At 39.7% G+C, this 62,073-nt stretch overlaps 1 protein-coding gene across 2 annotated transcripts; it reads left to right on the forward strand.

Annotated features, from left to right (window-relative positions):
- Positions 1-6,774: 6,774 nt before the first annotated feature.
- Positions 6,775-25,242, forward strand: GDAP1 (ganglioside induced differentiation associated protein 1). 2 transcript variants are annotated; one of them, XM_006767337.2, is made up of 6 exons: positions 6,775-6,960; positions 8,240-8,432; positions 18,409-18,582; positions 19,832-19,926; positions 21,044-21,158; positions 22,155-25,242. In XM_006767337.2, exons 1-6 carry the CDS (start codon positions 6,844-6,846, stop codon positions 22,535-22,537), a joined length of 1,077 nt encoding a protein of 358 aa, XP_006767400.1. In that variant the 5' UTR covers positions 6,775-6,843; the 3' UTR covers positions 22,538-25,242. The 2 variants fall into 2 exon arrangements, with proteins under 2 accessions (XP_006767400.1, XP_015421759.1); XM_015566273.1 differs by having other exon boundaries at positions 22,158-25,242.
- The last annotated feature ends 36,831 nt before the right edge of the window (positions 25,243-62,073 follow it).

A 62,073-nucleotide genomic window follows, 5' to 3' on the forward strand; every position in this document is an offset into this window, starting at 1 on the left:
GGGATGTCTGATTGCCATCTTAGGCCCAATCCCCCAGGGAGCGGGCCTAAGCCAGCAGGTGGTCATCCCCTGAGGGGTCCGAGACTGCGAGAGGGCATAGACCGGGTTGAGGGACCCCCCTCCTCCCCCAAGTGCACAAATTTTTGTGCACCGGGCCTCTAGTCTTTTATAATTGTTATATATACCTTGTGTTAAACATTGTGTAAGATGCTTATCATTTAAAAAATCATGATTAATCCGCAATACGGTTGGCCCTTGAGCAACACAGGTTTGAACTGTGTGCATCTACTTATATTTGGATTTTTTTTTTCTTTCCAATACAGTTGGCCTTCTGCATCCACAGGTTTCACAACCATGGATTCAACCAATGGAGCATGGAAACTAATATTTTTGGTCTGTGGTTAAAAATCTCCAGATGTGCAGAGCAGACTATATGCATTAGTTAATTTTTGGGGGGAGTCAAAAGTTATACGTGGATTTTTTTGTTAATCCTCACCTGGGGATATTTTTTTCCATTGAGTTTTAGAGAGAGTGGAAGGGAAGAAGGAGGGGAGGAGAGAGAGAGAGAGAAAGAGAGAGAGAGGGAGAGAGAGAGAGAGAGAGAGAGAGAGACATAAATGTGAGAGAGACACATTGATTGGTTGCCTTCCCACATGCCCTGACCAGGGCCGGGGATCAAACCTGCAATCCAGGTACATGCCCTTGACTGGAAATCAAACCTGTGACCCTTCAGTGCAAAAGGCCAGCTCTCCAACCATTGAGCAACACCGGCCAGGGCTTACATGGATTTTTAACTGTCCTTAGCTTCCACGTTGTTCAAGTATATATCCCAACGAAGGGGGTATGATTATTCTACCTGGTTTATAGGTAAGCAAGCTGTGCCCATGATAACATAGCTGGCAATCAGTGGAGCCAGTGATTGAATGCAGTTCTGACTTTTTTTTCTTTGAATACTTAATAGACGTTTTTAAGAGCAGTTTTGGGTCCACAGCATAATTTATGGATGGTACAGAGAGTTCCCATACCCCCTACCCCCACACTCATGGCCTCCTCTACTATCATCATCCCACACAAAGTGGTACATTTGCTTCAACTGATGAACCTACAGCACACATCAGAATCACCCAAAGTCCATAGTTTAAAATAGGGTTCACTCTGGTACACTTATGTGTTTTGACAAATGTATAATTCCATGTATCTACCATTGTAGTATCACATACAGTAGTTTAACTGCCCCCAAAATCTTCTGTGCTTGCCCAGCCGGTGTGGCACAGTGGTTGAGTGTGGACCTATGAACCAGGAGGTCACAGTTCGATTCCCCATTCAGGGTACATGTCCAGGTTGCAGGCTCGATCCCCAGAAGGGGGCATGCAGGAGGCAGCCGATCAATGATTCTCTCTCATCATTGATGCTTCTATCTCTCTCGTCCTCTCCCTTTGTCTCTGAAATCAATAAAATTATATTTTAAGAAAATCTCCTGTGCTCTGTTCATCACTCCCGCCCCACAATCCTTGGCAACTGCTGATCTTTTTATTGTCCTCAGTTCTGTCTTCTCCAGAATATCACATAGTTGGAATCATTCACCATGTAGCCTATTCAGATGGACTTCTTTCACCGAGTAACATGAATGCAGTTGACTTTGGAGCCTGAGCCATGTCTGGAGTGAAGGGTAATGCTGTTAACGTGGAGAAATTGACCAGGGAAGTATCAGTGCCAGGCACTGCTCTCATACAGTGACGTGACCCACAGGACTGCATCATTGTGTCCAAACCTGACACTGTAAAGTCAATAAACTGAACAGAAGTCAGATTGTGATGTAATACACAAATAGTAGAAGGCTCTAGAGTTGGCCTAGATCTGTGCTCAGGTGAGTGGCGGGCCACGCGGAAGCTGTGGGATGCAGTGGATGCATAGAATTTGGAGCTAGAAGCCTGGTGATTTGGTTCCCCATCTACCAATACTTGGGATGCAAGAAAGACCAGAGGAAACATTTTAGAGTGTCAGGAGCAAGTCTGGGCTATTCTCAGGGCATGGAGGCTTTCTCTTAGAAGCCCACAGCGGGTAATCTACAGTTTTTGAGGGAAAAGTGGAGGGGTCTTGGCATCTCGAGTCCATATACTGGTGGCTTGGCACCATGTCTTTTTTTTTTTTTTAACCAGGTTTTTTTATGAAAATGGTTCCAGATTATTTAACCTTTTTTTCCAGCTACCATAAGTCAGCCTTTGAGTTTCATACACCATTCTGCTCCTGAGGTTTCATAGATGGGGCAAACTAGCAACTGAGAATTGGGGTGATTCATCAATTCTACACTAAATTTACAATTCTCCAGCTTAATACGCATCAGAAAAACTGATGGTTTTTTTTCTCATCAGTTTAAAAAACTGGAGAGCCTTTTAAAACGCCAGTTGCTAGGCCCTGCCTCCAAATTTTCTGATTCACTAAAATGTAACAAGTTCCTGGTTGCTGTCATTTGTTCAGGGGCCACACTTTGAAAACCACTGCTGATAAATCAGACATAGGAGTCAAGTTGATTAGGGCTCCGGTCAACCAGCTAGAATCATCACAACTCTTTCACCAAATTAATGTATGCAGGTGAGCTATGATTAGATAATACTTTGAGTTTTGTAGATGCTCGAGAGTATCAGATAGTAAGAATTCTTCATATGTGAGATAAAAATTCTAAAAAATAACTTCTAAATATCCCCTTTATTTTTTTCTTATGCATACGTATACCAGTTACAGAGCATTTGCGATTCTTTGTAGGCATGGGTCAGGATGGAACAGGCTAAGTCTGGGTGCTTGGTTAGTATTAATGTTGCCACTCTCGGGAGAAAGTGGAAATTCTATTTTTTTTAAAAAAAAACATATATATAAAATATTTTTTCCAATTTTGAAAATTTTGATTTTGAACTAGATAGCTTAATTAGTTAAATATATTCTTTAGAGACTAGAGATGTTTCTGTATTCTAATTGTCAAGAAAGAAAATTATCAGGGGATTGATTTTTCTTTAAAAAATAGAGACCTCTTGTGGTCATTCATAAAAGTACTTTATAAAACAGAAACTTAGAGTATTCCAATTTGTCAAAAGGTTTCAAGATCTCTGACTTTGTTGAAATACATTACAAAATTATATCTATCCCATAATACCTATCAAAATATATAAGAAGATCAGTAATAGGACTTTAGGACTTTACATAACAGTAACTTTTGTAAATATATACATCAGTTAGCCATAAAAGTTCTAGATTGTAATTTAAAATCTGATTGAAGCATAAGACATAAAGAAAAGTGAACCAATCCTAATTGTCTAACTCAAAGAAATTTCCTGAACTGGATCTCTCTGTGCAGCCAGTATGTCTGATAGATTTTCTATTGTAATTTTATAGGTAAGGTGACTCAGGTTCAGAGAGGTTATGTGATCTGCTATTTCATAATATCAATCAAATCCACTTTACCCTCATGTATATAGGGACATATAAATGAATAAATAATTTCAATAAATGTTAATATAAAAAGACAGTCAGTTTACAGAGGCGTAGTCCTCAGCCCAGATTTGTAAATACCAAATTCTGTCAAATGAAAATACCTGTTCACATAGAATTTTGAGAGCAGTAGACTAAACAGGCTATGATTTATTATTGTTGTTGTTAGTTGTTGGTTGTCATTGTTTGCTGTGGCTGTTGTTGCTGGTGATCTACTCTTGCTCCATTAATAAATAAGCAGTTTAGAGCACCTTTCATGTACCAGGCACTAATTTGGATTCCTGGGGGTAACACAGTGAATATTGGGCCTTGACCTTATTAAGCTCTGAAGCTAATGCACAAGAAAGACATATGAACAGTTGTTTCTGATACTGTAGTTTGTGCTGTCACAGAAGTATATATACACCTATGTGGAGTTATTTTCAAGAAGGTGGCTATATTTTCCCCAAGGTCTACCCCACACCATGCAAAGCTTGAAAGTCCACAAATTTCTCTTTGGTTTTAGAGCTAGCATAGTGTAGTAGAAAATATACCTGACTAGCAGTCAGAAAAGTTGTGTTTGAGGTACAGCTTTTCCACTTATCAAGATTTTGGACCAGTCTTTTAGTCATGAAACCTTATTTTCTTCAATTATAAATTAGGGATGGTAGCTACCTCAGACTATCAGAGATCATATGAGATTGTAAGAAATTGGTCTGTGGTCTTTAGATGAAGTTCTACATTATGCTTTGTCTATAGGGCATTATAAATATGAAACACCAATGCAATAATCAATTCATTCAGTTTTCCAGGGTTTATGGTTTGTTTGTTTTTGGTCTTTTTTGGTATTTTTTTTCCTGCTGGGAAGATGTGCTAGAGAAAGTACAGTGAAGAGAATGAAAATGTTGTAAGAGTAGTGGGTATCTGAGTCATGGAGGAGGAAGCAGAACTAAGCTTATCAGGACAGGAAAAGGTACCAAAAGCAGATAATATACAAACTCATTCATTCTCAGATTTACCCAAAGTTCTCCTGATCATCATCATCATCATCATTATCATCATCATCATCATTATCAAAATAATTTACTAAACATTAAATAAAATTCATACACTCCATGGTGTGCAGGTAAATGTTTAACATCCAATTCTCTGGAGAAAACCAAACATATGATAGATAGTACTAGCCAATTGCTATGGTGTAAATACGCCTATGATGGCCAATTTCAGGCTACTAAGATGACATCACTGAACAGGGAGATAGGAAGAGATACATAGCCACATACCCTTATATATAACATACATAATTTCAAGAGTGTAGACAATAATAAACATAGCAAAATGATTAGGAAGTAACGAGTTTTGAGTATTTGCTAGCTCTATTTAAAAAATTATTTAAGTGTAATTCAATTTTTACCTCATTTTTAATATTGGCTATGTTGAATACCCAGCTTTCAAAATTCCTTAAGATGTAGCAATCAGCTCTCATCCGCCTGTATGAGCCAGTGGTAGCCCAACACTAGATATGCTGGTAATTGCACCAGTATGGTTCTAGTTATGGTAGAAGTCATCACCTCTTCTGGGAAGACTCTGTGTTAGGAAGCTTTGTCTGTACTCCTATCTCAACATCCTAGACACCCAGCAATGGCCACGCTGTGTTGTAATCTCATCTCTCTCCCTCCACACTTGACTTCCTGAAGCCAGTTCCTGAGACTTTTACCTCCATCTCTTCTGCATCCAGCACTGTTCCTGAAAGAGGGAAAGCTCAACAAGTGCACATTGACCAGGAGCTGGCTCCTGTTCTCCAGGAGCCCACAATCTAACTTAACGTACAAAGACACACGGCAATAGAATGCACGCACGATTTAGCAGAAGCTCTGAATAAACGTGTGAATGGATGGTAAGGTTTTTCTATTACGTACAAGTGGATTTTAGTGGGAAGTTTTGGAAAGGGGAGAGGGACATTATGAGATTTGTCTCTTCGAAGCCCCCCCCCCCCACTTTTTAAGCTTGAGTTGAATACCTGCCTTTGTTTTCTCATAGTACCTTATGTTTATTCTAAGGCATATAGGTCTTATCTCTGTTATGGTTGTCTATTTATTTTGTTGTTTCTGCCACCAACCTTATATCTTGGGTGCCAGGTATCAGATCTTATATATATTTGCATTCCCAGTGCTCAGTATAATGCTTGGAATATAGTGGATACTCAGTAAATATTTGCTGAATGCATTATACAAGCAAGCATCCACAGTAATATTAGTACGTTAATTTACTAGTGATACCACATTTTAAGAGGTGTACAATAATAACTAGACTGGTACAAATTATGATTCATGCCTATAAAGAGAATGTTTATAAGTCAACTGAACCTGTGAATAACATCGAGTACCTACAACACGCCAGGCTGTTTTAAGTTTTTAACATTGTATTTAGTTACTTAATTGTCATAAAAACCTTATTAGAGGTAGTAAATTATCTCCACTACAAAAATGGGAAGTAATGGAAATCCAGGACATGAATTCAGGTAGATCTGTTCTAAAAATTTCTGTATTTAATAACTAAGTTATTTTTCCTCACCATTGTGTATTAGTTGTTGTTGTTGTTGATGATGATGATGATGATAATAATAATAATAAATTAGTTTGGCCTAGCTGGCATGGCTCAGTGGTTGAGCGTGGACTTGTGAACCAGGAGGTCATGGTTCAATTCCCAGTCAGGACACATACCCAGGTTTCAGGCTCCATCCCCGGTGTGTGTATGTGTGTGTGTGTGTGTGTGTTGGGGCGGGGGGGTGCAGGAGGCAGCCAATCAATGGTTCTGTTTCATCACTGATATTTCTCTCTTTCTCCCATCCTTTCCTCTCTGAAATAAAGAAAAAAATATTTTTTTAAAAATGATAAATTAGTTTGCATGACTCCACTTCTAATGACAACACCTAGATCCTTATCCTGTTGCTTTGTCTGGCACCTGGAACTTCCCCTTCGCCAAAGGCAGGGCTTTCCCAGAGGAACTCTAAATATCCTGGAAAAATGCTGTTTTTATATCTGAGCAACCTCTATTCCACCTCCAAAACCAACGAGTAATTTCCTATCAACATTATTCATTACCCACTTTAATGACCAGGGATGCACTTTAGGTTGTTTCCTCTAAAAAAACCTCCTACTTGCGCCTCCCGGTGACTCCGGTGGCCCAGAGGCTTTCTGCCTCACATGCACCCCAGTTTTGCAGACGCTGCCCCACAGTTTTCTGGCTGCAGAAACTACACTTCCCAGCGGCCCGTTCGTCCTCACGAGCTAGCTTTCCAGGCTCCGAGAGGCATCGCGGGAAAACTGCCCAAGCTTTGCAGGGCAGTGCGGGTGGGAGACGTACAGAGCGCACCTCGAAATGGCTCAGATGCAGGATGAGCAGGGAGGGGGCGCGCCCTTGATGGCGGAAGGCAGGTCGGAGGCGGAGGTTAAGCTCATTCTGTACCACTGGACACACTCCTTCAGCTCCCAAAAGGTAAAGGCCTCGGGCCGGCGGAGGGCGGAGCGGATCGGGTTTCAGCACCAGGACAGCTCCCTGGGGGCCGGGCCCGCGCTGGCCCACCGGGAAACAGGCCGCCAGGCCCCCAACCCCACCAAAGCTCCCTCCAGGGCAGGGGTGCGCCTTCGTGGGGGGCAGGGAGCATCAGCCTGGGATGGAAAGCCTATGCCCGAGGCGCTGCCACTCATGAAATAAGACCAAAAGCATCACTTTCGGTAAATGGGCTACAGGCCTTGTCCCCCGGACCCCGCGGAGTGAGGCAGAGGGAAGCGCTTTCAAACAGCCCCAAACACCGATCTTACTCCATTTTGTTCCCATCCATTCTCTTTCACAACGTCTAGCATATTTGTATTTCAGTTTCTTCGTTGGGGAGGATATAATTAGGCTTAGGGCACAAAGAAAGTATTGGTGATGGGGAGGGTGACTGAATTATTGTAGCCAGAGTCATTGTCATTACCGACCTTTTCTAATTCATAGGAACAAGACGCTAGATTATATCTTATTAATTCTAGAACAGGAATACAGTGACATGGGGCTTAAACAGGGACATGTTCTGACAAATGCATTGTCAGGCGATTTTGTTGCTCTGAGAACATCACAGAGTGCACATCCACAAACCTAGGTGGTACAGCCTGCTGCCTACCTAGACAATATGGTACAGTTTATGGCTTCTAGGCTACAAGCCTGTACAGCATATTAATGTACAAAACTACACGAGATTAAATTTACACACAAGAGAAAATGATGCAATCAAGAGACATGTAAAAACAAAATATATGAGGCTGCTGCTGGTGTAACATGACATATTGTTTTACAAGTAAACTCTAAATACCGGGACAAAGTACAGTATAGTACATACATAAACCAGTAACACCGTCATATATTGTCATTATCAGGTATTATGTAGTGTACATAATAGTACGCATGCACATAATTTTATATGACTGGCGGTGCAGTATGTTTGTTTACACCAGCGTCACCACAAACATGTGAGTAATGTGTTGTGTTAGGGTGGCTATGACAGCACTAAGGGATGGGGATTTTTTTAGCTTTATTATAATCTTATGGGACCACTATCATATACGCAGCCTGTCGTTGACCCAACGGTAGTTATGCTGCACAGGACTGTAGTTAAAAAGGATGTTGAAAACACTCATAACTCAGGGAAGCACAGAAAAGCTGCCTAGTGGTATCCAGGGATGCCATTTAATTGAAAGCCCCCATGCTCTGTGATAACCGGTGTGACCTCTTCCAGGTGCGCTTGGTAATTGCTGAAAAGGCACTGAAGTGCGAGGAACATGACGTAAGTCTGCCCCTGAGTGAGCACAATGAGCCTTGGTTTATGCGTTTGAACTCAACTGGAGAAGTGCCCGTCCTTATCCACGGGGAAAGCATTATTTGTGAGGCCACTCAGATCATTGATTATCTTGAACAGACTTTCCTGGATGGTAATGTTAAGGCTATTTGTGATTTCTTGGATTTACTTTTAACACAAGTCTATGTGTTCCCTCCATCCGTTCTTCCCTCCCTTCCTCCCTCCCTCCTTCCCTTTCTTCCCTTTTTTTTTTTTAATTCCTTTTTGGTTTCATGATGGTGGTTTAGTGATAAAAACTTTTCCATTTCCATAAGCACACAAAAATAAATTAGGCCAATAACATAAATTTTGTATAAACCAGTACAACTCCATTTAAATTTCATGTAAACTACAAATTCTAATGTTTTAAATTTACATGAAAAAAAACCCCTGCCGGTGTGTGGCTTGTGGTGGTTAACTTAGTTGCCTTAAGGTCAAATTCATAATATTGATTCTAAATGTACACTATGAAAATCAGTCTCATCTGTTCTACCAAATGGTTCCACCTTAAAAACACTAAGAGGGGAGCAGAGGGGTAAATTATAGGCAAGGGGGAATAGAATGTTGGTATACTTTTGAGTTCTTGTCCCCTGTAACTCCTGTATAGTTTGAATTTCATCTCTTGTAAGGAATTATAGTGCCTTTAAGTAACAATCACTTACTGATAGCCTGTTTTATAGCAGGCATTTTGTAATTTCTGTTCTATTTAGTCTTCAAAGAACCCATCTGAGACGGGTGCGGTAGACTAGTTATTCCCATTTTGTACATGAGGGATTGCCTAAGGTAATATAGCTTTTTCAGGGCAGGGCTGGACTGCAAGCCCTTGAAATCCATATCTTCATATTGTACCAACTGTCTTCCATAGTCATTGCCACTTACACATGTGTCACTTGTTCCTCATGACAATCCTCTGAGGAGACTGTGGCTTCACTGATTTGCCCAAAATTCCATAGCTGACCAGGACTGGCAGGGCCCAGAACAAAACACAGGGCTCCCAGCTCTCAGTAGAGTACCCTTCTGCAAAAGGAGCTGCGTGAGATCCAGTGACTCTCCATCTCCCATCAGTTGTGTTGATGTTAACGGGGCAAATGAAAACCAGAATATAACGTCAAATCACTGGAAACTGAGTAAGGAAATTGGCCAAGAAAAATGTCTGAGGAGGTGCTACTTTGAAGGAAAACAGATATGGACCTGAATGGGGCAGGGACCCCAGGGAATTCGATGAGCAATGGGCTGCTTCTGCTCTTAATCCAACTATTCAGTTCTCTAGGATTCTGACAGGAGTTGTTATTTAGAGGTGGCCATTGATCTAAATGAAAGAATCAAATGAATGGCTTTTTCCTTCATCATTACCGGCCATCCCGCTGAGTCTATATGCTGGGGATTGTATTGAAAATGATGGCTAATTGGTTTAATACCATTTTTCTCAACGTTGAGCTTTTTGGAAATGGACAAGCCTATTAAGTAATAATTTGTATTTACTGGGAAAAGTGATTATAATAATGTGAATAAAACAAAAATAATTGTACAAGAATTCTGTTTTAAATAATCACAAGTTTTAAAATGATATAGTAAATGGGAAATCATATTTAAATCTTTTGTTAGTATCTCTTAAATTACTACTACTACCATTCTCCTCCTCCTCCGCCTTCTCCTTATCTCTTCCTCCTTACATTGTTTCTCCTCTGAGATATTGAGTAATATGAAATATGTTACTTAATAACATAGTAATGTTAATGATTATTAGGCTTTCTTAACATGTTCCTTAGGCTTTTTCTTTTCCTTTGACTGTATAACAACAAAACTGAAACACATTCTGAGTCCTGCTCTAACAAGGGAAATACTAGGCTCTTATTATAATTTATTGAATCAGAGAAGGAGGCATTGTGGGCTAAGTGTTAAGATAAAAACATGGAAACTAAGGACTTTAATTCTGATGTACCAACAGAATAAGAAATCAAGAATCCTAGCTTGTAGCCTGAAGCTGACCCTAACGTATTCCAGGTCCTTGGTGACTTGACTTCTGTTCATCCCCTCGGATTAGGTGACATAGTTTTATCAATTGCAGACATAAAGCAAGTCCAACTGGTTCCTATCTTACTCATTCCTCTTTCCTAGGAGAGTAGTCTTAGGGTTGTAAAAGATTAATATGAAAGGACCTAAACCCATATCAAACCAGCACAAGAACAATTAGTTACATAAATGAAGACTAGTCTAATATACAGATGAAGTTTATCCCAAAGTATTAAATAAAAAACAAACAATGTAAGTGTTATCACAATTATCATTAAGATACTTTATATTTACCATTAGGAATTCAGGGTGATTAGGAAAGGAGCCAGACAAGAGATAGGCAAATGTTATCCCAATTGTCAAGGAGGCTGAGTGGGGGATTCTACCAATTCTTGCTACTTAAAGTGTCTTCCATTGACCAGTGGCACTGGTATCACTGGGAGCTTGTTAGAAATGTCATTAACTAACACTTCAAAAAAAGAGTCTATTATGTGCCAGGCATGATTCTAGATATTGTGTATCTTGATTTAAGCAAATCATTTACAATTGCTTTATATGATACCCCTGTGGAATGAAGGAGCAACTATGGCTTGATGAAATGCACCTTTTCAGTTGAATAAACCACTGTATTGAAGAATATTCATTTTAGATTTCTTATACTAGGTTGCTTCTTTAGCCATAGACTGTCATGTTACTTATCCTATAATAATTTTTATTTCACTTTATTTTAATTATTTCAATTGCTTGTGGACCACTCTAAATATCATAAGATCAGAGACAGTGTCTGTCTCATTAATGACAGTATTCCCAATGCCTCATATGGTGAATATTTTTTAATAGGAACTTAATAAATACATTTGAATTATTAAAATAAGTGAATTATTGAAAATAAATCTCAACCTGGGCAGGGACCCCTACTGTTGTTCGTATAGGCTTCTATTCCCTGAGGAGCCTAACGATTCCATAAATGACTTGAATAAAGACATAGCAGAAACATTATTAGATTTGTAAATGACAGGAAAGCTAGGATGGTTAATATGATGACTAGCTTATGAAACGTTTCTAATGGAACGATAAAATGGAAACATAACTGAGATAAAGTTTAACAAGGTTAGATGTAGTGTGTGAATCTTGTTTGTAAAAGTCACCTCCAGTAGTGAGGGAGGGGAGGCCTGGCTGGCTAACGAGTTCCCAGTAAAAGCCAGTAATAAACAAAAGGCTCGTGTGATCTGAAATTGTTTCAGAAGTATAGGCTCTGTCTAGAATATGGGGAATTGTAACCTGCTGCATTTTTAACTGGTTGCAATATGTAGCATTTTGTCCAGTTATGGATGGAACTGTGAAGGAGTCGGCAAATTAGAATGATAAGTGAATGGATTTCATGAGGTGTATAGTTGCCCAGGGTTATAATAGCGAGACTTCAATTAAGTGTATCCATTCTAAATAATAGAGTGTAGTGAACTGGTATCTCCTTCACTGTTACTATTGCTATCCCGTGTTAGTCTATCAGTTGGGGATTATACTAAAAATGACCTTTCTCAATACTATTGCTATCCCGTGTTAGCCTATCAGTTGGGGATTATACTAAAAATGACCTTTCTCTGTAATCAGTATTACCATGGTTACATCCTTATGAGATAAGTCCATTAAATAACTGCTAGTTTTTTTTTGGGGGAAAATTTGATCACCAAGACAGTCTTTCCAAGTTTTAGCTAAAGAAAGTGAATATTACATTGAATGATGGCTATACTCGATTTTTTTTTTTTAAAGCAGTTACATGGAAGACTGGTGTAGACATCAGCCCGATTCATGAATCACTTAAGAAAGCCAAGTAGATCTTCAAATGTACTCCATTGAATTTTGTACTTTAACAGTGGTATGTTCCTGCGGTCAGAGGTTGGGTCAAAGGAAGAATTTAGAACTACTCTGCTGCTCAGCCAAAGGCTGGCCAAGAGCAATCTCTTGATTCATTCTTTCAGTAGACATTTATTGGGTATTAATTGGTACAAGGTCCCAATATAAAGGCCCCAAATCACTAACAACTTATCTTCAAAGATAATTTCATTCTATAAAGTTGGCCGGGTGCCAAACCTGCTTGCAAGACATGCATGTATTATCACTATTACCCAGTTTTCATATATGTGACAACTTTTCCTACCTGGGCATGTGATGAAGAGTAGTTACAGTAAAGCAAGCAATTTATATGATAGTAAGCAAACTAGGAGAACTCAGGAGAAATGGATGTGACAAGTGAATATACACACTAATAATAGGAATTTAAAATCCAGATATTTCTTATACTATTCATAATCTCTTTGGGTGATCTTTAATTTGGCCACTAGATAATAAAAAAAAATGTGGGCATAAAATTACTGCAAAATACTAGAACATATGCTATTTTTTTTTTTACTGCCAGTGGTAACCTGGAAACAAGGATGTATTATGGTGAATATTGAATTTTGGTAATTTAATATATAACAGAAAATCCTGGGTGCATAATTTGACACCATGTAATTTTTCTTTTCTCTATTTAGCTTTGATCTTGCTAGCACCAAAGTTAAAATAACCTTGAATTATAGTTAGTTTTTAACCACACCTTTTGCTTCAGGTCATAACTTAATTGTTTACTATTAGTATATTTTCTAATGGTCAGGTGTATGACTTGTTGAAGGGTACAATCTTATTCAGCTAGTTGATGCATATTATCTTATATACTAATGTCATCACTAAGTGATCTAAGTAGAATTTTTTAAAAAATCAACAAAAGGACCAAGTTAGAAATGAAATCTACTCTGTTTTCATTGAGCTAGTAAAGAAGACCTGAAGGTTCTTCAAATAGACCTGGGGGAGTCTTTCTTGAAAACAGGCATAAAGTGCCTCTTATCTGCCATCACTGGGGAATGCAGGCAATCAGAGTAGTGAATTTAGTAAAATAATGGAAGGTTATGCCTTTAAGTCCTTTGACCCTTTCTATTTCTTGCTCTTGGAGCTGAATGGAATTTTTTAAATGGCTCAAGGCCATTGTTATTATCACCAGCAATATAGAGACTTGAGAATTAAAGGGCTGCAGAATGCTTTTATTGTTTCTTTCTGATTAAAAAAACACAAAACTAATTTTGTTTTCTCTCCTTGTTGTTTATCACGTCATTCTGCCTTTTTAAAATGTCCATCTGCCTTTTCCTAAATTGTTGCCTAAATTTAGGTCCAGTACAAGACCTGTCTTGTCCCTACTCAGTCTTCTAGGAAATCAGATCTTGTCAAGTTATTTATTTATTCTTTTTAAAAAATTGATTTCAGAGAGGAAAGGAGAGGGAGAGGGAGATGGACAATGTTGAGAGAGAATCATTGGTTGGCTGCCTCCTGCATGCCCTCTATTGGGGATGGAGCCTGCAATCTGGGCATGTGCTCTGACCAGAATCGAACCCATGACCTCCTGGTTCATAGGTCCATGCTCAACCACTAAGCCACACCAGCTGGGCTATTTATTTTTATTTATTGTTCCAGTGACTGCTAATCGTTGCTTCCACTACTGCAACCCTATTCCCCAATACTGGGAGCCCTTCCCATTGCCCGCTTCTTAAAAGTTCTCGATTACCACCCTGGCTGGTTTGGCTCAGTGGATAGTATGTGGGCCTGTGGACTCAAGGGTCCCTGGTTCAAATCTGGTCAAGGGCACATGCCCAGGTTACAGGCTTGGTCCCCAGTAGGGGGTATGTGTGTGTGTGTGTGTGTGTGTGTGTGTGTGTAATATATATATGTATTAGTATATATAGTTTTAGTATATTGACCTTTAACAATCCAGGTACATGCCCTTGACCGGAATCGAACCTGGGACCTCTCAGTCTGCAGGCTGAAGCTCTATCCACTGAGCCAAACCGGTTTTGGCTATAGTTTTAGTATATTGACCTTTAACAAGTAGCCAGATATCTCTCCAGCACAATGTGTTTATTTGGGAATAACAAAGAATTGCAATTTGGGACCTGTGGACTAATGGTGAACCATGTGCAAGTGCAGAGAAACAAGAGGAACACACTCTTGTATGGACATAGGAGGGAATGTTGTAAAGGACGAATCCATTGGAGGAAATTGCAAGTTCAAAGTATAGTGACTTCTCATTGGCTGAGTTTGGAGGCCTCCCGTTGGCGGAGCTGTTACTGGGCCGGGAGGACCCTTTTCCTCCTCCAGCTCGGGTGGGAGGAGTATGTTGGAGGTGCTGGTGCGGGTCTCCCTGTGGGGTCAGTAGTGAGCTATGAGGGACACATTGTGTTAGAGTTCTCCCAGCCTCCCCACTCCATTGAAATGAGGGTTTTGTTTATTAAATTTTCGCAGGATTAAAACAAAGCTAAAAGGACTGGCAAATAAAAGTTGATGAGAGTGAGGGGGCAGATCTGCATAGTTCAAAGGAAATTCCCAGCTGTGTTTTGACTGCTGTGCTCTGGTGACAGGAGGTTGGCGGCCCATGGCGCACGTGGCGCTGGACAGGGCGTGCTCGGGAGAGGCCGAGACTGAAGAGAAGCAGGACCCACGGGTGTTTTCTGCTCTGACAGCGTTTCTGGCGAGTTACACAGCAATGGTGTACTGAGTCACGAACATTATTTGCATGCGTTTCAACATTGGAAGAGTTCAGGCCTGGTCGCATGAAGCCTCCCTCCCCAGAAAGCAACCAGGCCTCTTTTTCCGGCTCTCTTTCACACTCCAGGGGGACCTGGCCGCTCTCCTGGACACTAGCCTCAGGCCTGGCACTGGAAGGCAGCCAGGGCCAGGAGCCATGAATTTAACCACCTGGGAAGCATTTAAACATGCTGGCCCATTGACGGTATTAAGCTGAGGTTCTTAGAGTCCTAAAGCAGTGGTTCTTAAACGTTTTGGTTTCTGGGTCGCTTTGTGTTAGAAATTATTGAAGATACCTGGGCCACATCTATCAATACCGAACACACTGGAAATGAGAGCGGAGAGCAGTTTGAAACACAAGAACGCGCACGCCTGTGTGCCATGAACTGTGGGAAGGAGTCAGGCAGCCCCTGCACAGCAACGCTCGACACTGAGAGAGAAGAGTGGGAAAACAGTCAACATCTTAGAATGACGATAAAAACAGCTTTGACACTGGGGAGCCCCCGAGAGTGTCTTGGGAAAGCTCAGGGATTCTCAGACTACACTTTGCCCTTCGTGGTCTATGAACAGAATTCAGGAGATTTGAGATTTTACTTAGATGGGGGAAATGATATCTTGATTTCCAGTAGAAATTTATTATTTCCTCTCCTTTCTAATATAGGTATAATCCACAGCAGTAGCAGGAGTGCCTGTGACTTTGTTACCAATAGAAATCACAGATGTGCTCATAGTGTATCAAGTTATTGCAGATATTTAAAATCATCATTTATGCTCCTATTATTTTGAACTTATGATAGACCTGCTGCTAGATCTTGTTAACGTATTAACACATAGGCACCCATATTAGTATTTTATCATTTAAAATTACTTTCTTAACTGTATCTATAATAATAATAAAAGTGTAATATGCAAATTAGATCGGAAGTCCTACCAGACAAAGCTGGGGCTGCAGCAGCGGCATCAAGGAAGCCGCTGCCTAGGGCTTCGAGGGAGGGATCCAGGCAGCCACCAGGACTGCGAAGGCCTACTCTTGCTTGAATTTCGTGCATCGAGCCTCTAGTTTTTATATAATCAACTTCCTATACAATCCTATGTTTGTATTTTATGCATTTTTTTAAAAAACAACAAGAATTTATTTTCATGATTACATGCCTTGTAGATTAGCTGGAGTGTGCCTCAGGCTGGCCTCAGCCCCAGACCGGAGGGTCAGCTCAGGTCTTCTCTTTCTGGGCCTCATGATCAAGGCCAGGGCAAGAATCTCCTCAGAATGAGTGCTTCTCATAATGGATTATTTGACCACAGGAGTGCTAACACAGCTTGTATTTTACACATTTAAGAACAATATTTTGAGCAGAGCATGGTGGCACATAAAAGGTTAAGAACTCTCAATATTTCAAGGACCTTAGAAGGCATCCAGCGTGTTGTACTCATGGAAGTGGGATGCGTGTACTGTGCATTGATTGGTTGGCATCCCAGTGATACACTGAGATCAAGAGATTTTGAAAGGTCAGCAAGGAAGTGTGCTCTGGTTGGGTAAATCCACTGTTGGCAGGCAGTGTATAGCTGACACTTCATTCTGGATGATCCTAATGCAGCCTTCAGAATTGGATAACCTAGCAGTTTGAAGAATAATCCATCTTGTGTTTTCTTAGAGAGTCAGAAATAGCCTGTTGGCTTCAAAAACTTGTTCTACTTGGTCTGGCATTATGAAATCTTCCCTGCAACCAACTCTGAATTGTCAACACTTATGAATGAGTGGGTCATGCTCAAAAGGATTCTAAGTTCAATAAATAACCCAAACGGAGGAATAAATCAATAAAATTAAGACTGTTCTTTTCACTCGTTGGAATAAGGTAGTTGCCTTTTTTTTTTTCTGGGCAGTTTGAGAGGCAGAAGTGAAAAGTGATTCTGAAGGGACATTGACCTCACCTTTGGGTCATGCAATTCATCTTCATCATCCTTAGATAGTCTCTGAAAAGTAAGCTCTTTGAAGATGTTATGATGTTGGAATAAAAGAGAGTACTGTATTAAGAAATAGATGACTTTAGTTCTTGTTCTGCCTCTAATTAGCTCTGGGATCTTGGGAGAATTTCTTGGCTTCTATATCTCAGTGCCCTTATACTACAGAGTTTCTCCAGCTCAAATACACTAGTCCCCTTTTCTGTTGGAGATAGATACAAGACCCCCAGTGGATGGCTGAAATTGTGGATAGTACCAAACCCTACATATCATATTTTTTTCCTATGCATACATATCTATAATAAAGTTTAATTTATAAATTAGACACAGGAAGAGATTAACAACAATAACAATAATAAAACAGAACAGTTATAATAATACACTGCAATAAAAGTTATGTGAATGGCTTTGGGACTATTATGAAATAAAAAGGATGACTTGAACACAAGCTCTGTGATGCTGCTACGCTTGATCTGATAACTGAGACAGCTACTAAGTGACTAACAGGAAGGGACAGCATGAAATTTCATCACGCTATTCAGAATGGCGTGCAATGTAAAACGTATGAATTGTTTATTTCTGGAACTTTTCATTTAATGTTTTTGGATCATGGTTGAATGCAGGTAGCTGAAGCAATGGAAAGTGAAACCATGAATACATGTGTTTGCTATTGTCTATAATTCCTAGTAATTTGGGAGTGTATTAATTAATTTGTTAATTAAAATTTACTGTGTACCTATTTTGAGCCAAATGTGATATTAAATACTAAGGATGCAAAAGAGAACATGGTCCTTGCCCTCAAGGAGTCTATAGTCTAGATTTTAACCAGAAAATGAGGATTCATGTAAAATCCACTTTCCAGAGATAACATATTAGAAATTCCATGAAGATTGTCATTTCACATTCACATAGCATCAATAGGGTAACTCTTGGTATTAATTGGAACCTAGGACAGAGTAGTCCCTGCACCTCTGTCTGTAATGAGCTTGCATTCTTAACCAACCTTTACCAAGGGCCTGAAATGTTCGGGGCACTATGCTAGACCCTGGACCACAGGCCCCTTACCCTGCAGAGGTTCATGGGGCAAAAAGATACAAATAATTAAGGTGATCAGGGCTTTAATGGGGTATGCTCACGGTATTTTGTGTGTTCAGAGGAAGGCACACCTGGCCTAGTCAGATGCTGGTAGCTGTAGGAGGTCAGGGAATGCTCTTTGAAGAGCTGGCATCTCTAGACCTTGAGGGTTGAGTAGTAATTTGTAAGGCGGAGAAGTGTGAGAATGCCAGAATGATCATGATTTGGGATCTGGCCTGGTACATTAGGCCATTTCAAAATTTGAATCTCTGAGCTTGGGAGATATCTTTTAAAGCCTTGATATAATATTGAAAATGTTAATGATGAGATGGTTGGGTTTTTGTTTCTGATGTAATATTTCATTTGTAACTTTTCCTTTAATGTTTCTGTGTGTGTTTGTATATGCACTTTAGAAAAAACACCCAAGTTAATGCCTGATAAAGAAAGCATGTATTACCCACGGGTACAACACTATCGGGAACTGCTCGACTCCTTGCCAATGGATGCCTATACACACGGCTGCATTTTGCATCCGGAGCTAACCGTGGACTCCATGATCCCAGCTTATGCAACAACAAGGATTCGCAGTATGTAAAAATCTTAAAGACCTGAATTCTGTCCTGAGTTCCTTTTAATTCGTTTAAGATCTATCTCATGAGCATTAAGAGGAGACGGGAACAGAGTTGTTGAGTTTGCTTCATGGACGGGCAAGTGATAGATGGACCATGCACCCAGGTTAATCTGTGCTTCAGCTATCCAGCTGGACACTTGTGGTCTATACTTCCTGATTTCCCAGCTCTCGGCTTTGAGGGCCAAGTTTGGATAAAACTCAGAAGAGTGACCTGTGGAAAAGTAAAGACCATGACATGTTCTCATGGACAGCTGGACCAGGAAGCAGGAAAGCTGGGATCTGTGGGGAACAGAGGCAACTGAGTTCACATTTCTGGTTCTTCCCTTTCATTATGCGAGGGAGCCAAACTTCAGGCTGTTCACTTTTTCTCTAAATCCAGTGATGGCAGAATTATAGAGCTTGAACTGAGCCGTCCAGCTCTCCTCCATCCTGTCCTGCCTGAGGAAGGAGTAGGGTTGCTACATGAGGTGTAGAGCAGCAGAAGGGTGCGCTGTGGCACAGTAATTGGGGACAAGAAAATTGGGGATGGTGGTTGTGGTCAGACTCTGGATGTCTGACTAGAAACACACACCTACATCTTCTAAACCTAGAAACAATATTCTTTCCAAAAACCAAGCCTCACCTTTATCGTTCTCTTCTGTTATTTTTCATTCTTTTTGGTACCTCTCCTCCTCCCTCTTCTCCTCTCCCTTCTCTTCCCTTCCCTCCTCTTCTACACTCTCGTTTTCTCCTCTCTCTTCCTGCTTCTCAGCTTCCTCTTGCTTCCCCTCCTCTTCATAAAGACTGGTCTATGATGTGAAACAAGTATTCTGATAGATACAATTCTGTCACCTAGAATTCATATATATATATATGTATGTATTTTAAAATAAGGCTTTGCCCTCCTCTTCATATAGAAGTTCCTTATAGAAAACTTGAAAGGTATGGGAAGGTAGCGCAAGTACCCTGCACCCAGCATTTACGACGTCTGGGCCTTCCCTCAGCTCCTTCCAGGCGCTTCTCACTGAATCCTGCCCCTGAGCAGGTACTCCGAGAGGCCCACGTTAAAGGTGAGGAAACTGAGGCACAGAGAGGGTGAGCCCGAGGCAGAGGCGGGGCCTGAGCCCCTGAACTCCTGCTCTTACCGTCGAGTTTCCCGCTTCTCCTTGTTTCTCACACAGAAGGAAGGAAATAATTTTCTGTTTCAAAAATGACTTCCTTATCAGGCCAGATTGGTAACACAGAGTCCGAGCTGAAGAAGCTTGCTGAAGAAAACCCAGACTTGCAGGAGGCCTACATCGCAAAACAGAAGCGCCTGAAAGTGAGTAGACCAGGGGTCCTCAGCTTGCAGCCACTGTTTGTGCTAAATGTTAGCACTGTTTCTAGAACACCTCCTGTTAAAGATCGCAGGTCACCAGCACACCATTTACCTGTGGCTCATGCTGTGCTTTCAGAGTTTTTCTTTAGTTGGCTTGATATTCAAACCTAACCACCGCTGCTTAGACAGCGGATATTGCGCCTGCTGGTTCCCAAGCACAGTTCTAAAAGGTAAGAGCAGCTTAACAACACATTCGAGGTACTCTGTGCGTCAGGCCTAGGCTGCCCGCTGTCTGTGGCTTACCTGCCTCCTAAAGGCTTCATCAGTTACAGTTGACCTCTCTCTCTCTTTTTAAAAAGAAAGATTTTTATTGATTTCAGAGAGGAAGGGAGAGGGAGAGAGAGATAGAAACATCAATGATGAGAGAATCATTGATTGGCTGCCTCCTGCATGCGGGGATCGAGCCCACAATCCAGGCATGTGGCCTGACGGGGAATTGAACCGTGACCTCCTGGTTCATAGGTCAATGCTCAACCACTGAGCCACGCTGACCAGGCAGCCTTTCTCTTTCTGTTGATTCTTCCCTATGGCCCAGCAACGCGTGCCAGCTCCTCCCATATTAAAGATGTAGCAAGCAGCAACACCGCCCCCTCCCTCAGCTTCCCATCTTCCTTTACCGTGTCTGAGCGAAAGGAGCATTCTCAGAAGAAAGGGGACACCCGCACACAGCACTGCTGGTTCTCCACTCGCTCCTTCCCTCACCGCCGTCAGGTTCCCCCTCACCCCCCAGCCGTCAGTCATTCCAGTTATTCACTCAGCAAAGCCTGCTGACCTTCCACCCCTGAGCTGGGCCCGGGAAGCATCTCTGTGCCCCTCAGCGTCTTCGCCCTCTCCGGTCCTCTGGTCCACAGCAGTGGCCAGTGAGCAGTGACCCTGGCCCTGGGGCATCTGCACAGCCGCGCATTCCCCCCCAACTTAGCTTTCGCTTTAACGAAGCTATTCTAATTCTTCTCATTTGCCACGAACAGTTCCCAACTCTACAATAGTGTCTATCTGCTTTGCTCTACAGCGCTTGTTTTAACAGGCTTAACTAATCTATTGTGTTATTTTTGTTAACTAGTCAAAGCTTCTTGACCATGACAATGTCAAATATTTGAAGAAAATCCTAGATGAGTTGGAGAAAGTCTTGGATCAGGTGGAAACTGAGCTGCAAAGAAGAAACGAAGAAACCCCAGGTAGGTTCTCATTTGTATTCCTTTTCCCTGGACACCAGGAGTCTTTATGGGAACGGCCTTAGATTTCAGTAACAATGTGCTGTCATTATTTTCCCGGGCAGTTTGAATTCAGTAAACAATCCTGAGAAGCTGAGAGCCTCCATGCCCGAGGAGGAGGTAACTGATATTTCCTCTGGTTTAGGGAAACAATAGGTGAGCTTTAGGAATATCCATAAAGTCAGGCCTGAAATGTCACTCGGGGAGTGCTGCTCTCAGTCACTATGGAAAGGGTAACAGAGTCCCTGTGCGAAGCAAGTTTCAGCTAACGGGGTCCTCAACTTTGTTGTCAACTGGAGTAGCACCCTGGACGTGGCCGGCGTGCTTGCACTTGAGCCCTGGCTGCACAGCTAAGTCAGGTGCACAGGTCCAATGCGTGGATGCTCCCCAGTCGGCCTGCACGTCTGCACGTGCTGGCCCCATTTCATACTTGACTGCAGGTGAGAAGCTGTCCCCCTGCCTAAGGAAAGAATTAGAGGGAACATTCAAGCACCTGGTCAGGTTATTCAACTAAATTAACTGCTGCAATGACATGTTTGTGAGATGGGCGAGGTTGGAATTCCACAATCATAATCCAAATTGTGCAGAAAAATCCTTCAGGGGTCCTATTTCACTTCGATGCAGACTGACCAACAATTAGATACCAGGGCTTTGCTGAATTCAGTGTTATGGTTGCTATCCTCAAGGATAGATAGGCTTTGAGCTCAAATGACCCCGGTTTCACTTAGGGACCGAGGTGGCTGGCAGATGTTAAGTCTCCCTGAGCTTGGAATACGTATGCATGGACTTGTTTTTTAGCATAAAATTACTCGCCGAGTAGGAGTGCCAGGAAGATGTACCATGGCCTTCATCTCCTGTTGTCCTCACTCCTGCCCTCAAGACTGAGACGCAAGATGCCAGGTAGGGTCTGTCTGGGCAGTGGGAGTGGCCCTAACTCTCCGTGTCCCTTTCTCTGATTAGAAGAAGGTCGCCAGCCCTGGCTCTGCGGAGAGTCCTTCACCCTGGCCGACGTCTCGCTCGCTGTCACCCTGCATCGCCTGAAGTTCCTGGGGTTTGCGAGGAGAAACTGGGGGAATGGAAAGCGACCCAACTTGGAAACCTATTACGAGCGTGTCTTGAAGAGGAAAACATTTAACAAGGTTTTAGGGCATGTCAACAATATCTTAATCTCCGCGGTGCTGCCCACAGCGCTCCGGGTGGCCAGGAAGAGGGCCCCCAAAGTTCTTGGCACCACCCTTGTGGTTGGTTTGCTCGCAGGGGTGGGTTATTTTGCTTTCATGCTGTTCAGAAAGAGATTTGGAAACCTGGTATTAATAATTAGACCCAGACCAAGTTATTTCTAGGCTTGCGGGGATCCGGTGGTGGCAACTCACCCTACCATTTAGCTCAGCCTTGTCCACCCTGCCAGGCCCAGGGCAGAATGACCCCGGGCAACCAGCACAAACCATATCTTACTTTACTCTTTGGGTAGTTGATGTCAGGGAGGTGGCAATGAACATGACGGGGCTGGTAATGTTACGATTACTGACTTGCAAACCTAACTTAATCTCTCTTTAAAACACACGCAAAGTCCAGGTATGTTAATGCTGATAGGTAGAGAATAGTCCTTGACCTCAAAAAGCCAGTTTAGGTTCTGAATTTTTTTTTTTTGCTGGGGAGGTTATTATTACAAGCAGACAGTAATAATAACCCAAGGTTGCCCATAGCTCTTTATCTGAGACTATCTTGATATGCTGAGTGCTGAGTAGTTAGCAGTATTTGCCCCTGGAATTTAGACGTCATATTTGTTACACAGCATGGGGTTCAGACAGCAGCAGGGTGCAACAATGCTCCATGCTAGCACAGCTGGCTTCAGGCAGAAATGAGGGAGGCAAAGGGAAAAGGGAGAGGTAGAAAGGGAAAATGAAGTCTACGCTGTACAGAGCAGAGCAGTGGAGTTCAATTTCCAGGAGCCTCCAGAGCCACCCAGGGCTGCCTGTCCCCTAAGGAAACATTACGGTGATGACCTGTGCCCCCTGCCCACACATCCTCCCGTAGCTGAGAACCTTGGGAAAATAAGGCCAAGGATTTACGAGGTGGAGTGGGCTGGAGAAAACCCAGGCTTGCAGCACCTCATTTGAATGCATATGAATCACGCTCACATCCATCGATCTAATAAGATAAACTGCTTATGTACTTTTGTGTGAGATGCACACCCAAGCATGTCTGCCTAGCATTTACACGAAGCTATGAGGTGATATAAAAAAGGTCCCTTTCTTTTCATGGTTCCCCAATTCGATGGTGCCTATGGACTGTTGTGTCCAGTCACATGTGGCTGGGTAGTGGGTTTTGATGAGCTGGGCGTACTAACCGTGCCCATTCTGCATTTGGGAGGCTGGTGTGTTCATCCAAAAACTGTTGTCCAGGCCTTGCATCCGTTTATGATCATCAACAAATCTTTAGAAGGTTCCAGAGGAAGAGAAAGGTCTAGTCTTAGCCCTTGGCAGTTAATTTACAGGAGATGAAGTAAATGGCTAGGTAGGAATGCCACCAATATTCATTCATATACATCTGGGCATCTTGGGGGTGCCTCAGTCCGTGTGGAAAGGACAAGCCCAGTGTGTCCCACGAACAGCCATAGAGCTGCATCCGACAGTCTGGCTCAGGAGAAATCTTTCTTGGTGCCAGGCACACAGAGATGCTCTAGAGCAGGGCAGAAAGGCCTTGAGAGTGGTGTCAGGTCTCTGGCAGAGAGAATAAGGAGCCAAAGGTCCAGGAGCAACATAAGCTTGCTTGGACGGCCCCCCATTGGCTGTGCAAGATAGCCAAAGACCGGACTGACTATTTCTTTCATAGGAATCAGTCATTCCTAGGGAACAATGATTTTCTGATGGTCAAAGGCTTCTATAATTCCATTTCATGATCCAGTTGTTTCAGAAAAGCTTAATGAACTGGATGTTCTGTGTTTACAAAAAATTAATAACATTTCCGGTGTGAACTCAATCCAACAATCATTAGTAGACAGGAGCTTTTATACTAGTAATGTCTTAATTTTGCACCTCAGTGCACTGTTGTATAGAGTGAAATTTGTTGCTGGAACATTCTGATCCATGTACTCATAAAAGATCCACAAAACTGATTATTCAGTAGTTTGCAGTGTTATTTGTTACCTTGTTAGGAGCAAGAACTCAGACATGAATCCAAACCTAAATTGGATTTTTATAAAACTACGAAGGATATTTACCGATGTGAGGGCTGTTCATTAAGAATAAAGATGAGAAGCCAGTGCTGGCTTTTCCTTAAATTTATATCATTACTGAATCAGAGAAAATCTACTAGGAAATTTCTGTAATTTTCCGATACAATTTCATTGGAAATAAACTTGTGTCAATATTAAAGATGATGCATTGCGGACATTTCGCTTGTTTTATGACCACCCTTGAGATTATACTTAAAAAAATGTCTGTTTAGGGGTATCATGGCCACTAGATGTCGCTGATCACCCAGCAGTCTGAGACTGGGCGTTCTTTAGGTGCAGCAAAGCCTTCTGAAATGTTTCAACTGAAGATAAACATGAATGATCTCAGTTTCCGAAATGAGGACATCTTCATCAAATCATTCATCTGTAGAAAAGCTTGAGGCACATGTGGTATTGATTTCTGGTGAACTGGAAGGGACAAACACCATGTCAAGCTGAAGAGCTGAACACGTCCTATCAGCAAGATCGGCACTTTTATGTGTTTCCTTTTTCATGATCATTGGTGCCTGGCCAACGTGCTCCTCAGTTTCCCAAATTTGTGTAACTATCACAATTAGAAAAATGCCCGAGGTACTACATTTATGCTGGCTATTTGTGTCTTAAAGCATAAATGCTATTTAATTGTTATTGCAATGATATGCCTTTGGAATCCCATTTCCTTAATTGCAGATAGTTGTAAATTGCTTGCTCAATTTTTAGTAGTTGTTGATATTGACCCAGAGTTGTAGATATTTTGGTGTTGTGGAATGTAATAGAGAGATCAAGATACTATTCTGCCTGTAAGATAAATAAAAATAATTGGAAAAGAAATATGTGCCCTGCAAGTACTAATTTTGTAATCTTTTTGAGAAAACAGATGTGTTTGTTTCATTTAAAATCAAAGCATAATGTGGGAAACAGTAAAACAAGCAGAAGTTAGGTATTCAAGATATTTAGCAATAGAAAGCCACATTCTCCTTAAAACAAAAATTACCGACCCATGGTTTACTTACATACACACAATTTTATGGTTAAAATGAATTGCAGCTTCAAGAATTGCATATTGATCCTGATCATTAAAGGATCTCTTTTGTAGCCAGCCACCTCACAGAGAGTAGCATGAAAATGATAAAAAACTAGAAAGTATTTTTTTTTTCAAAACAGTTTTGTTACATATTTACTGGGTTTCAAATGTGACTCTACTTATGATATTTATGTCTATTTTGATATAGCTAATTCTCTTTCTTCTATTGGCTTGTAGATGATAAATATTCAAGTTACCATCCATATTTTGGCCTTGGTAAGCTTAGCTATTATTCTAATCATCAAGTAGAAACTGAGTACTGTTTTTGTTTTATATTGAGCAAAGCAAATGAAATGAAAATTAAATTGACCTTATTTTCCCTAAGTAGGCAAACACAAACAGAAAAAGGAGCAATTTTGAATACCCAGGGAAATTCACGTGCATATACAACTCTGCAGTCTTTTCGGAAACGAAAAGGGCACCATGGTAAAGACACAAAAATTAAATGAATGCAACAAATAATTTGGCATTTGGACATCACCTTTACATTGTTCATGCCAAATATTTGGCCCATTTTTATTCTCTCCACCATTCAAATCAGAATGTCTTGATTGTCCAATTCCCCAGAATACGTGTGTTTTACTAGGTAAGGTAGTAGATTTGAAGCCAAGTGAGGGAGTATAATTTCTAGAGTGAGGATAATAGTTTTAATTGTGTATTGCATAATGCAAATGAAGAGACAGGGAGAGAAAGAGAACTCGCTTTGTGGAAGATTAGAAAGGCAGCGAGTGCATGATAAAAGCAATTCCCTGTATTTCTTGCTTCTGAGTTGAGCCCTGGGTTTTGACTTAGGCGGGAGGAAGGTGCGGATGGGGCAGAGCATGTGGTTCCGAAGGTGCGGATGGGGCAGAGCAGGTGCTGAGGTACAAGATGCCAAGGCCATGTGGAGCTTCCGACAAAACATGCTGATGATGGGCCTTGATGTGCCCTGACTCAAGGAGGGTTGTGCATCTCAGTCATAGGGCCTTGATGATGAAACTCCTTTGGGAAGGTTAGAAGTTTCTGTCTTCAACCTTTCACTTTATTCAATATTTGTACACTGGCTCTATGATTACAGTATGTTGTCATTAAATTCCGCTATTAGGAGAAACCAATGGTATGGGTGCAAATAAAAGATGTTAATGAAATGTAATGTAAAGGGTCAGGTTTCTGTGCCAACAGCAATATTCACATCCATACGAACTAGTTAATTCCTAATCAGACAGGTGATTTTTTCATACATTTTTTCTGTATGTATAACTTTTTGTGTCATCAGATTAAGCTATCTTTTGAATTTAAGAATCTGATATTCAACAAAGTCAACCATAACATCATCAACTATACATCATAATCAAAATATGATGATATACTTTCAGAGATGCCACAATTAGTAAGTTCAATGCATGAAAGAAAGTAAAGGTTGACACTGAGAAAAGTAATAGGAACTAAAAATCCGCCCATCAAAACCCAGCATCCTTAGAACACAACTATTTTAGACTCACCACAGAAGTGCTCACCAGAGAGATTAGAATTCAAGTAGTGATGGAAGCCATAGGTGGTCCATTCCAGGCAGAGTGGACCATACCCTAGTAAGGCCTAAGTTAGACCAGAGTTTTTAAGTTTTGGAATTATTGATATTTTAGTCCAGATAATTCTTATGTAGAGCTTTTTTCATGTTGCAGGATATTTAGCAGCATCTTGGGCCTGTACCCACTAAATGCCAGTAGCTCCCCCTAGATCTCCTGTTGTGACAATCTGCAATGTCCTCAGGAATTGCCACATGTCACCTAGGGAAAAAATCACCTCCAATTGAAGACCACTGCCCTGCACCCAGCTGAACAAAGCCAGAACCGAGTCCTGACAAGATCTGCAGGGACGATGGATTTTAGGGGTGGAGTCCTGTCCATTAGCAGTGCTTGGGAAACATCTCAGGTTTCTCCATATTCCCCATAACAAAGCATAAAAACAAACCTACACGTTGAGAGGTTATTAGCCACTAACTGAACTAGAATCAATACTCTTCAGAGGGAAGGCAACAGCTTTGGAGTCTCGCTAATGTATCACTAAGAGTATCCAGTACACAGTAAAGAAATGACCAGACGTGCAAAGATGTAGGAAAATAGGATCCACAGTCAATCAAAAAAGTAGAAAACAGAAACACAATGTGATGTGACTCAAATGTTGGAGTTAGGAGACTTTAAAGCAGCTAAAGGATAAGATGAATTCATAAAATTAAAGGAAAATGTAGTCTGATGTCCACAGATGAGGAATCTCAGGAGATAAATAAAAAACATAAAAAAGAAGAGACTGACATCTGTCAGAGGGAAGGGGCATTGCAGGGCCAGGTGAAAAAGGTGACTAAGCAAAGACCAAACCCAACCAACCAACCAACCAACCAGCCAACCAACCAACCAACCAAACAAACAAACACAGCTCACAGACATAGACAAAAACATGGTGATTACCAGAGGGAAAGGAGAGTGGGGAGGTAGAAGAAGGTAGAGGGGGGATAAATGGTGACAGAAGGAGACTTGATTTAGGGTGGTGAACACACAATACAATATACAGATGATGTGTTGTAGAACTGTACACCTGAAACCTATATAATTTTATTAACCAATATCACCCCAATAAATTCAATACAAAAAAAAAAACTCAAACAGAAAATCTAAAATAGAAAAGTACTGTAACCCAAGTGAAAAACTCAGTGCAGAGGCTTCACAGCAGACGGGAGATGGTAAAGGAAAGATAAAGGAACAGAACTGCAGAGACACATGGGTATATCGACTCCTCTAATGTTCATGGTGGGCAAATGTCGGTTTACAGTTTGAGTATGTGAAACAGTTTATTGTATTATTTATTTGTGTTTCCATTGTAAACCTACGTTTGCCCACCCCTGTATGTGTTATAGGAGTCCTAGAAAGAGAGGAAAGTGAGAATGGGTAGGGAAAACAACATAATTAAAGAACCCCAAATTTCTTCAAATTTGATAAAAAAACGGTTTGACTTACAAACCCAAGAAAATTAGACTGCTGAAAACTAAAAAGAAGAACAACCTGAAAGCTGCCAGAGTGAGGAAAAAGACATAATATAAACATGAACAATGTGAACATTTGCTGAGTTCCCATCAGAAACAGTGGATGTCAGAAGACAACAGAAATGTCTTTAAAGTGCTGATGGGGGAAATGCTTAGAATTCTACATCAGAGGCAATACCCCTTAAAAACTGAGTGAAATAAAAACATTTTCAGATAAATGGAAGCCAAGAGGATTGGGTCCAGCAGGTCTGCAAAACAAAAAATGCTAAAGGCAGTTTTCAGATTGATGGAGGAATGATACCAGATGGAAACACAAATCCACAGAAAGAAAAAAATTCCAGGAAAGGCAAATAAGTGGGTGGTATAAAATATTATTTTTATCACTTCATAGTTTCCTTAAGACAACTGACTTAAAAACACAATGAAATAATAGCATTGTAAGGTGTACTTCATAATATATGTAGATGTAAATGTGTAACCAAAAAACCACAAAAGTTGGGGGTGATGGGAAACGTAATTATACTAGTGTAAGGCGATTAGCTCTGTGGAGTGTAAAGTATGAAGTGTAAAGGGAACTGTGTCACATATAAAGTAACAAGTGGGAAGTAGTACAAGTGGGAAGTGATAATTTTGATTCTGAATAGACTGATAAGTTAAGAATGCATTGTTAGTCCTGGAAGAACACTAAAAATTAATTTTTAAGAAGAGATAAGAAACAAATAGGAACAATAGAAACAAAATACTAATGAAAGGTACAACAGAATGAAAAAGCAGAAGAAATAAATGGAAAATAATTAACAAAGTGGTACACTTAAACACAGCATAGCAATAATTATCCTATATGATAACAGCGTAACATGCAAATTGACCAAATGGCAGGGGGTGGGGCCAGTGAGCAGATGGCTCCAGGCCAGCCAAGGCATGTGCCAGTGGGCAGAGGGAGAGGATGGCGAGGTGGGGGGGAGCAGCAGCGACCAGTGGCAGCAGAGGGTTGGGGGAGCGGAGCCAGCCGGCGCCGCCCCCTGATTGGCCTGCTGGTTGCTCCTGCAGAGGGAGGCCAGAGGGCCTAAGCCATCAGTTGGACATCCCCTGAGGGCTCCCGGACTGCAAGAGGATGCAGGCCGGGCTGAAGGACCCCCCTGAGTGCATGAATTTTCATGCACTAGGACTCTAGTATTAAATATAAATGTAATATAAATGATATTAAATGTAAAATGTTCTAGTTAAAGGTCAGGGATTTTGAGATTAGATAAAAATGCAAGATATAGTTATGCGAATCTATTAGAGATATTCTTTAAATGTAAAGTTATGCATAAATTTGAACATAGAGGAATGGAAAGTGTTATACCAGGGAACTGGCATAAGATAGATAGTGTGGCTATATTATTCCACAAAGTAGACTACCAAAAAGTAGACTTTATGACAAAGTATTTTAGAAGAGATATAGAGGGACATTTACAATCACAAAAGATCAATTCATTAGGAAAACATAATTATAAGTATATATGCATATAATAGGAAAGCTTCAAAATCCATGAAGTAAAAACTGACAGAACCAATGGAAAAAATAGTGGGGGAGCTTAACATCACTCTTTCAATAATTCATAGAACAAGTAAATAAAAATTAGCTTGGATATGGAAGATCTGAGCACAGGATCAACCAGCTTGAGCTAATTGACATTTGCAAAACATTGTACCCAATAGCCGTGGAATAAATATTCTTTTCAAGTGCATATGGGATGTTTATTAAAGTAGACATATACTGGGTCATCAAAGAAATTTTAATTAAGTATTACAGAGTGTATTCTATGACCATAGAGTCAAATTGGAAACCAGTAACTCAAGTAGTTGGAAAAATTCTAAACATTTGGAAATTAAATAACATACCTAAGTAAACCATGGCTTAAAGATAAACCACAAGATAATAAGAAAATATTTTTAGTTGAATGATAATAAAAATACAACATATCAAAATTTATGGGATAAAGTAATGGCAGCACTCAGAGGGATATTTATAGCTTTAAATACTGTAATAAAAGAGAAGGAAGGTTAAAATTTTTGATGTAATTTTCACTTTAAGAACTACAGAAAGAGAGTAAATTTAACCCACAATAATAAGAAAAAATATTAGAGTCAGTATAGAAGTTCATTATTTAGAAACAAAACATTAACAAAGCTCAAAATTCATTATTTGAAAGATTAATAAAATTGATAAGACCAATGCAACAAATCAAGATATAAAAAGATAAATAAATTACCAATATTACAAATAAAATAAGGAATACCATCACATATCCTACCAATTTTAATAGGAAAAGAAAAGGATTTTAGGAACAAATTGTGCCAATAAATTTGGCAACTAGATGAAGCAAATAAATTTCTTGAAAAACACAGCTTACCAGAAGTGACTCAAGAAGAAGTAAAATATTGGAATAGCCATATAACCGTTGAATAACTTGAGTTGTAACAATAAAAAAACCCTCTCCACAAAGAAAACTCAAAGCAGTTTGGATGGTTACATTGGTAAATTCTATCAAGTGAAAAATAAGAAATAATACCAATCAGACATAAACTTTCAGAAACTAGAGAAAGGAATGCTTGCCAAGTTATTTTATGTGGTCAGTATAACACCGATAACAAAATTCAACAAAGATTGGTAAGAGAAGAGATCCGAGACTGCAATGGGCTGAATCCTTGTGTCCCTCCAAAATTCATATGTTAAAACTCTCCCTTCCCCCTACCATGTGATGGTTTTAGGAGGTGAGCCTTTGAGAGGTAAATAGGGTTAGATGAGATGTGGGATGGGGGTATCCTTGTGAAAGGGATTAGAGCAGCGGTTCTCAACCTGTGGGTTGCAACTCCTTTGGGGGGTCGAAGAACCCTTTACCAGGGGTTGCCTAAGACCATCAGAAAACACATATATAATTACATATTGTTTTTGTGATTAATCACTATGCTTTAATTATGTTCAATTTGTAACAATGAGATTGGGGGTCACCACAACATGAGGAACTGTATTAAAGGGTCGCGGCATTAGGAAGGTTGAGAACCACTGGATTAGAGTGTGGTTATTCTCTGCCATGTGACATACGGTGAGAAATTGGTAACCTGCACATTGGTTGTGGTGCTCACACCAGAGCTCAACCATCAGGTACCTTGATCTTGGACTTACGGCCTCCACATGGTGAGAAATAAATTTCTGTTGTTTATAACCCACCTAGCCTATGGTACTCTGTTATAGCAGCTTGAATGGACTAAGGCAGAGACCAGTACCCTCATAGATTCAAACATCCTCAACCAAGTACTGGCAAATTGAATCCATTAATATATAGAAAAAGATACATCCTGCATTATGGCCCAGGAGAGTTTATTGAAGGAATGCAAGCTTGTTTTCGTTTTTGAAAATGACAATATAATTAACTACGTTAATTGAATAAAGATGAAACATTATATGATCATCTCAGCAAATGCAGAAAAACATTTTGGTAAAACTCAACACACACTCAAGGTAAAAAACCGCGGCATAGTAGGCATAGAAGAAAACTTCCTCAGTCTAATAAAGGCAGCCCTGAAAATCCAGTTAATATCATTTAATGGTGAAAGACTGATGTTTCCCCTCTTAGATCAGGAATAAGGCAAAGGTGCCCACTGGCATCACTTCTATTCATTACGCGACCAGAATATTAGTCAGTGCACTAAGGCAATTAAAAGAAATAAAAAGGATACAATTGGAAAGGAAGAAGAAAAACGGTCTCTACTTGCAATGGATGTGATTGTCTGTATAGAAATCCTAAGGCATCTTCTACAAAACCCAGTTAGAAACATCAAGTTATCAAGGGCAATTCTGGCGAGGGCCCAGAAAGAAAGGAAAGCAACAGGGGAAACCTCAATCTTAGGGCAAAGCTAAGTAATCCTAAGCAGAATTTCAGTAGGAATGTGGGTGGTAAAGGCCATTCTGATGAGGTCTCCGGCGGAAACGAGGAACATGTTATTGGAAACGGGAGGAAAGTCCGTCCCTGTTATAAAGTGGTGAAGAACTTGGCTGAATCGTGTTCGTGTTCTCGTGTTTTGTGGACGGTAGAACTTATGAGTGATGAAATTGGATCCTTGGTGAGGAAATTTCTAAGCCATGTGTTGAAGGTGCGGCTTGGCTTCTCTTGACTGCTTATAATAAAATGTGAGAAGAGAGAAATGACCTAAAAATGGAGTTGTTAATCAGAAAGGAAGCAGACCTTATAGCTCCGGGAGATCCTCGGCCTGGGTATATTGAAAGGATCGAGAAAGCCTGTACAGGGGAGAGCCCAAAGGGTATGGCCAAGTGACCACGTGACCAAGGCAATGGGTTCATAGCAATTGCATTTGGTGTAATTACTTAAGTAACTGCCAATTAGCAACTCCTTGTTTTCTATTGCTTCCCTCAGCAAATGCAGTATAGACTCTGAGTAGGCAGCACTACATTTCCTCATTAACTGACATATGTGTTCAATTGATTTTTGACAGAGATGCCAAAGTAATTCAGTGGCAAATATAGTCTTTCAACAAGGGATGCTGGAATAATTGGATATCTATGTGCAAAAAAGAGCTTTGGTCCAAACCTCACACATACACACAAACCAACTCAAACCAGATCATAGACCTGCATGTAAAACCTAAACTGTAAGATGTCTAGAAGAAAACTTAGAAGAAAGTTATTTTTGTGACAGTGTGTTTGGGAGATTTCTTAATAACACCACCAAAGGCACACTCCATAAAAAGAAAAAATTGATAAGCTGAACATCCCCAAATTAAGAACCTCTGCTTTTTAAAAGATACTGTTATCAGAATGAAAAGACAATCCCCAACGGGGAAAATGTCTGCAATTCACATATCTGATAGAGGATTTCTGTGCTGCTAACTATATCAAAACTTTTTATGAGAAAACAAATAAGCCAACAAAAATATAGGTAAACGATTTAAACTGACATTTTTATCGAAGACATGTGGATAACAAGTGAGCCCATGGAAAGGTCTTTAGGGAAATGGTCTTTAGGGAAATGCAAATTCAAACCACGGAGATCCTATGACACACCCATTGGAATGTCTACAATTAGAAAGATGGCTCATCGCAAGAGCTAGTGAGGGTGTGGAACAGCTGGAAATCTCATATACTGCTGGTGGGAATGCAGAATAAAACCAATTGGTAGTTTTTTTTTTTTTTAAACATATGGTAGTTATATACCCACTGTTCTGTTCCTAGGAATTTAACCAGGAGAAATGAAAGTATATTCCATGTAAAGACTGGCACATAAATCTTCATAGCAGCTTTATATGTTATAGCCCCAAACTGGAAATGATCCAAATATTCATTAATGGGTAACTGGCTGACCAAAGTGTGGTGTGTGAATACAATAGAACTCAGCAATAAAAGGAAACAATCAATACGAGCAGTGGCATTGATGAATATAAAATATTTATGCTGAGTAAAAAAAGCCTGATGAAAAGTTTACTTCTTTTATGATTCCACTGACATGAAATTCTCGAAAATGCAAACTAATCTACAGAGTGACCCGGATGGCTTTAATAGTCCCCTTAGGAAAACTAAATGTTAGGCAGGTTTCTCTCTGACTATAACCCCTGACCCTCCTTTTCTTCGAGCATTTCCTTTAGAAAATTACAATTGTCAATTCTTTCTCAGCCCCTTTGAGATGTAAATACTCTCTCATTCTGTTGAAATAGTTTTTATCTTCATTGTAATAGTCTTCATTGTAATAGTCTTCCTAGATTGCTTAACTCAATCAAGTGCAATTTTCTTGGACAAATGACAGAAAGCAGATCAGTGATGCCTGGGTTTGGGGCAGGTGTGAGGAGTGAGATTACCAAGGCTCATGAGAAAACTTGGAGTGATGGCCCTCCCTGGTTTGGCTCAGCGGCTAGAGGGTCGGCCTTTGGACCAAAGGGACCCAGTTTCGATTCTGGTCAAGGGCACTCACCTTGGTTGCAGGCTCCTCCCTGGCCTGGGCCCTGGTCCGGGCGTGTGCAGGAGGCAATCAGTGGATGTGAGACACATCAGTGTTTCTGTTTTCCCTCTCTCTTCCACTCTCCCTACAAATCCATGGAAAAATATCCTGGGGTGAAGATTAACAAAGAAAACTTGGGGGTGATGGACACAGTTTTCTTTGTGTGAGGCTGTGAGTGTCATGAATATATTTATTTGTATGCCAAAATTTATCAAATTTTTCAATTGATTAATTAATATGTTATATCTCAAGAGACCTATTATAACTATGTATATCATCTTGCCCCCAAATTGACTTTTAAGACTCAATTTTATTAAAATAATTGCATATGTATATAGAGACATATGGTAACAGAGTTTGGAATAAAGACTGGAAACAATCATTTTTTATCAATAAGAAAATCAATAAAAAAATTATGGTACATCCATAATACTACACAGCTATTAAAAGAATAAGTAGAAACTGAAGACTAACACATGTATATTATGTGATTCCATTTATCTAAAAAATATGTAAACACATATAGAAATTAACACAAACTCAGTAGAGTTTGACTCTGGAGGGGCTGTTAGAGCTGTGAAAGGCACATGAACTTCTTACTTCATCTTCCATATATTGTATAAGCTTAGCTGGCTGATCTTTGAGTGCTTGATCCTCTGCTTTCTCCTTCATATCCCTCCAATATTGGACATGACAATGGCGTATACATTAACAACTAAAAGCTTGATCCTTTTAGAGATTATGTTCCAGATTTAAAAATAGTGGCTTGGTTTTCTAGTATTCTCCAAATATGACCAACGATGGCTTTTGGGGTAATATTACAAACTCAGGAATTTAAGTCTATTTCATGTGTTTCAATCCATTGCCTTTATCATCTCACCGACACTCAAACTGTCTTATCGTGGGCCACTGTAAGCCTATTCAAGTTGGCTCCCGAGTTCTTATTGTGCTCATAATATAATTTGATAGCTTCCTCTATTTCTGGATGATAAAGTGCTTCAAGTGCACATTTTACGTTTCCTGCACCAGACTGGGAATCAGCTATTTTTCCAAAGAGCTTTGGTTCCTGTTAATGGGAAATTGATGTGATGGTTGGTCATTGCTGTTGGGTTGATAATTTTTTTCTACATCTTTTTAGTAGATGGAGCTTGTTATGTTCTAAAAGCATTTTTAAAAGCATGAGCTTGCAAGAGGACCTGAATTCTAGCTAACATTGTTAGATAGCTTGGATATTTGAAAAAGGATACAGAAAGTACTGTCGCAGACCTTCAGTAAATTTATAGTTTAATTGTAGTTTGCTGATTTTTGCCTAGGAATAAAAAAAATGTTGAGTACCACGTTCTCAATTAATCCCTGAATTTATCATCCTCTTTTCCATACTCTGTCTGACTTCTCTTTATCATTGCTGTGTTCAGATGATTATACTAAGTTAATTATTGGGACCTCAAAATAATATGTTTAGGAAAAGAATTAATGAAGAGAAAATGGCAGTCTGAAGGTTTTTCTTTCTTTCCCCTTCACCTTTCTCAAGTTCTTCATTGAGAGTTCTTTTTTTTTTTTCTTTCTGAGTATGTATCTGTTTGGGAGTTTCAATTATTCAAGTGGAGAACTTTCGGATTATTAATTGTGTCTACCTTTTATTTCAATTACTCCCTATTACAAATCTCTTCTTTCCAGCATTTCTATGCTTTTCACACCTTTGTTGTTGAATTAAAAACTTAGAAACCATGAAATCTGAATTACATGAAAGTAAAAAACAACTCCCCCAGATAAAAATGAAAGCTTCTTCCTCAATTTGCTTACAAGTCAATCAGCTCACAAAATGCAAACATTTCCAATGCTTTTCATAAACCTGGATTAAGTCTGGGTCTTTTCAGAATATAGCTTTCAAATTAACCTACGTTTCACAAAACATGACATTTTGTTTCCTTGGGTGTTTGCAAGCAAACTTGACCAACCATTCAGTATTTTAGTTGGCCCCTTCAAAGTTGGATTGGGGGAAATCTTCAAAGTCAATTCAACTTTTCTTGCTTTGTTAAATTTCACCTGTTTGCAGGTCTCCGATGGCTTTCATCCCAACCTTTCACCCAGTCCAGGCCTATTTGAAAACCACACGGCGTTGGCTTTAGAATTGACCTGGGCTTGTTAACAAATGAATCCCACTCCAACTGCAGCCCAGGTTAGTCCAAAACTCATCTCTAGAAATCTCCTCTTTTTCTCTTGGGAGAGAAAAACCTGGCTGTATTTTGAGGCATAGAACTGATTTCAAAAGTTTTAGATTTAATAGTCTGTTTGAATTTTGACAAATATTTCCATCCTTAATTTAAAATGTGTTTTTCTAGCAAAAGAGAATCCAACACTGTATATAAGCCATGACAGAAATCTTCTCGCTTCCAAATCTCTCTCTTCATCTTCCTGGCCCTGGGACTTAATCACCCTTAACTACATCCTCTGACATTTGTGATCCATACCTTTTCACACTCTCTTCACATAATTGGAAGAAGGTATTTTTTTTCTCTGACTATGCCAGTTTCCTTTTTTTTTTGAGCTGTACCTCTTGCAGATTCACTTCTTCCATGAAGCCTTCCAATCAAAATGTATGAAACGCCAGAAAGAAAAATTGTAAGCTCACAAATACACAACAGTCAGGGTTTTCTTCATTGAGTGAATCAAGCTGGCCTTGTTGTAGCCGTCTAGTGGTCCTCTGAGCAGTCGGGTTGCAAGGCTCGCATTATCACACCCTGCACAGGGACTCAACTCTTAACACCAACTTGCAGACTTCCTGCCTCAGAAATGATGAGAATAATGATTTCATTCATTTACCTCCCAGGAACTTACTACTTGGAATACAATCGCTGAATTCAAACAATGCGCTAAATAACTGTTTGCTTCTTCAAACATTCTGTTGTTTATTTTAAAAACAACTTGTTGAACTCTGTCCATTAACATAAAGCTTATGTTAACATTTTCTTGCCCAACAAGAAGACTGTGTGTCGACACCTCTTACAGTTTCTGGGAATTCGCTTCAGTAGGGAGAATAACTACCAGCAGTAACATACTGGATTACACAATTTCTTTAAATTCCTCTCGGGCGACCTCCTTTCAACCACGGCGCTTTGTTCCAGAGCCCATGCATGAACAATTTTTATATTTTTCCAAAGTAGAAGTTGTTTTCTTCAGGTCTTTTCTTTCCACTAGGAAGTCATGTTTTCTCTGTGAATGGAACTGAAACCCCAATTGTTCAATTCTAAATTCAAAACCCACAGAATTTGGTCTAAAGTAAACAAAACACATTCATTCTCTTGTTCCTAATGGCTTGAAATTCTATCCAGGTTTTCTAAAAGTTGATTGAGTCTTACCAACATTTTCTATGAACCACACATAAATTTGGAGTTTACAGCAAGCCCCAAACCTCCAGAAATAAACCTCGCATCAAGAAAATTTCATTTGGTTTCAGATTTCAATATAAAAATTCAATATAACTTTATAAAAAAAGCACTAAGCAACACTAGATGGAGATGATTCCCATTGCCAGTGGAATGTCATGCATATGTATCATTGCATACCAGCACCAATGCATGTCTTTAAGTATTGAAGCCCACTCCATGTTTTACAGTCAATACAACTATGCACATTTTATTTGTAGCTAAAATTCCAATACTGACTTTATATCTCGAAATTACACAAAAGAGTGCACTAAGGAACAGCATTGATAAGTGTGGATCTACTTTAAACAATAGTTGAATGACATTAAGGCTTGCAAAAAAAGGATATACATGCTAATCTATATATATAAAAGCCTAAGCTACTGTTGGGACCGGTCAGCCGAACAACCAGTCGATGGGTTGCTATAACACACACTGACCACCAGGGGGCATATGCTCAACTCAGGATCTGCCCCCTGGTGGTCAGTGTGCTCCCATAGCCAACTCCCACATCCGGCCAACCTCCCACGATCCCTCTGCCTGGCCAGCCAGCCCCAATCAGCCCTGATCAACCCTGATCAAGACTAGGCAAGATGTTCCTGATCAGCCCTGATTGCTGCCCAGGCTGAGGGACCCTACCTGTACACGAATTGGTGCACCGGGCCTCTAGGTGTTAAATATTATTTAATTAACTTCTAAAAGACCTAGAATCACAGAAGTGAAAGGGAATCTAGGGAATATATATATATTACCATGGTACTTCTTCTGCAGGGATTACCAGATCCAAGTGTTATCTGCCATAAAGACATCTGGTCCATACAAACCTTCTCTGGCCCTTCCCACATCTTTCTCCTCCTATTGGAATAGACTGAGTCAAGACTCAGAGAATGGCAGAGTGAAAAGACAGAAGGAGCTATTTAGTGCGGAGGAATGCTGCAGATCAGGAACAACCATATGTAACTTACATTATCAAGAAAAATCTATGGGGCTAAGACATGGACATTTGGGAGTTTATTTGTTACAGATGCTAGCATTATTTTTACTAATACAAAATGTATTTTATACTCATCTCCTGTGTGTGTTGTTATTACCAATGCCAAAAAATTAAGGTATTAAAAAGAACATTATATTTATAAGGAGAAAGTTTAATATATTTAGTGTCGTCTTAGCATTCCATCATATGGGATAATATTCTTAACCACCATGAGAATTATAACACATAAACAAACCATCTATATATTTCCTAGTTGAGGCTCTATAATTTAAACAATTGTTCCTTTCTAGTAAAGAGACGGTCAAAAATACAAAAGAGAGCCTGAAAATTTTGGGCTTGGACAAAAAATGAGAAACACAAATTTTAAAGGCCTTCTCTCCACTTCCTTGATCACTGGCTTGGGAATCCTGACACAGTGCTTTCCCCTCTTTTGCTGAGTGAGCTGAGTACATTTGGGATGGGGGATGATGGACAGGCATAAGGTATGAATAAAAGGCCTCAGGGAATTTTAGATAGAAAAAGTTGGCCCCACATTTCTGTTTAATGTGCTTAAAGTATGAAAGATATCCAGGATCAAAATGTCCTGAGCAGCCTAGAAAGATGATCATGACCATTTTAGGTCTTTTTATTGGTACCAAGGAAGAAAAATTGTGGGACAGAAACTTAAAAAATATTTCCATGGATTTTGACAATCCAAGTGTCTCACGTTGATCTGGACAATAAAAACATATATTGTCTGTTTGATTAAAAAACCAAACTCCTGCCAACAAAAAGATCATTAAACATTACCACAAGGAACAGTTTAAAAACTATCATAAATCTGTTAGCACATAAGTTCAATAAACAGGGACAAATGTCTTTCAAAAAAGACACATGTTTTTGTGAATACTTAAGTACTAAATTAAGTACTAAACAGCTCTTTAGCTTCTGAGAGGTGTACCTTGAGAGCATAGAACCATCGAGGTGGTAGTCACATTGGCTATTTGGTGAAAGCTGTTCTCTTCCTTACACACTGCCCCGCTCCCCTTCCCTTCTTCAATAATTCTGCTTTTTCCCAGAGCAATGTCTGATAACATCCTCATGGGAATATTTGCCTTGAGTGAGGAGAGCTAATCCACCACCTTGGACAGAACTTTCTAATGTCTTGTCCTAGGGCCTCTTCTCAGTTTCAATGTTCAGAGTGCTAGTAAATACACTCTTTGACCTCCCTAGGCAGAGTTCATCTCTCCTACCTCTGCTTCTAAAGCATTTGATTCTTATGCTTTATTCCATACACATTCCATACACACTGATAATGGCCAGAGGGTTCAGTACAAAACCCTGATGCGGTGACCACTCAGAGAGGACACTGAGAAGTATGTGGAGGTCAGCTGAGCTGGGGACCAAGAGTGGTATTGCTTGAAGAGACAAAGACAGGCCTCTGGAAACGGGAATCCAGAGAACGCCCAGAGCTGGGGGGAGCTGTCACGGTAATGGGGTCAGGACAGGAAGGAAACTCATGAACCCAAAGTTGAGGGAATACCTGAAGTTGTGTCAACTGCAAAGAAAATGGGTGCAAGGGGCCCAGGTATTGCTTTAGCTGGCGTTTTCCATTTGTTTCATCCCTGATGGGTGTCCCTGGACCTTTTCTGTTGTCTTGCTAGCCTGTGAACTCCTCAGGAGCCTCTTATGTATTCTATTCATCTGAATTCATTTCCGGTGCTCAAATACTGAGTGTTAAATGAGTTGAGCAAATTATGGAAGATATTCTTCACCTTATTTTATAGTTGATAAACTTAGGGGTTCATCAAAGCTCTGAAACAGATGTGAGTATGGACACAGCTCCAATACTTTTGTTAGAATGTGAGGCAATTTAGTGTCCACCAATCTTTTAAGTTCAGGGACCTAGTCATGCCTTATAAGCACAGTATCTGACTTATTGGTAAAGACTCCAGTATGCCAGTGAAGAAAAAAAGTCAGAGGTGGATTAACACAGAAAAAGAGGAATCTTAATTTCATGTCCTCTTTTCGTGTGCAGAGCCATGAGTGAACTGGACGAGGAGCAAGAGTTAATCTGTTCTGTACACAAGACGGTTACAGTGTAGAGTGATCCCAGGACCATGTTGTTGAGAGTATGGATGAAGTACTTTGGGGTGAAGTGTAGGATCACACCGTCCTGCTTTCGAACCAATGACCCCACCACATTGCCCTTTAGTAATTTCCTGATGCTGTAGTGTATGGGGGGTGTCAAGACCGCAATGCTCTAACACTGGCAGTGGGTTTAATTGCAAATTCAGTCAAAACTAACTAAAGCACATTTTTACCGTGCCTGTATCTATAGCTCTAGTTATTTGGTTTTAGGCTTAATGAAAGTTTGTTTAAAAATACACCACACACTGACATTTATTTTTGTTTTTTTATATTTTTACTGATTTCAGAGAGGAAGGAAGGAAGAGGGAGAGAGAGATAGAAACATCCATGATGAGAGAGAATCATGGATCAGCTGCCTCCTGCACACCCCCCCACTGGGGATCAAGCCTGCAACCTGGGCATATGCCCTGACCGGGGATCGAACCAGTGACCTCTTGGTTCCTAGGTTGACGCTCAACCGCTGAGTCACACCTGGCTGGGCTCACTCACATTTATTTAGCATCTGGTCTAAGTATATATCACATTGTTTTAGATCTCACAGTGACGGAGAACAGGTTCAAAGAACTGAAAGACACATTTTAGGTGTAAGGTAGCATTTTCAAGCCAGTGGTAACAACTCATTAACGGATGGTGAAATTAATTCAGTAGACCATGATCGACATTAAAAAGGAAAGGAAGGAAACAGCTCAGAGGAGAACAGAAGAAGAAATAGACTGCCTCACACATAGCAAGGAGGAGAATTGTTTCCCAGAATGTTTTCGCCCACATGGACACACATGTGTGCTGGGTCTGATGTAAATGGTATTCCTTACTGTGTGTCGTAATCAGGAGTTTCAGAGTCACTCCTTAAAGGGGGTTTGCTGGAAAAACACTGGAATTTATGTGATAATCTTTTGGGAACTAGAAGGCCCCCTCCATGCAGTTATTGGTTTTCACATTTCCACTGTAAAATGATCTCATAAAAACAAAACTTTTAATTTTTGCACTGAAAACAAAAATATTTTTCCTCAAATATAAAGAAATTATTTTTTGCATTTATGAAAAGTCTTGAAATTAATCTTTAAAACTTCCAATTTAATAGAAGTTAATCTTCCATACAATTGTCTATCAAAATAAATCTGAATAGATAATTGGTCCTCCACATTCTTTGAGTGTGTGTGTGTGTGTGTGTGTGTGTGTTTGTGTGTGTGTTTTGAGCTTGATTGAAGTAAAAAAAAAATATTTGGTTTCAATGTATAACATTCTTTAAAAATTAATAGGAAAAAGTTAATAGATATGTAAAAATTTACATGAATGGAAAAATCTCTATAACATAGTAATGAATATTTTCATTATAAGTACATACATGACCACAATGGCTAAAAAGTGTATTAAAAATATAAGCTAATTTTATGCTTTCAAACACTCATTCACTTGGATATGTTTTTTTGTTTGTGTTTTTCAAACATGTGAATATAGTTTTATTATATTCAGGTATTTTTTAATGGGATTGATGATTCTGCTTAATTGTTTGTTTTATTAATATTGCAGTCCATCCCACCATTATTGTTATAGTATTGACTGCATTTTACTGTTTCATTTGAATAAAATTTAAAAGAAAAAAGTAAAAGAAGAGGGATTACAAACATTTAAAAGCTTAATTCTTAATTTCATTCCCATCCAGTCAGAACAAAGATGGCATTTGACGTGTTTTATTTGGGTGACTCTCTCAATCTGCTCACGTTCCATGGGAGAGGACTAGAATTGCAAATGAGCCTCGATGGTGGACTTTTCCTTCTCAACAAGGCCTCCAAATGTGTGTATTTGTTACTTGCTTACGTTTAGCTTTTGCTGATGAAGCACATCCACTGAATGTCATCGAAGTTCTGGTGGAAGTACACAGATCATGGTCAGTAGGATCTGGGTGAGACATCTGAGCAGGTTCCTCCGGTTGCAGGGTCTCTGTTGAGTTCTCCCCATTAACCTTTAGAGACCACTCGGTAGAAGAGCGAGGATGAACTGCAATCCTCTGAAAGGTCCTGCTGATGCTGAAACATGAAACTCAATGGAGCTGCTGTTTTGTTCAGATTAAGTCAAGATTTAAAAAAACTCAATACTTGAAATGGATGCTATGTGTAAGGTGTTGAGGCCTACGGTATCTGGAAAGCTTTGTCTTTTAGTCTCTTTATTAAAAACATACAATCTTTAAATATGAACCATTTAAAAGAAAGAGACTAAGATGGTGAATATTTTGGGTTTATACAGTACAAATAAGTCAGAATGCTATGAAATCTCTATGACAACACCACAGCGTATACCAGTAAAAGTATGTAAAGTGCCTACTGCTTAATAATGATAAACGACTGTGTTACTGGTTTATGTATTGACTATACTATACTCTTTAGCATTATTTTAGAGTGGAATCTTTCTACTTATATGAAAAATATTTTCTGTATAGCAGTATGACGTGTTATGCTGTCAGTGGCCCCATATGTCTCAGGTTTACTGCGTCTCTTGATTGCATCATTTTCTCTTGTGCTTGATTTAATCTCATGTTGTTTTGTGCAGTAACATGCTGTACAGGTTTGCAGACCAGGAGCAGTAGGCTATCCCACACAGCCTGGGTGTGTAGTAGACTGTTTTATCCAGGTTTGTGGAAGGGCATACAATGATGTTTGCACAAGGAGGGAATCACCTACGGGCACATTTCTCAGAATGCATCCCTGTTGTTACAGGACATATGACTATATTTGCAAGCATCCCAAATGGCTCTGATGCAGGCAGCCTGGGACAAACATTATCCTTGAGGCTCTTCAAGGGATCCATCTTAATTCACCTGGGGAGGGCATTAGAGAGGGCTTTGTGACCAATTTCCAGACAGTCATAAAGGGCGCAGTTGCCTAGTTCCTGCGCTCCATATCTCTCATGATGCTAGTGGGGATACCCATGCGTACATTAGAAGAATTAGGGACTTGGAGTCCAGCGAGGCCCTCTTATTAGAGGCAGACAAGTCCTGAAATCAACACAGGGCAGAGAACTGGGAGAATGAGGTCACATTCTACCCTGTCACCCACACCTTGAGAGAATTCAACAATCTCTGGTGGAGAGTCCATTACACACCATCACACAATGCAAAATAATGTTGTCCAGATACAAGGAAGAATTTTTTTTTTAGGTCTGCCTTTCCCCCACTCCTCTTATTTTGAAGTACTTGTCAAATTGGAGGATACGTCAGCAGGCTGTGTATCCATGGAGGTGTCACTTGGACTCTAGGAATTGTAGTTTGGGGAATTCCATTTGATTCTGGAATGTTGCGAAAAGGATAAGAGCCAAGTCCAGGGGGAAAAATGGAGTACTTTTGGCCTGCAGTCTCGTCTTATTTTAAGAAGAGAGGTAAAGAAATAAGTACTGTTCTGATTGTCTAGGCCAGTTTGCCAGCGGGATAAAGAAGCAGGGAGCCAGGATGTTTTCCCTAGGAATAAAGCTTGCATTTGTCAAGGTGAAGCATCCATCTTATATAAATAAAAACTGCTGTTTGAAATTTTAACCCTGCTATTTGGCTTCTGTAAATGCTTGCTTAAATAATAAGGAAAATAAGACTACACCCATTTCAGAGAGGCGATTAGACCTTCTCCAGACGAAGTTATCAATGCTGGCACCAGGCCAAGCCTTTGGCTGAGGTCTCAAAGCCCCAGCACATAGGGGCTCTTTAAGAACTTGCTAAGGGGCGCAGAAAACCCCATATTTGGGAGACAAAGAGGGTAAAAAGGTATAAATACAGGAAATTTCCTGTGTGACTTTGCCCAGAATTCTAGAGATATTTTTCTCTGGGCCTGCGAGTAATAATAATAATAAACGTAACTCCATCTCTCTAAGCGTTGCTTGGTTCTCCTCCAGTTTTCTGTAACAAAGGTGTCATCAGGCACTTTCTCTAGAAAGATATTTCTCTCTAAGAGCCATGATTTCACTCTTATTAATGGAATATGTACACTTTTCTTTGGCCAAAGCCTAAACATTTCATGACAGAGGCAATTGATATAGTTTTTTTTTTCAATTGTGTCGACTGCAATTAAGTATAACACAAACAGAGAAATTTATAGTATGATGACTCTAAGAACAGGTAGCTAAGATCCACCTGATGGGCCAGCTTACTCACTGTTATTCAATTTTCCCTGTGAATTAATTGCACACAACTAGCAAAAGGTACTTTATGGAAGCCCTACTCTAGCTTTGAAAATGAATTATCTCATGGTGAGTTAGCTTCTGGGACTTTGCTAGTATCAATTTGAACACTCATTAGTCAAAAGCTACAGTTCACTGTTGGAAACCATGGTGCAGTAAAGGATGAAGTGGTGTTGAATTATTATGTAAAATTCCCCACCAGGTGTGAGCCCCACCAAGTAGAAAAACAATTAGGAGACAGACCACACATTTGATCTCCCAGCTGTTGGTTTCAAAGTAGGAGTAGTCGTTGTAGAATTTATTGTGACCTTAAAGGCATCCACACTAGACAAGCTCTTTAAATGAGGCTGCTCCTGTAAGCAATGTTCATGGTTTCTTGTAATGCAGAGTGAAGGAAACTGTCCATTGAAGGCCGCAGTGATGTTTCAGACCAGATTTTCTTGGTATCACAGAGTAGTATGTTAATGCCAGTCCTGTTAGAAGTGCATGTGTGTTTATGGGGCCTGCTCCAAAGTAAAGTCTCGAGCATAGAAAATAAACAGTGTTGTTGAGTCACTGTTTATTTATCATTGCTAACCCAGAATTCATTAAATGGCACCGCCTGTCCTAAACTTTAATTCGAGCCACAAATATTCTCAATGTATTGCCATGTTGCTGAAAAGACATGTGCAGTACACATTTTTACCTCGCCTGCCTCTCTGGGCCTAAGCATTACAGCTCAGCAGTGATTAAAAACAGGATTGAAACTAATACAAGGTCAGGTGAGTGTCTTGGATGTCCCAACGCATGTGGATCTGGTTGAGCGGTTAGCTTTTGTTTACGCCAAGGGCTTGATATTCCTACATTAAAATGGTTTAAAAGCCTATGCAAGCTACTGACATTTATTGATTCCAATATATTTTTGGCTCCTTGGAAAATGTCCCATGTGGAAACTTTCACAGTTCAAAATGTCTCCTCAGACATCTATTCTTTGCCAGGACACAGCATTTCGTACCCCAACAGCTCCCCTTAATGTTCTCAGTGTCATATTCATGACTGGCCTCCAGGGCTGAAAGGCTGAAATTCTATCCTTTGGATAGATTTCACCCTCAAGAAGCTCACTCATGTTTTAGTCCCTCAACCTCTCTCCTTGCTCAATGTCAGGATTAATGCTTCAACTCTGCTCTATCAACGCTGGTGCAGCAATTTTGAAAATAACGTGACTGTCTGTTTACTGAAAAGGAATATTTGTAAATCCCAGGAAAAAAATTCTGCCCACATACCACAGCCAACTTTTGGTAAGTGCAAATATAAAGACATGAAGAGAATACGAACAAAAAGCATAACGGAGGCCTCCTCGGCCAGCATGGGCAATGCTACATTTCAATTTGGTTCAGTTCAACAGATACTCTGCCCCTCAGTGTTCCAAGAGTATCCTCAAAGGGACTGGAAAGATGATGGGAAGGAGTGATAACTCTGAATAGATTCAAAAGTCATTGAGAAAGGGAAACATTCTCCATATAAACCAGTTGACAATACCAATATGCATGGACTTCAAAGGAACACAGCTTCGAGAGGTACTGTAGTATCACGTGATAGACCACTACCAAAGTCCCAGACTAGTCGACGGCAAGTCCACATGCAGGAGAGATCACAATAACCCTGCTTTGGAAGGGCTTTGAAACGGAACTGATATTGGAGCAAGAGCCCCCAGAAAGTGGACTGAATTCAACTGGTCCATTGCCTGCCTACACAAAAGTATCAGTATTATCCACAGGCTAGACGCTAGAAAGAAGGCCCAGAATCTCTGACATAACATAATATTCAGAGTCTGGGATATAATCCAAATTACTTGGGAATAAAGAACCAGAAAAATCTTAATTCACAGGGGAAAAAAACAACCAACAGATTAATATGTTGAGGTACCAAAGATGTTGAAATTATCTAACGAATACTTTAAAGCTGATTTTACAGAAATGCTCAAATAAGAACAAACATCCCTTAAAGAAATGGAAAGTCACAGCAAAGTAATACAAGACATAAAGGACTACCAAATGGACATTTATAACTAATTTAAGTTCTACCCTTTTAGCAAATTTCAATTATATGTAGTCAACTATCACCTTCATGTTTTACATGAGATCCTTAGATTTTGTTCATCTTATAGCTGAAAGTTTGTATGCTTTTACCAACCTCTCTCTTTTTCCTCCATCTCCAGCTCCTGACAACTACTTGTCTACTCTCTGTTTCTGAGTTTGAATTTTTCTTTTTTTAAAGATTCTACATATAAGTGGTACCATGATGCAGTACTTGATTTTCTCTTTCTGAGTCCATCCATGGTATAACAAATGGCAGAATTTCCTTCTTTCTCACGACTGAATAATATCACACACACACACACACACACACACATGCCACAACTTCTTTATCCATTTATTAATTGATGGACACTTAGGTTGTATCTATACCTTGGCTAGCTGCATTAGACATGCGAGTGCAGATATTTCTTTGATATCCTGTTTTAATGGTGGAAGACTGAATGCTTTATCCCTAAGATTAGCAACAGGGCAATAACTCCCATTCAACATTGTAAAACTAGTTTTAGTTTTTATATTTAGGTCATTGATTCATTATAAGCTAATTTTTGTTTATAGTATGAGGTAGGGAATCCAACTTTGGCTCTAGCACCATTTATTAGATAGAATATTTTTCTCCATTGAATGTTTCTGACACCTTTGATGAAAATCAATTGGTAATAGATGTATGGATTTATTTCTGAACTCTTCATTATATTACATTTGCATATTTGTTTATTCTTATGGCAGTACTATACTCTTTTGATTACCATAGCTTTGTGGTAAATTTTGATATTGGAAATTTTTATTTTATTTTTCATGATCATTTGGTTATCTGGGATCCATTACAATTTCATATGAATATTAGCATTGACTTTTCCATTTCTTCAAAAAAGGGCAGTGAGATTTTGACAAAGACTTGATTTTTTCCCCCCAGTATAGTGGGAATACCATGAAAATGGAAGTGGCCTGGCCTTCTATGCCCATGTTCTGGCTGTGGCAACATAATGTAGTAGGAAAAGCTTAGCATTTGTAATTTGTGGACCCAGATTCATGTTACTGGATTAATTGCTTAATTTTAAGGGCCTTACTTTCTCCATTTATAAAATGACTAGAGGCCCGATGCATGGAATTCATGCAAGGGGCTTGGCCCATCACAGCCCTAGCTGCCTCGTGGCCCCGCCCACTGGTTGTTCTAAAAGGTTGTCCCATTGTCCGGTCTAATTAGTCTATTAGCTCTTTATATATAGGATTGTCAAAGAGGAACTCTAAGCTTCCTTTGAACTTTGTGGGTTAACATAGAATAGAGCCAATCAAAGTGTTGGAGGGAAATTTCAGATAATAAAGACTTCTAACTGTTCAGGGTCTTTAACAAGAATAGCATCATCATCAGCAACAAAAAACATCTGTAGTGCCATGTATTGACTGTGCCAGTTGTTGTGCTAAGTGCTCTGTGTTACTTAGCTCATTTCATCCTTAATGTGGCTCTCAGAGGGCGGTATTTTTACCCCCATTTTACAGATGCAGGAACTGAACATCAGCATGTGTAATGTGATGCAGGCTATGGAGGTAATAGATCTTAGAGATGGAACTAAAGTCTGTTTACTTAAAATTATACTGTAATTGACTGATTTCTAGGTCCTTTCTATCATGACCATGATTAACTATTTTTTTTTTCACTATCCAAAAACTCTTCACTTTCCTCATCTTTGTTGCTATCACTTTTATCAAAACTCTGGAATAATCTGAAGATATATATGGATTTCGATAGTATGGACTTAGACTGATTATTGATCTACCAATAGGAGAGATCATTCTTGCTCTTGGGAATAGACACACTATGACTAAGCTATGACTTATCCTATGCCCCGGGTAGAGTCAAGGCAACAGCCACAAATCTTAATCTAACATGAAGTTTCATTTCCCAGGTTAGATGGTTAAAAACATTTGAAAGACTTGAAGCTCCAGGTTAGTCAGCAGTCTATACAATAAAAGCTTTACCGTTTTGGTAGATTCATGTTTTCTCTTTCAATTCTGTGTATCATAGTTATACCTGGAAATGTAACATGTTTTTATAACTGTTTTATATTACTCTTCTTAAATACTGATTGCTGTTTTCCTGGTCTTTTAGGTTTTAGATTTAGGGATGGGTGTGTAGTCTTCCAGACTGAATGCTGGAGGGACTTTCTCTAATACTCATTTCTCTTTTTTCCTATGACTTCTATCACAATTAGTTTTCTCTCTCTGAACAACTATATCTTTGATCGTTTGCCATAACATACTGTCATGTTCTCAGGGATTTTGAAAATTTTAAACTTTTTTTCAAGTAGGTTACACAGGAAGTGTGCGGAGTATCTTCCTCATTATCTAAAGTGTCTTTTTCTGTCATCCTTACTTACCCCACCGGACATTGTAGAACTCTATCCTGATGGCACTTTGCTTAATTTGATCTTAGTGCCTGTGAGGTAGATTGTTACCATAATGGCTTCCCGATTCTCTGTGTCCTGCATGTGGTTCTTTCCTACCTTGACTCTGGGCTTGGCCATGTGACAGGACTTGGCCAATGGGACTCTGCAAATGTGATACAAACTGAGGCTTAGAAAGTGCTTGCACATCTGGGGTTTCCCTCTTGAAATGTGCACTTTTTGAAGGAGCCTGGGTTAGTGGGTTGAACACATGCGATCCTGTGGACAGCCAGAATCCTGCCAGACACGTGAATAAGGCCATTTTCTGCCAGCCAGTCCCAGCTGAGTCACACATTATTGCAGCCATATGAGTGATTCCAGGTGAAACCAGCAGAGGAGCTGCTTAGCTGAGCCCACCCCAGCCCAAATTATGGACCCACAGAATTGTGATAAAATTTTTTTTGAATAGCAAATCTTAGGGTGGTTTGTTATAGAGCAATTAATAACTGATAGATCTATAAAAGCTCATGACACATGGCTCAGGGGTGGATACATGAGTCTCAGAAGCATTCATTCTTCCTGGACAATTGTTTCTCTTGTTTTAAAAATAAAATAATTTATTCACAGAAGTCCTATCCTAAAGCAGATTTTTTGATTATGTTTTCCAACCTAATGTATCAATGATTTATTTTTTTGTACTATAAAAGGACTTTTTTAAATTATAGGTTATTACTGAAAAATCCATTAAAAAGCCACATTTAGAAAGGAGCAAAAAATAAAAAAGTAGACTATTGTTCTGGGCAGTCTTCACTTAACTTTCCTTTTCAGTGTTCATTTAGAAGAAAATTGTTGGAATCTGGATAGAACATGGGTGGACAGACACTTTACTTTGCATTACTCTTTTGTAAGGGAGCTTTACAATTTTGTATCTTATGCATCTATTACCTTTTACCATTTTAAAAAAGTAATTACACTTAATTCACATTAAAAATGTTTAAAAAATCCTTGACAACATCCAAAGGCAAGAATTTTTAAAGAAATTCGGTGGTTACTGAAATTCTAGGTGCCATCCAAGTATCCAGAGGCAAGTTTGCTTAAGATCAATTCAATATTTATCACTGGTTTAGTTGCATGGTCTTTCAATTTCCCCTAAAGAATGGTCACCTAGGAAGAAAAGTAGAAAGACTGTCGCCATCTTGGAAAAGGTGTTCCTCTACAGCAGGGGTGGGGAACATCCAGGCTGCAGGCTGATAAGGTCCAAGAAATCATTTGGTCTGGCCCTGCCAAGGCATTAGGGATGAGCTAATTAAATGATTGACCAAATATAGCAGGCTAATTTTTAAGTTGATAGTTTTGTATGGCCCACAAGTGATGCTGTAAATATCCAAATGGCCCTTGGCAGAAAAAAGATTCCCCACCCTTGCTCTAAAGAGTGGTAAAATACAAAGAAACCACAAGACAGGTTGTTTCCATGATCAGGAGAACCAGGTCTATATGAGTAGGTGAAAAGGATGTCCATGTTCAGTGTGAAATATGATCCCACAGCTCACCATCAACCTTCCCAATAATAACCATCACTTTCCAGATTGCTCTTGTCATCCCCAGTTCCAGAAGACATTACAGTCATTTTATGATACTTTTTCAGGGTGACAGTCAATGTAGCACGTGTTGTTTAGGTGATTTCAAATAGAGAACGTAAAGTGACTTTACACAAAAGTGAAATGTCCATCTTTCAACCAATATGAGCTTAAAGATAGATATCCCAAGTTCCTACCTTTTTTATAATGCATTTAAACTTCCATTCTTTCCTTTGCAGAAAATGACATTGTTTCCTGTCTATTTGTATATTTCAGCCCAACCATTAGTAACCTCTCCTAAAATTAGTTTTAAAAACAGCTTAAATGGTGGCCATTTCTTTTGCATGATACAATTCCTTTTCTACTTACATAAAAGTAATGGGAGTCCCTATTACTTATAAATAAAATAAATAGGCAGACCACTTATTGAAAATTATTTCTTAGAAATCTCTACCTTTTGGTATTATGGTATGATATAATATGGAACCCAACACTGATAGGTATTAAGCAGTGAAAAGACACAGTCTGAAATCCTACAAAGATTACTATTTAAAACAGGAGAGGAGTGACATAAAATATTATGACTAAAAAAAAGTCAGTTACCTACAAGGGAATACCTATACGACTGTCAGCTGATTTCTCAACAGAAACTATGCAGGCCAGAAGGGAGTGGCAAGAAATATTCAAAGTGATGAATAGCAAGAACTTACAACCAAGATTACTTTACCCAGCAAAGCTATCATTCAGAATAGAAGGTCAGATAAAGAGCTTCACAGATAGGGAAAAGCTAAAGGAGTTCATTACCACCAAACCAGTATTATATGAAATGCTGGAAGGTATCCTTTAAGAAGAGGAAGAGGAAGAAAAAGGTAAAGATACAGGAACCAATGTAATAATCTGAACAATAAAGATTTAATTTAAACAATATTATGACTATGAATCCTGATACAAGTGGACTGACACTGAAGATCTGACCCTGCTGTCTTTGAAGAGAGCTAGAGAGGCATCCAACCAGGAAAAGCAAAAGTGCATTTTTCAGTGGTGATTCAGAGTCAATGCACAGAGTGATGAAAAAGTTGAAAAGTTGAAATTTCGAGTCTGAGCCTGTCTTCGCTTGTTACTCTATCCAATTCAAATGAGAAGCTTGAATTTTAAAGAGGATAATTTGCATGGTTGTAAAAATTCCTGGAACACATTTGAATTATAAACCATACAAGTAGATTGTATCAAAGCAGAAGGATTCTGGGTCTCCAGAAAAATAGGCAAATTCATTAGCTTTCAAAGCGAAGAGCTAAAATTTGCAGTGGCATGCAAACATTGAATTTGGCTGTTAAGGTTTCTATGTTGAATCTCAGAAAGAGACTTTTAGAAACGTTTCTATTTTGTTCCCCCAAAATATCATAAATCAACTCTTTGGTTTCTCTGCATATTTTCTTCAGTTTGTAAGGCTTGAATATACATTTGTTTTAATTTTTAAAGTAATCAACAAATATTTCTGGGCCTTCAATGGGAGAAAATGCTCCAACTTGCGGCTCAGTATTAGCACATAAATATTAATAAGTTCAAATCATCCCAGAATGTCAAGAGCAGGATATATATATGGAAATATTTTTTAAATGAATTTAATTGTGCTGATCCAGGGTGAAACTCTTTAAGCTGTTAACAAAAAGCAGGCAAACACACTTTCCTCACGTGACCCACGTCATGGCACAGACTGCTCATGGGAGAATACTTTTGGGGTTGCCTTCTGGACTCTGATAATTACTTTCTGGAAGTTGGCGTTAATACTCAGGGGCTGGACCTTGTCAATAATATATGACTCTGTCCACACAGCCAGTTGAACTAAAAGTATATACAGGGTGGGGCAAAAGTAGGTATACAGTTGTAAGTATGTCTGCATTACATTTATTGGCCTTCTCCCAAGAGTTCTCCCTTGTATTATTATTGATTAGTTATTATATTATGTTTCAAATGATCAGCCGTCAACCTACTTTTGTCCCACCCCGTATTAAAATTTAAGTTCTAAGCACCTGAAAACTACAATGTTAAGGATCATTCCAATTTGAAGTTAGAATAGCGACATGTGGAAATGGTGATGACTCTGCCGGTTCAATGGGAAACATGTAGAGTAAGAACTATTACAAAGTTTTTTCCAACTTTGTTTTACATAATGAGCCCATCTCATTAATCTTTTCAAATGACTTCAGTACATGAGCACATGGCCATAAAGCTTCCTCACTCAGCCTTTTTTATTTTATGCTCCATGAGTTCAAAGGTTAGAACGGAAAGACACCAAAATCCAGTCAGCCTGTGTATAAGCTGCGAAATCCACGTGCTCTTCATTAACTGTATAATCCGTGGTGCACCCTTCTCTCACGAAGCTCATGATGGACCTATGAAGCCATAACGCTGTCCACTCATTAATCTGCCTCCTATGTAGCAAAATAGCAGTAAATGAAAGGCACAGGTCTTGCAGGCAAGTGGCCCACCTCTGTCATTATTCTATTATTTGTGATTGCATCAAGTACCTACTCACTGAGCGCAAATCCTGGACTTCTCAGAAAATGCAAACTGGTTGACTTGAACCTTAGTAAAATACGAAAAATACTTCTAGGATACTTTCAGATGACTAATTTCCTGTAAAGAATGGCTAATTGTAAAGGACATTTATTAATACAGATTTGAATGTTTTGAAGCATCCTCTTAAAAAGTATAATGAAACCTAGTATTTTATGAAAAGGGAAATATTTTGCTTTTGAATGATTTAATCTACCAACAATTGTTATTGACATGAGTTTGCAATGTATATCTCTAAATAGGGCTAACTTTCTGTGCCAGGTGGCAAAATAACTCTTAGTTGGCACTTTAAATATTGTAGGAAATAAATTATTTCCCATAGAAAATGATGCTGTTTGGGGTTTTAATTTTACTGAACTCTACTTCTGGAGTTTAATATTGACTTTTGTTCCAACCTTCATGTGGCAGACATGATTAGCTCCCATTACAATGATCTGGAAGCATAGCAAACTTCATTTTAATGAAAACTCCAATTTATTAACAATTTTTATAAAGACAACCCAAAGGGATAGCAAGCAGAAACAGGAAGTAAGAACAGTGACCATGCAAACACCTAAGCTAGCTCTGGGTGCATGCTGATTTCGATAATATGAAGACTTGGGTTTTATTGCTTATACAAGGACAAAAAACAAGAATTTGGTATGTGAGGAATTGGTGTTGACATCCTATATGTAAACCAGGGACTGTGTAAGAGATACATATTCAAAGAAAATGTGAACGAGAGAAAAAACAGACACTTTCACAGGGAGATAACAGGATGACTAGTCTGCCTTGGTATAGATTTGGGCTGGGGGTGAAAAAGATTTCTATTAAAATCTATTGCATAGATCTGCCCTATTGTGGACTTAAGTTTAAATGTATACTGTCCACGTGTGGCTGAGGAGTCTTCAAACCTTAGTCATGAAGGTAGAAATGTCTCCAAATACATTCCAACCTGGCTGTGTTGGGTAAAAGCGAATATGAAATTTCTCTAGTGCTGTGGTCGGCAAACTGTGGTTCGCGAGCCACATGTGGCTTTTTGGCCCCTTGAGTGTGGCTCTTCCTAAGCCTTAGGAGTACCCTAATTAAGTTAATAACAATGTATCTATCTATATAGTTTAAGTTTAAAAAATTTGGCTCTCAAAAGAAATTTCAATTGTTGTACTGTTGATATTTGGCTCTGTTGGCTAATGAGTTTGCCGACCACTGCTCTAGTGGAAGGTGTTCTCTGGCCAGGCTGTGAAGACTTCTCACAGGAAAAATTCACTGAAAAGGGACTTACAATCCGGATTTTCAGAGGAGACAGGCCCCAGCTTCCCTAGCCCCGGGCCAGTGTGAGCATTTGGGCAGTGGAGGTGCCGTGATAGCAAAGCTGGTGGCCTCCAGTCTGCACAGCTGGGTACATGCCAACGCCAGAGCCAGACACCTAGCTCCCCTTAGAGGCCCCGGCGTCAGCCTTGGCGGAGGAAGAAGAAAAAGAGGAGAAGGGGTGCCGGCGCTGGCATGAGCACTGGCTGATTTTAACACCAGCTTTTCTGGGGTGGATGGGCGTCCATGTATAAGGTAGGAGACTTTGTGAACTTTTCTGATATTTAACACTCTAATGAATATTATTTCAGGAAGTGAGAAGAGCTAACGGCTGCCCATAAGGAAACTAGGGCAAAGATAGAGACCATATAGCAGAATAAATTAAATTCAAACGGATTTCAGCCTGTGATCATCAGGAAAGACCCTCCTAGTCAGATCTGGATCAGAAAAGCGCTCCTGGCCCTGGCCGGGTAGCTCAGTAGGTTAGAGAGTCATTCAGAATTTCTCTATCCTCAATGTAGCTATTCAGAAATCAGTAACAGGAAGATGACTCTTTTTTTTTTAAAGCTCTATACTTGAAAGCTAAAAAGCATATTTATAAACAACTCATGACTCAAAGAAGAAATCATAATTAAAAATTTAAAATATTTAAAATTAACCATCATGAAAATACTGCACATCAAAACTTCTAGGTGCAGTTTAAAGCCACTTAAGGAAAATTTAAAGCTCTATATACTCAAAATGTAAAGGAAAAAGTTAATGAGCTAAGCTAATTCAAGAAATTAGAAAAAAAATCAGAATTCAACCAGAGAAAGTTGACCTATTCTCTTAGCAACTTTCAAATATGTAGAACACTATTATTCACTGCAGTCACCATGCTGTGCATTACCTCTCCAGGACAGACTTAGTTTATAACTGGAAGCTTTTACTTTTAGAAAACCTTCACCAGTTTGCCATTTCTCTTTTTAAAAATTCAAGTGTACAAAAATAAATAATATATTAATATGCATTTTAAATAAGTCACAACATGAATCCTACTCAAACTAATCCAATGAGACACTTTGAGCGCATATAATTCACAACTAAGTACAGTACTAGTAAATGCAAGCACTGGACTCCTGGCTGTGCTGTGATTGACAGCTGATTCCTTAAACAAGCAAGTCACTTAAATTCTTTGGGCCTTACTTTCTGCATCTGTCTAAATGAAAGAGTTGAACCAGATAATCTCTAAGGTCCACTTTACAGCTATTAAATTCAAGGCGAACCACTTTACAGGATTTTCAGCAAGAAAAGCATGAATAATAATTTGCATTTTAAAGTATAATTTGGATTTTAAAGTATAATTTGAAATTGAAGCCATGAACTTATACCTGGATGTTCAGTTGTTCAATTGTTCACCCCTATGTTCATGGTCATTACTGTGTCAAGTGTCCTACCATTCCTTCTTTCCAACCATATCCACCTTCTATTCTGATCAGTCGTTACAGAAAATCATCTCTCTTCTTCTATCACACCAATTATTCCCAACCGGGGCAGACACCTTCTGCTGTGTGGTTAGGGATAGTTGGATAACCTCTTACTTTTTATAAAAGTTTTTGATTCCTCATTTAATCGCTGATTAAACTTTAGGTTCTTTTAGTGCAGAAATTGGTTGTGGTTGGATTCTGGGGAGCAGGAGCCAGGAGAAAAATTACTGGAAAGACTCTTGAGTACCTCTTGGAATCAAAGGAAGAGAAAGTTTTAAAGATGTCTGCATTACATTTATTGGCCTTCTCCCAAGAGCTCTCCCATTTTCAAAATTCAGCCCCAAATACCCTCAAGTCTCCTGGCCATTCTTTTCCAATTCTTTAATTCCTAGGATACAGATTCTAACTGGCCCAGTCTGGGTAAAACACAGTATAGGGGAAAGGTAGGTTTGTACTGTGCATGTGCAGGCTGGAAAGCGTCCTCAGTCAACCTCTTCTTTATATTCGGACTTCCGCTCTTCACGTTCTGTGGCTCAGGCCTGCTCTCACAATCTCCTGCACCCTCCTTATGTTCTCACCCACATTTAAATATGGCCACATTTCCACCATGCCATTTCCTGCCAGCTGTTGTTCTTTCTCAGCCTTAGTGTATTCAAAGTCTTTCCTCGCCTTCAGTCACAAGTTCCCTTGACCCATTTCAGCCTTGCCACAGGTAATTCACCTACGTGGACTTCTCCCCCACCCCTTGATTTCTACCGTCCCTTACGCAGATTTTCTCTGGCATCCCTGCCACTTCTCAGATTCCTGCATATATGTGGAGTGAAGGCACTCACACTGCTGTCCTTCTTTTTCCTCCCTCCACATACATAAACTTTAAAGTCAAGTGTCTTTTAAAATAATCATCTCAGTCCAACGAAATGAATGAAAGAATAGATTTACCATCCTTTTACATCCAAGGTGAGAGACTGTCAGTTTTAGTGGCGGCTACAAGTAAAGGGACTCTAGATACTTTTTTTTTTTTATCTCTGAGGAGTCTTGGTGGCAGTGTCCATGAAAAATTCCCTGTTGTCAGCCCCAAAGAGTGCTCTGAGGGCTACGTCTGAGATTATGTTAGAACTAGAGGTGCAGTGCACAGATTCGCGCACCAGTGGGGTCCCTCAGCCTGGCCTGTCCCCTCTCGCAATCCGTGACCCCTTGGGGGATGTCAGCCGGTTTCTGCCTGATCCCCACAGGCCCGATCCAGACAGGAGGGAGCCCAATCCTGTGCATTGAGTGCCTGTCCCCTGATGGTCAGTGCACGTCATAGCGACAGGTCAACCGGTCATTCAGTCATCTGGTTGCTTAGGCTTTTATATATATAGATGCCTGACCTAGAAGAACCCTTTAAGAGTGAGTCAAACCCTCTTATGTTTCAATGAAGAAACTAAAGTCCAGATAATTTAGGGGTTCATTAGGGAATTGGACCTTGAATTGATCAAGATTAAGTTTTCTCTCCCTGGGGAAAGGGGCCTTAAAAAAGAAATATAATTTAATTACACAAAAAATAAAAAAAATGTACATTTCTTGCATTCTTGTGTTTATAGCTAGAGATTTTTACCTAGTACACATACCAGTATACACACCCATACCCTCCCCCCGTCTGCTGACACAGGCTATTTTCACCTTTAAGTAAAGGTACATTAAGCACAGAGATAACGTGTGGCATTTACCATAGTCCAGAGTTTGGATAAAATTGCCAGAAAATTTCTTGAGATTAGGGATTGAGTCTACATGAAAACTATGGGTTGTCAGTACTCACTGAGCTCCTTTGAGTTCTAAGGGTATGAGAAGTTCAGAAGGAGTTATTAATGAGCCAATAACAACAGCTGTGGTCAGTTAACGGGGTAAGAATTAAACAGAAGAATTAGAGAATGGTGATTACACAACGAAATAACTTCAGGCTTGAATTTTGGTCACATTTATTTCAATTAAAGTTCTGTAAAATTTCCAGTTCTACATAATATGAGAAAAAAGTCAGCCAAAATTGAAGGGAAAGAAATAACAAGAAAGAAAACATATGTTGGGTTAGGGTTTAGTATGAGATATTTTGAAATTAAAAGTGCTAAACAGTTTATTTTAGATGAATGACATTTCTTCTTTAAGACCCAAAGTAGGAACATAATTATATCAGTTTGAAATTAGATTAGTGATAAGGATTGGAAATCTCTGAGAACATCCTTAAGGGACCTACATTCCTTTTCCTCTGTGTTTTAAAGACTTCAATTGCTCACTTTTATCAGAAAGAATAATTTTCTATTTCTAGTTAAGAAATAATAAATCGATTAGTTTGATTCTGGGGCTCCAGGCTTTTCCAGTGAACTAATATACTTTGGTGAAAATTTCTCTTTTGTGCAAGAACAAATTTTCTTTAGTCTTTCTTTGTGTATTTTTGGGGATGTCAAGTTCAATGTCTTAGTCAACAAGCAAGTATTTGGGAGATCCACATTAAGTTACAATGCATCATAGAATCATAGAGTTGAAAGGGCATCCAAAAGTAATCTAATCCTATCCTTTGCTTCCAGGAATGATAACAGAATCATGCTTCACACTGTTTCTAAAATCTGAAAGGAGGACAGACTAATCTAGAACATATGAGTGAAATACTATAAAGTTATTGTTGATACTGTTATGTCTCTGATAATCTTCTTAACTACATCAAGATTGATAAGTGAAAATAGGTCAGGTTGTTTGCTTTTTTTTTGAAAATTGTAGAGGTCTATTAAGAACTAGTATAATTAGCTTGGGTATTTTCTAGCAGTCATTTCACAATATCCTAGTGTTAGGATAGCCAAAGGCAATGGCATCCTAAAGGAGCATGTTACCACTGCTATGGTTGGTAGTTCACATTCTTATCTATATACAGCCAGATTTCCTTTACATCATTTCTATTTGCTTTCACATATGCTAATTTATACACCATGTAAAATAAGACTGACGGAAATTTTCCATTATTTCAGTCAATAGAGAATGTGCCTTTTTTATTTTCACTTTCCCTAAATTGACTGAAAAAGATCTGGCTAAGAAAATATACCATTTGATATAACCCCGGGAAATTGAACATTATACACATAGATCAAAATACTTTATAGTCGCTACGGATTATAGTTTAAGGAGGCATCAAATCAGATCCTATTCTAAGTTAAAGAGTCTTGAGCTATCAATTTCTTTTCAATGGGGCGTCTCAACGTGAGTGCTACATGGGTTCATGTTGAGTGATGCAGAGGCACTGGGAACAATTTTAAAAGGGATTTTCAACCAGTTACCCCCTAGGGGGAAAATGCTGGTCTTTAGATTCAAGAAAACGTCACATTTCAAATAAATCTGTCCAACAAAATGCAAACACACACCACCCCCACCCCCCACCCCACACACACACTACTCAGATGACCAAAATCAGCCTCCTGCCGTTCCCACCTGGGACAGCTCAGTTACTATCGCCAGACTGTTAACCCCAGCCGTGGGTTCAGAGAGATGACTGCAGCACCAAAGTCCTGGAGACTTTCAAGAAATTTCTTTTCCTTTTGTACTTTAACACGTACATAACATGGAAAAAATCCCTCATCAGAATTTCTTAGGGTAATAAGATTAGCAGAGAAATAATAGAACAACGCGAAAAAGGGTCAAGTTGTTTTCCTGTTGTGATGCACTTTTCGGCTGCTCTGAAGGTTCCAGAGATCTGGGATTTGTCATCTAGAAAAGCTGAACTGTCTGTGAAGGGTGTTGTGGGCAGGTTAGGAAGCACGATGTATCTATTTGTTCTGACCATAAAGAATCCTTTGTCAGAAACTATTAGGAGGAGTCTTCTCTCCTAATAGTTTAGCTTGTAATACAACACCTCTGAAATTGACATTAATGCACCTGTTTCAATTCAAAGGTCAAAGTGAAATTATGCATTTTCAAGAGCTTTAAAATTTCCTTTTTAAAAAAATTCTCACTGGAGGATATTTTCCCATTGATTTTTAGAGAGAGTGGAAGGGAAGGGGAGATACAGAAAGAGAAACATTGATTGGTTGCCTCCTGAACGTGCCCTGACTGGCTTGGGGATCAAGCCTGCAACATGCACCTTGCAGGGCCCAGGCCAGGGAGGAGCCTGGAACCGGGGTACGTGCCTTTGACCTGAATCCAACCCAGGACCTTTTGGTCTGCAGGCTGACATTCTATCCACTGAGCCAAACTGGCCAGGGCATAAAATTTTTCTTTTCTTTTTTTTTATTATAAAATAAAGATGAAAGGTAGTGTTTATTGAACAATTACTATGTGCCAGGGTCACATAAATATAGGTCTATCCATATAATGGAATATTATTCCAGTCATAAAATGGGATGAAGTACTGAAATATACCATAGCATGGGTTAAGCCAGACACAAATAACTACCATGTATTGCATAATTCCATTCATGAAATATCAAGAATAGGCAAATCCATAGAGACAGAAAGTAGGTAGCAACGGGCTGGGGAGAACAGGAAGTAGGTATGACAATTAATGAGTATTGGGATGTTTTGAGGATGATAAAAATGTTCTAGAATTAGTGGTGATGGTAGCACAAACTTGTGAACATATTAAAAGCCACTGAATTGTACACTTAAAAAATAAGTGTACAATTGGGCCTTCTTTCCCCTCCTAAATAACAGATGAGCTGGAATAAAACAAAAAGAGAGAGAGAATTAGAGAGGAATCTGCCTTCACGAATTTAATTATCCCTTCTAGGTGCTTAAGATCTAAATTAATAACTTAAGTACAAGGTAGAATGAGGTAATTATCATGGGGGTGGAACACCACCAAATTTTATAAAGCTCGAGAGAAACTAAGATGGCGGCAGAGATAAACACCGGGAAATTAATGCCGCTCACAACAATTGATTAATACCTCAGAAAAACAATACGGACATCATCAAAACCACAGGAAGCCTGGCTGACTATAAATTCTACAACCAGAAGGAAGGAAAGGCACACTGAGAGCAAGAGAAGCTGCAGAAGAGAAGCGCAGAGGTACGGGGCTCGCACGCGCGCGTGGAAAGGGGCTGGCACCCGAGGACGCGGCTGTCTTTTTGAATCCGGAGGGAGTCACAAGCTCCCGACGGCTCTGAACTCCGGTTCCGGGAAGTCTCTGGGGACCCAGGACTCATGCAGGGAGAAACTGGACTGTCTGGCTGCGGGCGAGCTTGAGGGTGGCTTTCCCTCAGAGGTTCTTGCGGCAGTTATTGGGACACTGAGACTCGCAACTCCTTGGGGCAGGGCTGAGGATCCGCCATAGCTGCTTGCTCCACCCTTTGATTCCCTGAGACCCCGCCCCACCCAGGCTGCAGCAGAGGCTTTTGCATATGAATGCCCTGGCCCTTTGCAACCTGAAAATTACCTAACAAACTACAGCAGGGCCACAGACCCAGAACTTCCAAGAGAAGGCCCAAGGCCCCACAGCAGCTTGCATTGCTTCACAGCTGGGCCTCATCA

This window comes from Myotis davidii, unplaced genomic scaffold (assembly GCF_000327345.1).
Source record: "Myotis davidii unplaced genomic scaffold, ASM32734v1 scaffold200, whole genome shotgun sequence".
In the NCBI taxonomy this organism is placed as follows: domain Eukaryota; kingdom Metazoa; phylum Chordata; class Mammalia; order Chiroptera; family Vespertilionidae; genus Myotis; species Myotis davidii.

Excerpts from the sequence above, each read along its gene's own strand:
- GDAP1 (XM_006767337.2), top strand. The coding sequence starts at position 6,844 with ATGGCTCAGATGCAGGATGAGCAGGGAGGGGGCGCGCCCTTGATGGCG. Across the intron at positions 6,961-8,239 it reads ACTCCTTCAGCTCCCAAAAG|GTGCGCTTGGTAATTGCTGA; the intron begins GTAAAGGCCTCG and ends GACCTCTTCCAG. Across the intron at positions 21,159-22,154 it reads AAGAAACGAAGAAACCCCAG|AAGAAGGTCGCCAGCCCTGG; the intron begins GTAGGTTCTCAT and ends TTCTCTGATTAG.